Source organism: Rhipicephalus sanguineus, chromosome 3 (genome assembly GCF_013339695.2).
Source record: "Rhipicephalus sanguineus isolate Rsan-2018 chromosome 3, BIME_Rsan_1.4, whole genome shotgun sequence".
NCBI classification, from domain to species: Eukaryota; Metazoa; Arthropoda; class Arachnida; order Ixodida; family Ixodidae; genus Rhipicephalus; species Rhipicephalus sanguineus.
Genome location: NC_051178.1, coordinates 115,800,555 through 115,872,643, shown reverse-complemented (window position 1 = coordinate 115,872,643; position 72,089 = coordinate 115,800,555). Strand labels below are relative to the sequence as shown.

The 72,089-nt window shown below is 45.8% G+C and overlaps 1 pseudogene; it reads right to left on the bottom strand.

Annotated features, from left to right (window-relative positions):
* Nucleotides 1–22,652: 22,652 nt before the first annotated feature.
* Nucleotides 22,653–50,372, bottom strand: LOC119385783 (uncharacterized; annotated as a pseudogene).
* Nucleotides 50,373–72,089: the final 21,717 nt, after the last annotated feature.

The following is a 72,089-nucleotide window of genomic DNA, read 5'->3' as shown; positions in this document are numbered from 1 at the left end:
CGTTTATCTCTTTGAGCGCGAGCCCCGATTTCCTCGGTGATACTATTTGAAGCTGAGAAACAATTGTTCTAAATGACAGCAGCCGTGAAACTTTTCGTTCGGCCGCTGCGTTTCGGAATCCGGGGGTCTGTCTTGAGACGCGCAGTGGAGCTCGCCGATTTGCACCTGCACTCGCGAACAAAGGAAGCAGAAACTACACAACATTGGACAAAAAAAAAATGCCAGTTTCAAGAAACAGCTACTAAAACAAAAAAAATGGCAGCAACCGTTTTCCAAATGCACGTCAGGCCGTGAAGATTCTAGACGGGCCCAGGCAGCACGACGCCATTGGACCGATCTTGGCGCAACGCCGGCAAATGACGGCAGCAATATTGGCCCCACGTCGGCAAATCACGCTCGCGCTACTTTCACCCGCACCGGCCCGACGTTGGCTAGCCACCGTTGGGCCGATGCGGGCTTGCCGGCTTCTGGCCGACGTGGGCTAGCCGCCGTTGTGCCGATGCAGGTTTGCCGGCTTAGGGCCGACGTGGGCTAGCCAGCGTCGGTCCGAGACGGGCATGCCGTTATTCTGCCGATGATGGCAAGCCGTCATTGGGCCTATGTATGCTAGCCGATGCTGGCGTGGTGTCGGCCCCACCGACGTCGGGTAGCCGCCGGCGTGACCGTTTACACCCGTTATTATGTTTAGTAGTGGTGGCTTACCATGCGTGAAGTACGGTAGTACTGTACCGTCGAGGTCTGCACCTAGTTTATATGGGGACACCGGCGGTAGTTGCTCGATGCGTAAAGTAACTTGATCAGGCAGGCTTATACACGTCTTATAAAGTAAAATGGCTGCGTGCCGACCACGGCAGCTCGGTATTACTGTGGTTACTGTACTGTAAATCAGCACCGCTAAAATACACTATTCGCGGCCCAACGGCATTCATCGACTACCATTGCTGCCATATTCGAAAAATGCTGCCTAATTAGAACGATTGCTCCACTGATGTCTTAGTGTGCGATTAAGACCCACAATTCTGTCGAACCGTGCAAGGCCGAGGACGAAAGTCAATATTGTCTCTAACACAACTAAATTGATGAAAGGCCTGCTGCACCAACTACGCATGCGTCTGAGAAATTAGGGAGCAACACATTTGCAAGGTGATAAACACAAATTTATTCACAGGTATGAGCACACGCCAGCAGTTCCGGAATAATTATGCCATAAAGGAATATCTAAACATTTATAGATACCGTAGCCAACATCTAAAACAACCCCACAGCCACTGTATTCCTCAAAAAAAGCAGGACAATCCTAATCGAGAATGGGGTCAGGCGCAAAATCATAGGCGTGAGCAGGGTTCCACTTCAGAGGGGGGGGGGAGGTTAATCGTGGCGCCCCCCCCCCCCCCCCTCCCTATTAAGTCAATGTGTTTGGCAGACCTTGCGCCCACCTCTTCTTAGGTGACTACGGGGTCGGCCGCCCCCCTGCCCCACTGTGCGCACGCCTATGCGAAAATATACAATCTCATCAACGTTATGCGCGGTACATTCACTATAAATATTGAAAGAACTAGAACGCGCAAAAATAGGAATAAGGATTAACGAAGAATATCTTAGCTACTTGCGTTTTGCGGACGATATCGCGCTTTTCAGTAACGACGGTGCCGAATCACGAAAAAAATTCTGGAGATGTAAACAAAGGCAGCATTAAAGTAGGATTAAAGACGTACCCGAAGAAAAGAAAGATAATGTTAGGCGGCTTGCCGGAAAAGCGAGATTAAGAGTGGCAACTAGACTAGAAGATTGTGCAACGCGTGAGCTAATTACGAGCAGAGGAGCACCCCCCCCCGACCTTTGTTAAATTCACCAAGGAACGGTAGGCATTCGCAACACATGACTGGCAATTAAATTAGCGTTATCCTATAAGCGGAAATTGCAATTTTTCAGTGATAACTTCAGGGCCAAAAAGGTGGATAAACTGCAGCACGCGACGCCAAAAACATTGCGAGCGGTACCACAAGATCCCATGAACTCTACGTCTAAACAAGATAGACACGCACACATTCCTAATCTAAAGGTAAGATTGTAACAGAAAGGAATCGTGCATAAAAACCACTCACGTGTGCCCGTTGGATCGCTAAAAACACGAGCGAATAAAAAATGCAAGCGCACCATATCAGAATACACAAAACACGATGGTCAATAGAAAATACGCGATAAGAAGAGAACAAAAATCTGATGACACGTAACAGTAGTGAACACGTGGCCTAATATGAGGTGAGCGAGTTCAACATGGTAGCAGTGGGCCCCTGGTTTCTCGCTGCGGTGATCTCTGCCGAAAAGAATGCCGGAATCCTGCCGCGTATCCGTCTCGTGCACGATTTTGACTTTCCACCACACATGTCCACACACCGCACTTCTTGAAGAATTCTGCTGGTCGGAGTGAAAAAAACTTGCTCCCGCAGTTACGATTGTCCCTCCGTCGGGACGGCCACCCTACCCTGCCTTGTCAAGCGAGTTTCGCGACAATGACGCTGAACGAGGGGAAGGGAGGGAGGGTGGGGGGGGGGGAGTAGAGGTTGAAGAAGACGAAAAAAAAGTCGAATTCTCCCTTCTTGAAAGCACGGCTCAGCCTACCACAGTGCTGTGCGATCCCCCCAGCATGTCTATGGGCATGCCTAAAGTCCCTAGATTTTTCCCTGTTAAAAATCTAGGGACTTTAGGCATGCCGTTTGAGAAAGGCGTTCGTCGAATTTTCGATGCATCACTTGTTGCCACATGTCGCTACATGGAAACGTACACCACGTTGGAGCCGCATTTTCATCGTATTTCACGTGCCATAATAATAATTTTATGCGACTGTTTCTGAAAGCACGTGGGAAGCCATCGTTGAGCGAGATTTTTACTTGAAAAAGATATGTATGTCATAAAATGGACGGCAACGAAGTGCAAATACGAACTGACCGACGCGTGGCAAACACGTGTTTGTCAGTTCGTTAAAGTTGGTCAGCGGGCTAGTTGATTTGGAAATATTCAAACGACAAAACGTGTCTTCACTTCGTCCGGTCTTTTTTGCACCGTACCTATTTTTCTCGAGCAATGAACCAACTTGCTCAGCAACACGCCTTGCTGAGCTTTTTACTATTTTCATAAAGTAAAATTGTGACATCACTGAAGCAAATGCGCTTGTTACGCTTGACCCAAACACGCGCGTGAGTAAATATGTGTAAACACAGAGATCGGAAACTCGCCACACATTCAGCGGCTGAAAGGATATAGCGCTATAAATATGATGACAGGCTCGAGTTATGCAGAGAATTAGTATTCACATAAAACTTCTTCCGCTAAAAGCATTCGTGCGGTAATGTTTGGGTGAATTTTGATGCTGGATACATTAGTCAAGTCGGCCGACCAGTCGCAAACACATTTACAAAACAAAAGTACTTCGAATTTGGCCCATGAAGTTAATGGTATGTGTTATAACGTTTCAACATTTTTTGATAGCGTTGAACAGCTGGTCAACGAAGTGGCCATCTAATTTGAGTCAGTTATTCTTCTAAAGACCACCTTCTTTGGTAGAAAAGTGACTGTGCTAGTGATAGTTGTCAGTCATTGTCATAGCAGAAACTAATAAGAGAATGCAAGCTATTCAGTCGGCGATACTTCGCGCCCCGAGTCGTACGTGCGGCATTAGCACGGTACAATATTTGAACTTTGTTATTTATGCTAGTACAGCAATTCATGTAGCGGCATTCTGCAGCTTAAGCTACAAATATTCAAGCGCCTAATGCTCTATTGCATTACGAGTGTATCCTAGGCGGGTGAGGTGCCGGGCTTCTTCAGCGGGCTGAAGGTAGAGCGCAACGTCGAGGTTATTCTCGTCACTGACGGCCGGCAACACGGCGTCCAGCGTCGTTGAGGGGCCTCCGTGAACTACTTTGAACGGCGTGATATGTGCGCCGTTTCTTACACTGCCTTGTTAACTTCAGGTTAGGTGCGGAAGATATTATTGCGTCCGATGTCATGTGTTCGACGTACAGTACATTGCCAGCATGTCGGCGAGGGTTTCATTTAGCCGCTCGGTGAGGCCATTCGCCTACGGGTGATGTCCGTCGGTGACTTGTGTGGCTCTATTTCAACATGGTTTGCGTTAGCTCTGCCGTAAAAGCCGTACCTCTGTCGGTGACGAGGACTTTTGGAGCACCGCGACGCAGGAGGACGTTCTCAACAGGGCATGTATAACTGTCTGAAGGGAGACAAGAAAGTTCCAACATCGTCGATAAGCCATCGGCTCCGCCGATGTCAGCTGAAGCACGGCAGAATGACGGCATGCTCGGCCTGCTGTTGCCGGTGAAAACCATCGGCTCGGCCGATGTCGGCGAAAGTACGGCAAAACGGCGGCTAACTCGGCCCAATATTGCCGATGAAAGCCATCGGCTGAGCCGATATCGGCGGAAAACAGCAAAACGCCGGCAAACACGGCCCAATGTTGCCGGTGAAAGAAATCGGCTATGCCGATATCGGCGGAAAGACGGCAGTACGCCGGGAAGCCTGGCCCGATGTTGCCGGTGAAAGCCCCACATCGGCCGAAAGGCGGCAAAATCGGCCCAATTTTGCCGGCGAGAGTCAGCGGCTCCGCCGATATCGGCGCCAGGCTGGCAACGCTGGCCCGAGGTGGGGCCGCGCACAGCCGCCGTAAAACCAATATCGGCCCGACGTTGTGTGCTGCCTGGGGGTCTACACTAACCAGAACCTTTTCGGACCCGTAAAACCGCCTGGAAAAGGCACTGAATTTTTCCGTACGCAGCACTTCCCGAATGTCCCTCATTTCTTGCTGCTTTATCATTCGATCGACTGCGACAGCCACGGCGCACAAAGGCGTAGTTTCGCGTTTTGTCAAACGGTCTCTTGTGGTGCGTCAAAGAAGAGCTATGGAGGCATCTATTGGAATGCTTGGAATTTACAGCTGGGTTCCACAACGACTATCATCTATATCTAGGTGTCAGCACCCGTGCACCTGGTGATGATGATGATACCCTTTCCGAGTTCTCAAGCAAGTGTTTTATGAAGCTTGAAAGAAATGACGTGTTGCATACCAAGCAGGAATTGAAGCGCAAAACGCATACGCTGAGCGTTCGCTCCGATGCGGCGTGGCCTATTGCGGAGTACTAATAAGCAGTGCATTACGAAAGAAAACCTGGCCGGATACTACACACCTAAAAAAACAAAAGGCAACAACTTCCACGCAAGCTGGTCTGGCTAGAGTTAGACATGTGAAAGCGTACAGATTGAGGAATTGACGATGTCGGCGATCTTCGCAGGACGCAGAAATGCATACCGTTGCTCGCAGTGGTCGCGGGAAGGAGTCATGCAGAATTATTATGGGAACGCATTGGGTGTTTCGTTGAGTGGCGTCAGTGTGATTATACAAACGTGTGGTTAAATTGTCCGGACAACAAATGCGTGAATTTAAGTGCTTAAATAATACAGTAGTTTATGCGTTTATCTGGTGCTCATGAAGAGGCTGATCGCCTCGCTTCATCTTGCAATCATGATGACTGTGACTGCCGGGAAATTTCGTCTATGATGGACAACGCTCGTCTGCTTATACGCCGCCACCTCCTAAAGCAGCACCCAGACCAGCGTGTCGCGAACGGATCGTTTCCTCCCCGTGTTCGTGGTCGTGGCTTGCCTCGTCGTTCCAGAGCACTGTTATATAAACTAAGAGTCGGTTCAGTATTGGTGCGCGAACGCTTATTCCGTCAAGGACGTGTGAACAGTCCGTTGTGTGCAGCTTGTGGCTCATGTGAAACACTTGAGCATCTTATAATACACTGTCCCGCGTTTGCTACGCAGCGGGCTTTGCTGATTAAGGAATATAAATTCCTCGGACTTAAATGCGCGACCATCGACGATTACCTCTTTCCGAGAGGTTGTGTATCTCGACGCGACCAGGCCCATCGAGCTCTGCTGACCTTTATGGACCAAACAGATCTGGCCACCCGTCTATAAGCGTTCCTTTTTTTTTGTGTGTGTGTTTACCTATTTTTGTCCAAGTCTTCGTCAATTTTTTTCTTCACTTTCCTATCTCCTTTCCTCTTTTTCTCCTCCTAACTTCCTTTCCTCTGTCTCTTCCCTCCTCCCGAAAGAGCAGGCAGGCGTTGTGCCCCTCTTGGTGGCAGTTGCCAGCTTGCTCTCTCCCTCTTTTCTGTGTGTCCTTGTGCTTGTATGTATACAAATCAAATAAATAAATAAATCGTTCTTCTTAAGTGCGTGCGCTTCGCGACGAATCTTACGAATGAATAATAGAATATGTTCCTGCATGTACATATTCCGTTAGATGATATTTTGTTTTTTATTCGCATGACGTAAGGAGATGTTGGCGCACGAATAAGGCGCCGGCTACTCCTTAGCTCTTTTAGTACATAGGGTCCATAAACATAAAGTACATAGGGCCCAAATTTCTAATCATAATTAACCCGCAGCACATACAATAGTATTATTATCAGATCATAAATAATTCGGTTTTATTTTACCCGCCGCGGAAGTTTAGCGGCTACGGTCGCCCGCTACTAAGCTCGAGGGCGTGGGCTCGATTACAGGTCATGACGGCCGCATTTTAACGGGGGCGAAACGCAGAAAGACCCATGTCCTTTGATTATGAGACCATTAAAGGACACCGTGTGGGCAAAATAATCCGGAGTCGCCCAACTAAGGCGTGTCTGATATTCATATCGCGGTTTTAGAAACGTGAACCTCTTGTAATTGATTTTGCTCGCTCCCAAAGGTTGCGCACATTGCCTAAATTTTTTTAAAACATGGAAGCGTTTTATTCCGGGGTCCACCGAGACTTCAATGACGTATTTCTGTCACGGATATGATGTTGACAAAATGGACTAACGGATGAGAAAGAAAAAACTATAAGAAAAAGTTCCGTCGCCGGGAATCGAACCTAGGACCGCCCAGGCCGCGACGATAAGCGCCCGGCGCTCTACCAACTAAGCTACTGAGACACCGAGACACAATTTCCAGTTGTACGTCGCACAAACGGGGACAACATAATTATGTTACGTGACACAACAAACATGTAAGCACACATCTGCCGCCAACCACTGCATGAACAACATTGCGATTTAAAATTCCTTCATAGTAAGCAAGGGTTCTGCCCTAGCCAACCATGAAGGAACACATCCTTTGTTTTTTCTACCTCGATAAACCTGGCCGTACTTTCTTGACTTGCTTGTCTTCTATTCGGGTCATAGTAAAATCCAGCCTTTCGTGAACGCCATATACTGTGCAAGCCAATCATCATGGTTAGATCAAATGGTAATCCGTCCTCATTGTCTATTCCTAAGTACCTAATTCCATGAGGGTCTAACGGAAATTGTTTTTTTATTGTCCTCTGCAAGACGTCCCAAAAGTATACCCCCTCCAAACAGTGCAGAAAGACGTGGTCAATAGTTTCAGGTTGGTTATAGATTAAGCAGTCGGAGCCCCATGGCACATACAAACCTCGCTCCTCTAAAAGAGGTTCTTACTGGTAGTGTTCCTGTGTGTAAGTTCAATAAGAAAGGTTTTGCATTTGAAGCTGCTTGAATTTTTTTACCTCGCTTAAGTATGTTCTGACCCTTGCCTGCAGCTTACCGCGCTCTGTACACTGTGATGGGCAACACAATGTCACGTACGTATATGTCACATATACGTACGTACGCATATGTCACGTAGCTTTATATGTAGTACCTCTTATGAAGGCATTGAAGTATCACTAAGAGTTTCTCAATGTTTCTCTTAAATTACAGGCAGCCACATAGAGTGGGGAAAGTGCCCGGGGTTTTGGCATGTAGCGTGGTCTTCAACCCCTGATTGTTTTGCTTGCATTAAGTGGACCGAAACGCCAGTAAAGTATCTTGGAGTTCCGCTGGAGTTATACAAAAGTACTGATGACTCTTGGAAGCAGCAACGAAAAGAAACAAGCTTGAAAGAGAGTAGGTGCAGGGCAAATTATCTAATATATATCTAATCATTATCTTATATATAAGCGAGTAGGGGGAGAGCTGCCGTATGCAACTGGTTTTTTTTTTGTTTCTAAGCTATAGTACGTGATGCAAGTGATGTACTGTTCAAGGGTCAGTGTGCAGAAATTGCACAGGGTGTTCGCGACATTTGTGTATAGGTCCAACTCGGAAAAGTGCAGTCGTACGAATTTGTTTAGACGGGTAAAGAGCGGAGGCCTTGGGCTGGTACATTTATTCATCAAACAGTTGGTGAATAGTCTTAGTTTTCTTCTTTTTCCGTGAGGCAAGCGACCGCTTCCTGTTAACAGTGTGCCAAACAAGGCTTGGTCCACTGTTACCCGAGTTTGTTGTCAGCACTCAAGTGATGACAGGTGCAGTACAAGGCTATATGAAGGAAGTTGGGGCATTTTTTTGAGCGTCCGCTTTTCTACCGACTATCTCTCTGTTCGAAAGAATTAGCTACAGAGACAGATGCACGACACTCTACAAACGCGCCTTGTATCTCTCACACATTCTATCCAGCACGGTGCTCTCTGTTGACGGGGCTAGGCGAGGCGAGGCGGGGAGGGGCGGGGCGGTGCCGCCGTCTGTCAGCGGAGAAGGGAAGTAATGCGGTATGACACTAGTGCCTATCGAGAACGATTTGGTGACGACGCAGTTAAAGTATGCCATAGGCAAAACGTCTCGATACCATCGAAAAACACTGGCCGCGATGGCATCGGAGAGTCACCTTAGACGCGGCTACGTTCTTTGCCTTTCGCATCCTGTTAGCGTGTGAAGGCTCGTTGTCGCAGTTGTACAGCTTCTACATGTGTTTCTCTGTCGCCTACTGCTTCCAGTGTGATATCACCGAGTAATAAAACTGCTGCAATAAGCGGTGAAGAAAGGCAACGATGTAGAAGGGCGAATGTCGTACCTTAGTAGAACTAGAAAGAGGCCAGCTGGACGTGGAACGCCTTCACGCGTTCGCGGCTCAAGCTACGAACCTCTGCCTCCCGCGTTGCTGAAGCGCAGCGTGGTCGTGTATGCATGAGCACAGGCGTAGTTTGCTCTATCACTCGGGAGCGCACACCATGCCGTTTCTCTCCCTAATGAACGACGCTTTGAAGAAGTGCACATCGGGTACTAGTGTTTGTTATGTGCATGCTGATGCCACTGCGCGGGATTCACGATACGCTGTGTCCAGGTATACGTTAACAACTTCAGCTACAACAACGGTTAAGTCATGATCGTGGGCGTTTGTCGTCGAGATGGAGATGTGCCACTAGGCGTCAACGCGGGTGCACCCACGTCAAATGGTGCTATATCTGCCAAACACCAATATACATTGTACAAGCTCTCATATATCACACAGTAAGCACTACTACTGTGAAGACACTTTTCACTTTCGTGTTATACCAATTTCCCTGACGGAGGGATCGACCATGTTTTTTTTTGTTGTTTTTATACCGCATGAGGGTAAATCAGAATGCGTGCCACCGCTAAGTGCGCACCAACCCGGCGCTTTTTTCTTGGTTACATTTTGTTCGAAATGAACAGAATTGCGTTGCCGAAGGGCAAAGAAAAAGGCGACAGAGAAGTCAAATTCTAGCAACGTATGGTATGCGTTATTGCGGACAATAAACCGGAAGCATAAGTTCTGCTCAGAAAAAGGCTGAGACGAACCGCCATAAAGGTAAGTCATGGAGCCCTTGACTTATGTTTTAAACTCATTTGCTTTTCGTATAAGATGCTATGCTTTCGTTTGGTCTGTGAAATATTCTGGGTAGTTTGCATATGGACAATATTTTTGATCGTTCGTACGCGGATCTGTCAACCCTTCAAACGTTATACAGCTAAAACATGCCACTATACAGGTCTAAGCTCTGCAAGATGTAGACGATTAACCTCTCACAACAATTTTATTGCCGTTTTTCCTCAGTCACGTGATTACTCCCAATGAATATTGAAGCCGGAGTCTAGTGAATTGCATAATATCCGCCACGGTGGTACATTGATTAAGGTGCTCCGCTGCTGACGCGAAAGTCGCGGGTCCGATTCCAGTCGCGGCGGTAGCATTTAGATGGAGGTGAACTGACAGAAGCCCGTGTACTGTGCGATGTCAGTGCACGTTAAAGAACACCGTATGGTCGAAATTTCCGGAACCCTCCACTACGGCATGCCTTATAATCATATCGTGTTTTTTACACGTAAAAAGTAAATTGAAATTCATGCGTCATATTGGCTACATTTTCGTTGGAGCCCGCGGAAGAGAGCGAGTGGTGCACGCAGATGAGAATTACTATGTTTTATTATAAGGCTAAGTCAAATTGCACTTTTTTAGCAAAACGACATTTTAGTAATGCTTGAAAAAGGAAAATAATTAAAATTTTTTCGTAAAACTCATAAATAAAGTGAATTGACAAAATCAGTTTCAAGACAGTAGTTATGAATAGCGAGTTAATGTATGAATAGAAACGCTGATAATATGTTTTGACACCAACTGGCAACATGGTTCTTTAATGTTTTTTTTTTGACTGTGAGAAAGAGGAATATAACTAACTTCAGTATATATATGAATGTGTTGTGATAAAGCTTTGACGCTTATGATTCAAAAGGAACACAACCGTAACTATGAAGTCACCACTTATTTGAATCCTGTTTTATCTGTTGATTGCTTTATTTCACCGGCGCGCCAGACGAGGCGCCGAGTGTCCGGTAAAGATTGAACGTCGGCGAGAATCAAACAGGTGCCAGCATTGACTGCGAGTCAATATCTGGCTTTACATGAGGAACGTGACTGCCGGTGGACGAAAGAAAGCGTAAGTGTCTTGTAATATGTTGATCGGAATATAAATCGAATATTACGGAAATAGTATATTCTATGTCTTTTTTAGCATTCTCAGATATTGTATGTACGAAATAATAAGCTCGAGGTCTGCCTTGATCATGCACTTGGCGTTCACCAGTGGAGAAGAATCAAATAAGTTTTGTTTCATTTTCGATTACTTCAATTAACTTCGCGCAATCAGCTACCCCGCGCACACCCACACGGACATAACACAAGTGCGCTAACTTTTCTTTTTCTTTTTTTTTAAGACGCGAATCCTCTGATGCCGACAAACAGCAGACTGCCGAAGTATAAATTCTCACCTGTTCGGACGTCGTACGCGTCACGGACGAGGTAAAAATCAAACGCACGCTCGAGGGACTCCCACTGTCACGGCACTCACATTAACAGAAGGGCATGTAGTACAGAAAGGGTGACGAGGAAACACACGACACAATATTCCATTCGGTGACGACGCCTTCAGAATCGCGGCTTGACCGCCGACAAGCCCCGGGCGTTATCCGTCGAGCGAAGGTAAACTTGGCGCCCTGGCTCCTGCGAGGGCGCAAACAAAACAGCCCGCTCCGGTATCCAACAGAAGCATCGAATAAACGGGCCAGGAGCAGGGCGAACCGAGCGAAAGCGACGAGCAAATCACGTGGCTCCCCCGACCGTTGCCCCAGGTGTCCGCAAGATGGCGAGCTCGGCGCGAGTGACGCGGCACTTCACCGGGCGAGTTCTCCTTTTTCTTTTTTCTTGCCGCCGCTTTCACGTTCTGAGAGGGTTGCAAGCGTCGGTCCTGCAGGAGGTCGTCGATACCTGCGGCCGCCCGCTCATGCGCTGGAATCTAAGTGATGTGGGGGAACGTAGATTCGAGCCAAGGCGCGATTCGAAACCGCTCCCGTCAAGGCAACTGGCTTTCGCTTTTTTTTTTCGGGATTCGCAACGCAACTTTCACCGTAACACGCACTCCGAGTCGCTGGCAGCACTATTGTCACATGTATTCCAAGCAAGCCAGATGATGATTACTGCTGTGCGACGTAAACGCGCCCCAAATAGTCCCCCGCTGTCACCCATGTGCAGAGTTAACGCGTAATATAAAATAACAAACGGCCTGCCCCAACAACAGGTATAAGCTGTAGTGCTCGTTGAGGGTCCTGAAGGTAACACTACAGAACCGTACACACTTTTGAAGGAATCCGAAACATTACGTGTGCACTGGCGCGCCTATCCCTTACTCGCAGTTCCTTTCCGTTTTTTCTGATGTTGTTATTGTTCTTGTTGCTGCTGATGTTCCATCACTTCAGTGACGACTACAAAATGTCAAATTAGACGCGCACAAATTGGGACAGTAAGATCGCGTGGTGCCTTACTTCCTCCACGGCAGGCAACTATACTGCGTTTAACCAATAGCCTCCCTGTTTTGATCCCGGAACAGGATTGTCTGCTCATCGACGACTGTCTTGTTGGGCAAGAATGATTTAGCGTGTATAGTCTTGCGCCCAACAGACAGCATGAATTGTGAATGGTGTTCTCCATTATGGTGTTTGAAAGAAACGAGTATTCGACAGGCAATGAGTTGAAATATCTCGAATGTTAGGCCATCGCTTGATATCGTTCATGCGCCACTTTAAGGAGCTCTATAGAGGGGTATAGAGACATTGCGTGTTGCGAAGATGGTTATCGTGACAAGCAGCTGGTGTCGCCGTAATGGCATTCGGAGTAGTCATAACTACTGAAGTCCTGAAATATTTTCATATTCATGTTCTAACTCGGACATCACCGTGTTTCGGAAGTTAATAAATGTATTTACTGTAAAAATATTTTCTTGCTGTTGCTCGATACGCTAGAAAAAAAGTTACGGAAAGTGTCGTTTTAAGGAAAAGCGATGCATCCATGTTATCAACGAAGCAAATATATGTAAAATGGCTTATAAAAGCGGGTGAAGTGATAAGAGCGGGCTGGATTCTCAAAGCTTTTGTTTCGGAAGTGGCGCTCGCTATTCACCTTCCGCCTTCGCTAAGGTTATGTACTACTGCTAATAATAATATCTGGGGTTTAACGTCCCAAAACCACGATATGATTATGAGGGACGGCGTAGTGGAGGGGCTCCGGAAATTTCGACCGCCTGGGGTTCTTTACCGTGCACCTAAATCTAGGTACACGAGCGTCAAACATTTCCGCCTCCCTCGAAAATACAGCCGCCGTCGTGGCCCGGGATTCGATACCGCGACCTTCGGTTCAGCAGTCGAGCGCCGTAACCACTAGACCACCGTGGCGGGTGCGGAGCAGACCTGAGCCACGCGCTTCTATCTACGTGGCCTTTGAGATCCGCCTCAGCAGTACGACGAAACGCACTTAACCTAAGGAACACCTCAGGATACACGAGCGCCGACGTACGATCTCGCAGTTCCGAAACATCTGCCCTTGCGAACTATTTAGCTTAAAGGGGCCCTGCAACACCATTTCAGCGTGATCATAAAACGCTGCCGATCGGTAGTCGAGGCTCCTGAGAACACGCGAGCCAACCATTATAACGCAGCACGCGGCCTGGAATTTACAATTAATTCTCAAAGTCGGCTAAAAATCACCCTCTCTTCTATCTACAAATGATGCCATATACTCAAATGACCGCGCCTTATGCCAAAATTCACGGCCATTCGCTGATTTGAGCATCGTGGGCTGCATAGTTACTGCGCCTACCGCGGGAGGCCGCCATATGCCTGCGCGCGCTAGTGTGCCTCGATGTGTGCGCCCCCCCTTAGGGTGTTGCCATTCTTTGAAAGGGCTGATGCCGCCACGACGCCATTTTTTGCCCCGCGTCTCGTGCCTCTCAGCGCAGCTGCCGTAGAGGGGTGAGACGCCGGTAAGAAGCCGTGGGCTAAAATATGGCAGCCGCGCCGCAGTAGACGCCGCAGATGTCCTCACCCTGGACAAAACGCGCAACAAAACGCGCATCAAGGCACCCTAGCGCGCGCACTCGCGATCTCACTCAAAGTTAGCCGCGTGTTCAACGAAAAAAAAAAAGGAATTGCTTAACGTCATGACGCGCGCGTGACGTAACTTCCTTTCCCCGTGCTTAGCTTCCACAACGCCACCTAGAAAAAAAAAAGCATTCAGGCCTGCTCACTGCCGCCGTGACGTCACGCGTCTTGACAGAGCGAGCGAACGTGCAAGAGACTGAAGAGACTGCCACCATCATCTCCCACGAAAAGATAAAGTGTTCGCGGCGATTTTTACATGCGTAACAGCTTTATTTTGCCTTTTTGCGTCGGGATTGGCGCTGGCTTAAGGAATGTATTATGCTTTATAGTCTTTGGTGATTAATCTGCTAGCAATTTATTATTCCACTTAAAAATAAGAAAAGATTGTACGCTATCGAATGTGTGAGCGATTTATAAGAGCAAAGGTTGATGGCCCCAGAAAGTGACGAAATAAATCAGGTAAATTTTATTCATACTATATTCTTTATTTACACATACACGCACACGGCACACTGTCCAGAAGATGCGCAGAAACTGTCCCTATCCATTTGCTAAATTCGGAAAAATTTTCGTCACTGCGTCCAGAGGAAGCCGAGTAGACCCCATGGGAGCTACTACTGTCCGGCCGGTTCTTAGATCGGTGTATTTGGTAGACATCCTTAAGTATTCCGGCTTGAAATGGAGCTCACACACCTGAAAACAATTTTAGAGAGCGGTTTATCACAGGCTTTCAGCTCATGCCCCTTATTTGCTAGGTTAAAAAACAAGAAAATCTATGAGTTGTCTACAGGCATCCCAATTCGGCTGACTTGCAGGAGTACACATTTCAAGGAAACAAATTCGGCGAAGGTGCTGGTGAGACTGGGGCATGATTATAATACTGCAAAACAGTGGTTGGAGCACCGGTAAGAAATACAATGTACAGAACAGATGCACGATGTCACGCACCGGCATGGCATGACATGACAAGAACTTTATTGGAGTCCTGAAGAACTCGAATCTGGGGAGTCGGAGGCCCCCAGATCAAGTTGGCACTCCTCAACTTTTCTCAATCAAGTTATTGGAGGTGTTATGTTTACCGACCCTGAAGGAAAAACGCCTGTTCTGAGACGCGAGTTTATTGCTTCATTTTGATGTGTTCGGAGTACGAGCAGCGGAGAGTAACACGCACCTCTCGCTCCGCTTGTGAAGTCGGTTGAATGGAGCATGAAGGAGCGTCAACTTCGTTTGGCCGTCGTCGTTTTTGCAGCCAAGCTGACCGCGTCTCGGCAAGACGCGCTCGTCAGAAACGCGAAATCTGTGCAGTTCCCAGCACTGCCTCGGGACGCTACATCATATTTGCATCGCGCGCCGCGCCATCTGTCGCACACGCGACGAAACAACATGCGCGGGCTGCCACGCCAGCAGACGCTACACAGAGCAAACGTGAAACTCCCGAAACTCAGCCCGTCGGAGAGCGTGTTTCGCGTCTTTTCTAGCCTGGACATTTTCGCTGATTTTATTGGAACATCAAGAACATCTTGCTCATGCAAGTCCACAATGCATACAGTACGTGCTGAGTGGTCTGCGGAAGCAACCTCGTCAGATACGTACGCTGTTACATTTGTAAAAAACGTTCTCGCTGTAGTACGCGTGAATCGTAATTGCAGTGCAGCTCGCGAAAGAGTGAAACGATGTTTTGTTGCCCCATGTTACAAGTTGTGCACAAAGTTTTGTGAAAGCTCATTATTTCAGCATGCATCACGTAATAATTAGAGTACGCTTTACGGGTAGTTTCGCGGAACGTAATTTTTGTTTCACGAGCACTCTTACAATAATGCGTCTTGCACACAAAAGCGTGCTATCAGAGAGTATAACCTGCAGTATCGTTCAGCGATCCCTTTTGGATGCTACCTGCGCGATTTTATTCTTCTAACGATGGTGCTTTACAAGCGAAACTGTGCTGCTCTTAGTTAAGCCAGTTAGCTACGCCTGCGACGTAAAGGACACTGGCGCGAGTACTGTTTACTTACGTGCCAATATATGTATTATGTGCAGCTGGATGCCTCGTGCCCAAATAAATTTGGGGACATCAAACACTGAAATGAAAGCACGAAATTCTGGCCAGCTGTTGAGGAGCACCGTGCCATTTATTACCTTTTGAAGACGAAATCTCGAAGGCGTGGATGCCATCAAAAGCACTAAAGCTTAATACTATGTTGAGTGGCAAAGCATGCTGATTGCTTGTGCTTGAAAGCACTACCTTGCACTATATTTTCGTCAAAGGAAACGCTCAAAGGTATGAACTGCCCCCCCACACAAAGCTCGCGCCTGCCTTCAACACAGCTGCGTGTCACGCAAATTAGGTTCGCAAAATGAAATAGGTGGGCATCACACTGCAGAATACACGCAGTTAGTGTACTTACTCGCGCATTTTCACTCGGCTCCTAGTTTTTTTGCTTGAATCACAGCTGAAAACACCGCACCGGCACTTTTTCCGTGGCACGTCGTAATCGTCGCAGACAACGCTAATATCCTCTTGTTGCGCTGCTTGTTTTGCCATCCAAAGACGACGCAGTAGTGCCCAGACGAGCTCTTATATGCTGAAGCGGCGTGAACGGGTACTTTTACAGCGAAAGCTGTTATGAGATCATTTCACCGGCCGTTTTAGGGGCGAAGCTCCTTAAAGCGGCACCCGTTCGTCCCTCGTAGTGCGTAACCAGTCTTAACGCTAGTACCAGATCTTGACATCCAAGGTGGTGCCGGTGGGAGATTTCTCCTGTGCGTCGTTGAACAATAAAAAATTCGCAGCGTGGGCCTTAACTAAAAGCCGAATTCTTCTGTCTCTCATTCCCCATTAGCAGCCATTGGCATGTTCCAGTAGGAAACGTTAGTAGAAGTAGAAGTGTAAGTGTTAGCTAAAAGCCGACTTCTTCTGTCTCTCATTCCCATTAGCAGCCATTGTTTACCTCCAGGGTAGTGCCTGGTGAGATTTCTCCTGTGCGTGATTAAACAATGAAAATTTTGTTCAAAACGCCGTTGATTGATGAAATAAACCAACGAAAGACGCCAGATCTTTTCTAAAAGCAAAACGAAAAGACGCCAGCTGCTTAACGACAGACGCCAGATGTTTTCTAAAGCAATGGTTTTCTAAACAATGAAAATTCACAGCGCACATGTAAAATAAAAGTGAGCTGCAAGTCGTCATAACTCTCATCGAACTTTTAGTATAAACGCGCCAGATCCCACGTCGGTGATGATCGATGTACTGGGCAGAATTCACGCAAGATTCACGGTTTACCGATGAACCTCCGCAGCTTCGCCCACTCATCATCATTCACTCCGTGGATATGCTGTGATTTTAAATGCGAAGCATTTCTTAGCGAACTTCTGCGACTTTGAGCGTATCTATCTATCTATCTATCTATCTATCTATCTATCTATCTATCTATCTATCTATCTATCTATCTATCTATCTATCTATCTATCTATCTATCTATCTATCTATCTATCTATCTATCTATCTATCTATCTATCTAGCCGCCTACGACTTTGTGCTCTCCTGGTCGCTTGGTTAATCGAATGTACACCAAAATTGGTATGCGTAACATGACTGTATGACGAACATAAGTGACAAGTCATAACATGAAAATCATGACACGCATGTCATGTACAGCATGATTTACATGCCACGCTCATGGTGCGCTGGTGGCCGTTTCGCTAGCTTGATATACACCGAAATTGGTATCTTGCGACGTGACTGTGTGACGGACATAAATGACACGAGCTAACATGAAAATCATGACACGCATGTCATGTACAGCATGACTTACGTGCCACGCTCATGGGGCGCTGGCGGCCGTTTCGCTAGCTTTACATACACCAAGATTGGTATCTTGCGACGTGACTGTGTGGCGAACATAAATGACAAGTCATAACATGAAAATCATGACACGCATGTCATGTACAGTATGACTTACGTGCCACGCTCATGGGGCGCCGGCGGCCGTTTCGCTAGCTTTATATACACCAAAATTGGTATCTTGCGACGTGACTGTGTGGCGAACATAAATGTCAAGTCATAACATGAAAATCATGACACGCATGTCATGTACACCATGACTTACGTGCCACGCTCATGGGGCGCTGGCGGCCGTTTCGCTAGCTTTATATACACCAAAATTGGTATCTTGCGACGTGACTGTGTGGCGAACATAAATGACAAGTCATAACATGAAAATCATGACACGCATGTCATGTACAGTATGACTTACGTGCTACGCTCATGGTGCGCCGGCGGCCGTTTCGCTAGCTTTATATACATCAAAATTGGTATCTTGCGACGTGACTGTGTAACGAACATAAATGACACGAGTTAACATGAAAATCATGACACGCATGTCATGTACACCATGACTTACGTGCCACGCTCATGGGGCGCTGGCGGCCGTTTCGCTAGCTTTATATACACCAAAATTGGTATCTTGCGACGTGACTGTGTGACGAACATAACTGACAAGTCATAGCGTGAAAATCATGACACGCATGTCATGTACAGCATGACTTACGTGCCACGCTCATGGGGCGCTGGCGGCCGTTTCGCTAGCTTGATCTACCCCGAAATTGGTATTGCGTGACGTGACTGTGTGACGAACATAAAAACACGAGTTAACATGAAAATCATGACACGCATGTCATGTACAGCATGACTTACGTGCCCCGCTCATGGTGCGTTGGCGGCCGTTTCGCCAGCTTGTTTCGCTAGCTTGATCTACCCCGAAATTGGTATTGCGCGACGTGACTGTGTGACGAACATAAAAACACGAGTTAACATGAAAATCATGACACGCATGTCATGTACAGCATGACTTACGTGCCCCGCTCATGGTGCGTTGGCGGCCGTTTCGCCAGCTTGATCTATCCCGGTATTGGTATTGCGCGACGTAACTGTGTGACGAACATAAATAGTAGAAGGTAACATGAAAACCATGACACGCATTTTCCTTAGTGACATACAAGACGATGTATGCAGGTCTTTGCTGGCTGCTTTGCATTACATCGATTCCCACAATGCGTGGGATCTGCCGGCTTCTTTTTTTGGCGCCGTAGTTGTCCGCCGCCGCCGCCACCGCCGCCGGGGTCCGTAACCAGTATCGCTCGAAATAAGAAAAAAATTCCAGGATGGAACGAGGTTCGAACCTGGGCCCTCTGCGTGGGAGCCCAGTATTCAACCTCTGAGCCATGCCGGTTTTCTTTCTTTTTTTTTCTTTTTAATGCATGGTAATAATGCCATCAAATGTCGCTATCTATTACAACATAATTCATCGCTTTAGAATTACACTCACATGCACATATGCACAAAACACACATAATTTCACATAGTCCAAGGAATCTTCAAAAGTCCGGTAAACAGACACAAACGTCCAGAAGGCCAAGCCACGCCGGAACCGGGTCAAAAGTCTCAGCAACACTAGGCACGTTAGCTGCTTCTTTATTGTGAGCCATGCCGGTGCTTGAAACTGCTTTGCAAAAAGGTCCTATACAGGCTTCATGTCGGGAAGGAAACACATTAGCATATGCAATATAGCGTGGTAGAAGAGTAAAATAAGCACCAAGCGTCGCACAACGCGAATTCTGTAACCAGGTGTCACACAATGCGAAATGCGCAACGAGTAGGTTGTTGAATGCTTCCAACCCATTACAAAGGGCTCTGCCATAATTCTTCATCGTCATCAGGCACAGCATCAACAAAGTGCGCATAATGCCTTACATGCGTTTAGCAGGTACCAATGCCCTCCGTAGAATACGAAAAATGGCACAGTGCCTGCTGCCCTTCTTCTCAAAAATTACAATGATTTATAGCGTAGTGTGTTCCTCGCAAGTGCACTTGTGTTGGTTGCCAAAGAAGCCCATAAGCGCATGATCCATTTCCTCGTGGTCTCAGTAAAGTTCTCCGCCCCCCCCCCCCCCCCCGTCTCTCTCCCACGCCAAAGTATGGTATACAGCATGACGGGAGAGGGAAATAGCGACCGGGCGTCGCCCAATGCAAATTACATAACTGGTGGGCCGTTTAAAGCTTCCAACCCATTACAAAGGGCTGAGCCATAATTCTTCATCGTCATCAGTCGTCGCGTCAACAAAGTGCACATAATGCCTTACAGACGTGTAGCTGGTGCCTCGCTTCTCCGCAGAATGAAGAATAATGGCTTAGTAGGTGCTTGGGATAGTGCGGAGGGGGCGTGATGTACGGTGGATGATTCAGTGAACTGAAATAAAACATATGAAAAAGAGAGAGAGTGGCACAATGTCGGCGTGGAGCAAGGGTTTCCAGACCTGATTCCGCATTTAGAGATGAGATGCTGATATCGTACAAATATGCAGAATGAATGAACCTGGTAGCCCGATTTTGAAGTGATTTGAGTTCTCTTATGATGTATGATTGATGAGGGCTCCAGATGGAAGGTGCATACTCGAGTTTGGACCTGATAAATGATTTGTATGCAAGTGTCTTGACGTGAGGCGGAGTATGACGTAAGTGTCGTCTGAGAAACCCGAGTGATTTATTAGCAGACGAGATGATGTTAGTTGTGTGATGACGCCAAGAAAGGTCATGAGCCAAGGTGATGCCGAGGTATTTGAATATTTGATTGTATGGGAACACTAGCGATGGAATAGGTAAACTCAAAAGGGTTACAGCGGCGAGAAAAAGAAACAAGCTTACATTTATTAGGATTTAAGTTCATTAACCAACGGATGCACCATGTTTGTATGTTAAGAGCATGCTGAATTAGTGTTTGGTCATGAATGTTGGTTACTGATCGGTAGATTACGCAGTCATCGGCAAACATATGAAAGTTACATGATAGTACATGCAATGGTAGATCGTTAATGTAAATTAAGAAGAGTAGACGCCCTAAGACAGACCCTTGCGGGACACCTGAAGTTACAGGTAGTCGGTTAGAAGAGTGATTATTAAGAAACACAAATTGGGAGCGATTAGTCAGGAAAGATGTTATCCATGCGAGTACGTTAGGATGTAGATTTAACAGAGATAATTTGAGAATGAGGCGTTTGTGAGGGACAGTGTCAAATGCTTTAGCGAAATCCAGGAAAAGAGCATCAGTCTGAATGTTGCAGTCAAGGTTAGAATGTAAGTCGTGGATGAAAATGGCCAGCTGCGTTTCACAAGAATAACCTCTTCGGAACCCGTGTTGAGAAGGATGAAAAAAGTGCATTAAGTCCAAGAAGTTGATGATATGGGAGTAGATGACATGTTCCATGATTTTGCAGGGGATACTTGTTAAAGATATGGGACGGTAATTTAGTGGAGAGTCTCTGTTACCTGATTTGTAGACTGGAACGGCCTTGCCTACTTTCCAGTCTGCTGGCAGAGTGTTTGATGATAATGACTGCGAAAATAACAATGTAAGGTATGCGGCACACACATGTTTAACATTTATGAGAAGTTTTGAATTAATGTCATCCACACCTGCAGAAGAAGAAAGCTTAGTGTTTTCTATAATCGAAATGATGCCGTCCGTAGAAAATGTAATCGGGGACATAGACTCGGTGCTGCGCGCAGGTGAAGAAAAATCGGGAACTGAACTTTCATTTGTAAAAACAGAGAAAAAGCCCTCGTTAAAAACGTTCGCGCATTCATTGTTGTTGACTGTATCACCATGCGCATTTGAGAGACTAATGGTGCGCATCGCCTGAGGGTTTATCCCCTCCCAGAATTTGCGAGGGCTGGTTGCAAGCATTTTGGGCAGCTCATCATGAAAGAACACGCGCTTGGCGTTTCGAATGGTTCTTAGATAATCATCTTCCGCGGCGTAATATTTTTCCCATAAGGACGGAAGTTTAGACTGTTTGGCTGATCGGAAGAGGCGTTTTTTCTTGTTTCTTAATTTCTGAAGTGTACGTGAGAACCACGGCTTGTTTCGGTGTGCGGTGAACGTTATTTTTGGGATAAACTTCTCGACAAGAGTGGCTAACTTATTTCTAAATATAATCCAATTCTCATCCACAGAGCGTGTATGGCTTATTCTCTCGAACTCAGGAAGAAAAGATACCAATTCATTATTGATGGCACTATAATTGTCCTTGTCGTAAAGACGGATTGTTTTGGTGACAAGATCGCGTTTTACAGGTCGAAACGAAAAAGCCGCATGGATTACCTTGTGGTCACTGACGGCACGCAGATATGTAATTGATGATAAGCTCTCTTGATGACTAGTTAGTATTAGATCGAAGATGCTGGAATTGCTCTCTGTAACGCGCGTTGGTTGGGATACAAGTTGGGTGAGATTGCAATTCAGGCAGAAATCTATGAAGTCTCTTGCGGGCTCACTGCCCACAGCTGACGGAACGCTACTACTCCAATCCATTTGAGGAAAATTTAAATCGCCGAAAAGTAGTATCTCTGCTTGTGAATACTATTTGCCAAGGTCACTCAGGTTATTGTTGAGTGCGAAATCTGGGTCACTGTTCGGGGTCCTATAACAAACGCCTACAAGGACAGTATGAGGGTAAGCACGGCAAACGACCCAAAGAATTTCAAGTTCAGGAGAGTCGGTCCTGGCCACCGAGCACGATAACTGTTGGTGCACAGCGATCAGAACCCCGCCTCCACGTGCGCCTGTACGGTCCTTACGATAAACTTGAAATCCAGGTAGGTGATCTCGCACTTCTGCATCGGTTATATCATTTGTCATCCAAATCTCGGTTATCACCAATACGTTACTGCTTGATGATAAAACAAGCTCAGAAAAAGTGATGCGTTTAGGAAAAAAACTGCGCGCGTTAGCAAAGACTACCGAAAGTGACAGGCCAGATTGAGGTGTGGGGGTGCGCCGCGGCAGATTTGCGCCGAGGAAATTGCTACGATGCTTCCCTTACAGTTTGCGATTGCTTATCGTAGACGTAGCGCTTGTGACCCATTAGCAGCGTTTTGTAAGTGATGGAAAAAGGCAGCGACTTGGTTTTAGCAAAGGCAATCGATTGCCGACGGACGTTTTGCACACGACGTGAAAAATCTTCACCAACACTAAAAGTGGTTCCTTTAAATTTCCGTCCATTAGAAAGAATCTCTCCTTTTGTTTTATGGAATGCGAATTTAACTATTATGGGGCGATGGTGGTTAGTATCCTTGCGGCGACCCAGACGATGCGCGCGCTCAGTTTCTTTCGGGTCGATGGAAATACCTAGATGATCATGGCAGTGCTTGATGACAAGTCGTTCAACTTGGGCAAATGCTTCCGATCCAGTTGATTCAGGAGGGCCATAAAATATGAGGTTATTGCGCCGAGAATGATTCTCGGCGTCATCCACGCGTGCTTCAAGCTTGCGCGAAAGGTCACTCGCGCGAGCGGTGTCTCTTCTGAGCGTTTCCACGTCAGTACGCAAGGAAATAATATTTTGACAGTGCCCTTCTAGATCAGTCATGCGCCTACTGAGGTCTGCTATAGATTTATCTGTTGATAACGAATGAGACTTAAGGTCCTGTACCTGACTGATTAATTCCGTCTGACCGGCAGACAATTTCTGCAGTTCAGTTAGTACAGCATTAGAAGTAGGACCCGAATTGCTTTCAATATTGCCCGACATCATCAACAAGGCACGAATCACACGAGAGCACTCAAGTGCAACAAGAACGCAGCAGTGTGGGCTCGGTAGCTGAAACAGCAGGTAATTACTAGACTTCTTAGCGAAAAGACTGTAAGTTTTACTAACCTGCATGACAAGAGTGAAAGGATTAGCAGTCTACGTTGGTGCACAGCAACCGAGCCCACACCTTCATTCGTACTCCGTTGGCCATGACCCCTTGAATGAAGTGAACGAGTACAAATATCTTGTAGTTTCAATTACTGACAACCTTAATTGGAATACCCACATTTCTAACACCACCTCTTCAGCTTTTAGAAAATTATGTATACTTCACCACAAGCTTAAACATGCATCCCATGATGTGAAAACTTTGGCCTATACCACGTTTATTAGACCCAAATTAGAATGTGCGTGCCCTCTTTGGAACCCCTTCACCAAAACCAATATTAATGCCCTGGAAAGGATACAGAGAAGAGCTATGCGTTTCACCTTCTCTAAATACGGTCGAGATTATTCTGTAACTGAACTTTTACGTTCACAAGGCTTTCAAACACTTCAAAGAAGGCGAAAAATATCACGTCTGAAGTTCCTTCACTTCTTATCAAATAATAAATTCTATATAGATCCCAGACCTTACGTAACCGTTTCTGAAACCAGGAAAACCCGTCATTCCCACTCCCTCACACTCTCCCCTTATGTTGCCAGGACTAACCTCTTTAAAATTTCTTTTTTTTCCCCGAACTACTGAGGAATGGAACCTGATATCCTTTGATCACCTGGACTCACCTGAATCACTTCAGAATTACATGCTCACTATTTCCTAAACAACATTTTCATTTTAGATCTGTTTTTTTGTTTACCTTCCTTTATTTAAGATTTTCAAATGTGCCTTGTACGTGTATTTCTTATGTTTTACCTTGCCCCTCCTGCTTGGGCCACATGGCCTGCAGTATGATGTAAATAAAAATAAATAAAATACACACATCCTCGAATTACGGAGGGCACGCATATGTCATCCCGATGCACGGCACGCTCTCTTTACGCTTTTTGGTCGTCCTTTGGGAATGAAAACACTCGGACTTTCGGTGCATTGTCAATATCGCCGACAGTTGGGCCCGCAGCACTGCGCTATTGGGAGAGCTTTCAGGTGTACACTACGCGAACATTCAGTGAACGAAGCACATCGCATCGCCACGCAGCACTTCACAGACGCAGAAGAACACGGTCTTCGTCATTCGTCAGGAGAGGATCAGTGCAGTATTTATTTATTTATTTATTTATTTATTTATTTATTTATTTATTTATTTATTTATTTATTTATTTAATTGATTTGAATACATAGAGACACAAGGACACAGAGAAAAGAGGAAGAGATCAAGCTGCCCTCTAGAGGGGCACAATCCCTGTCTGCTCTTTCGGGAGGAGAGAAAGGAAAGGAAGCTGGAGGAGAGAAAGAGGAAAGAGGATAGGAAAGTAAAGAAAAAAGTTGAGAAGACTCGGACAAAAATAGGTAAGCACACACACACACACACACACACACACACACACACACACACACACACACACACACACACACACACACACACACACACACACACACACACACACACACACACACACACACACACACACACACACACACACACAAGAAACGCTGATAAACGGGCAGCTAGACTGAGGAAAAAACGAACAAAAAGATGGTTTTCGCCTTCGAGTCGTTTTAGGCGAATGCATTAGGCACCCCGTGAGTTTATTTACACTTAGTCTCTCTAGGCCAATGAACACTTATTTTTACGTTAGCTCTTAATTACGTTAGCTCTTAAGACGCCTGAGTTCAGTTGGGTGACATTTCTTTCAATTGAGTTCAGAAAGTACCCTGATGTCTATTATTTACTTGCTGCGGCATCAAAGATAGAAGCGGAGCAACGGAGGTGCTCTTTTCTCTGAATTGCTCCACGGGAACCCTTGCATTAGGATAAGAATCGCGGAAGCTAAAGTGGTGGCATCCTTGAAGAGCATGAATCAATTTGCTTATATTCTCTCCGTCAATTCGCTCCGTCACTACCGTTAGAATATCTGCAACCAAATATGCAGAACCGCATCGCGAAGCACATTTTTGCACGAGCACTTTTCCGACTGCGCAGCCGACGAGCAAACGCGTTCCGGAAGTCTCGGACGGTGCTTACTCCTGCGTGCCGTTCGCGTTTATTTATTGGCGGCATAAGCGCAGCGCGTCTCCCGAGCCGGTTCGGCGCTACGATTGCCCGCCCGCGTAATCCATAGCGCATCCAATATGCAACACTCGGGCGAGTCATTAACGACGCTCTCATCTCTCCAGCTTGGCTAGAACGACGCGCCGTTTGTTGTTGCGTTCTTATCATCCTACAGAGGGCACGTATGGTGCTTACCGGCGTAAGCAACTTCCGTATGTCATTTCGAGGTCATTTCGTTGCCGCTGTGCCATGCCTGGAGGTACAACGTTCGTGTTCCTTCACCTAGCGCAGAGCGAAGGGAGAACTAAGGGCTTCCTTCCCACGCCTATATACACTGCGTTCCACGAAAGCCACTTTGCTTCAGGCGCCGTCCCAGATCAAACAACGCCTACACTCTCCAGCAGGTATCACCGAGCTTGTTTCTTCAGGACGTGTAGTGCCTGTTCTGGCCATCCCTTATTGCTGCCTGTTTGGGAGCGACCTGAGCAAAGTTCTTGCACTTCACAAAGTACCTATAGCTAGAACTTAACCCTTTTTTAGCAGCTTTGATATGAATACGCAGTTCTTGGAGATATATAGTTGAGTGAGAGAGAGCGAGAGAGGAGACGAAGAGAAAAACAGGGTGGTTAACCAAGCTTAGGCTCCGTTGGCTACCCTACACGTGGTGTAGGGAAAAGGAGGAATAATTAACAAGATTAAAAAATTCGGCAGGTCCCACGCTTTGGGGGCATAGGTTTCATGCGAAGCAGGCAGCGAGTAGCTGTCCATGCTGCATTTTGTTTTTACATTTAGCCAAAAATGCGGTTTTTATAAGTGGAGTAGTTGGGTGCACATCGTGGGCTTACCAGGCACGTCGACTACACAGCCGTTCAAAGGGTAGCTTATCGTTGGCATAACGTCAGCACTCACGTTAGAACAGAGACGTCAATTTTATCGAAACGGAGTGCACGCTGCGGTGAGATGATGCGAATATCATGCGTTAGCGTATTCCTCCGGGATCGAGCAACGGTCGAATACAGCTTGCTGAATTATAGGACTACATAAGTATGTTTATTAGACTGCTCTAAAAGCGGAGCCAACAATCGAGACACAACTGACATTAACCAGACACGATGCCTGTATCATAGGAGTACAAATGTAATGTTTATAGATAGCCAGCACTGCAACCACAACTGACGCTTCACCGACATTACACCTGCATAGGATATTTTTCCAGAGCATTTTCAAGACCTGGTGTGGTTCTGTGGCAGAATACCTAACTGCCACGCAAGATTATTGGGAACGATTCCTGCTGGAACCCTAGATTTTTATGATTTGCATTCGTCAGGTCAAAGCTGCCGATGTGGGGTTTTGTTAACGTTCTCGTATTTATGTTACCAATGTCTGTTCTCGCTTTTTCTGGGTAGATATAAACTGTCAATCAGCTGTGGCGCATACCCGCATATTGCGGCCCGTGGTTATAATAATATATGGGGTTTAACATACCAAAACCACGATATGATTATGAAAGACGCCGTAGTGGAAGGTTCCGGAAATTTCGACCACCTGGGGTTCTTTAACGGGCACCTAAATCTAAGTACACGGGCCTCAAACATTTTCGCCTCCATCGAAAATGCAACAGCCGTGGCCGCGATTCGATCCCGCGACCTTCGGGTCAGCAGTCGAGCGCCATAACCACTAGACCACCGTGGCGGGGCCGCGACATATGGGTATGTGCCCCACGTGCCTGGACGATAGGGTTTGATGACGTACGCGACAGGATCTTCATGCTATTGATGCCATGACCACACAGTCATATTGGTCAGCCCCTCTTGCCATCCCATGCCAATTTTGGTCTACATCAAATCGAAAAGGCGATCACGAGGGCACCCAGACGTAGGCGGATTAGATAGATAGATAGATAGATAGATAGATAGATAGATAGATAGATAGATAGATAGATAGATAGATAGATAGATAGATAGATAGATAGATAGATAGATAGATAGATAGATAGATAGATAGATAGATAGATAGATAGATAGATAGATAGATAGATAGATAGATAGATAGATAGATAGATAGATAGATAGATAGATAGATAGATAGATAGATAGATAGATAGATAGATAGATAGATAGATACGCTCAAAGTGCCTGTGGTTCGCTAAGAAATGCTTCGCATTTAAAAGAAAGAACGAGAGTGAGGGAAAGGTTGGCAGGCCTTCCTCTATCAGAGAAACGGGAGCATGTGAAGCTTGGCGTGGGCATGCATGACCTACTGCTTCTCTTTCGTTCTCTCTCTCTCTTTCTTTCCTTCCTTCGTTCTTTCCTTCTTTCTTTCTTTTTTCATTCTTTCCTTCTTTCTTTCTTTCCTTCTTTCCTTCTGTCTGTCTGTTTTTCATTCTCATTGCGCAATGCTCCCTCCTAACTATTTCCTTTCTGCCTGACGGGAATTGAACCTTCATCCACGTGCGTAGCCGCGCAACACTTCAGCTGCTACAGGAAACGACGACATTGATGCGTTCATATGCAGGACCCAATGAAATGTGGCAACGTGAAATGTCAAGTCACCTCGATAAAAGATGAGTTTGCCCTATTAGAAACGGCTGATCGCCTACAAGCCCACGATCAAGAGAGCATCAGTTACTAGAAAACGGCGCATAGAAATACGCATGGGAACAGCACACAGTCGACGGCCGCATTTCTGTACGTTCGCCAGTGCCAGGTATATAATAGAAGGTTAACTGGTCAGTATGAAATACATCCGTGCACATGTGTGTTGAGGCATGATAGTCTTATAGAGCGCTGCTGGGAGAGGCTTTCGCGGGAACTTCCCTTTAGTACCCGCAATAGATTAGTGCCACGCTTATCCTCACTTCGACTCCTCACTCCTTCACTGACACGACCTCTAAGTTAGTCGAGGACAGAAATTATGCGCCGGAAGCACACGTCACTTTCTAGAACACCAGTCTCGTAAAAACAAAAAAAAAACACAAAGTAAGAAAAATAACGGGTACCAAAATGGGGGACAAGCAAAATAGGAAACACCGAGTTGCGACAGAGTTGCATTTCCAGAGTTAATTTCTTTTTTTTTTGTTTTCGAGGAGTCAACGCGTGCGCTTTTTCACCAGGTGAGGTTTCTGTTTGCTGACTCGCACTTTCCGTGTCGGCAAAGACTCTGTTTGTCTAAGCCTCCATCCGCGCAAAGGGGGGCTACATCAGTTCCGGGTCCTGAAAGCAGCAAGACACGTGGAGCGTAGCTAGTCGGTCGTGTTTGCTCGATGTCCCGACGCAATTAGTGAAGTGGGGCGAAAAAAAAAAAGGAAAGCTAGCTCCGCGCCCTCGACCGAAGGATATTCTGCAGCGCTTGCATTCGCACTGCCCCCTGCACGAGTCCGTCCTGAACGCTACGCCTGATTCAGGCGACGCAGCGAATGTCCTCGTGGGCGAGACATTCACTGCATTCAGCGCGCTTACTGGCCTTGCAAAATATCCGCGGAGTCTCTGATTTGTGCAAATGCAAAGCACGCTACGCGGTTTTAGGTAAATCGTAAACCAGTGCACTTTTCCGCATTCAAGACCGAGCCGTGTAGCTTAGGTAAATATGATGGTACAGAGTTCGCGAACTTTTACTAACACGCGCTCGCTAAGCAAGCAGCGCCGAATTTCGAGGTGTTTCCGAGTAAACTAATTCACGCTTGCTTACACGTTTTCTCAGTGTAACTAGGGCATGGGTAAACTACAGCGTGTGCTTTGCACATAGAGCAAATACTGCGCAGTTGTCGTTTGTTGATTTGTTAATGCTATCAGCTCGCTTATACGCGTATATGTGTTCTCCTGAAGAGAATGACAAGTCCATCAGCTTAATGCGCACTGCAAGTTCCGGATTCCTTGGTACCAGCGCTTGCAAGATTTCATTGACATCTTTGATTCCAGTATACTTTAGCACAAACGCAGAGAAACTGGATTAAAATATTTCTCGGTTGTGACTGTCTAGCTAGGGGCGGTGAACGCTGATGTGTATGTGCGCGCATCATTTCTTCTCTATTTCATTCTCTATTCCTTTTCTCCCTTTCCCCCTCCCCCACGTACGGCAGCAAAGCGGGTACAACCTGGCTGACCTCCCTGTCTTTCCTTTGCATTTCTTTCTCTCTCTCTCTCTTTCTCCAACGATCACCGACAAGTCGTTAATGTGCATTGTAAAGCACGCCTCAGAAACACGACTCGGAAGTGAGGACCGGGCTAGCTCTTTTTTGAACAACAATTCATTAGTCCAGTCATAATGTAGTTCAGCGCAAAAAACAGACAACAGACGAGCGAGAGGACAAGGACACAGCGCATTCTTCCACCTAAAGTTTATTGGATTGGGACGCATGTATATAAACACAGGGAAAGCAAGAAAGGAAAAAACCAGGAAGTAAAAACCAAAAGGTGAAATCAAGAAAAGTGCCGATAAGTCACACACGTGTGCCAACACCGCCCCCCTTCCCATGTCTCGCCAAAAACAAAAGCTCTTCGTCAGAAAGATGCAAGGAAGGCATGCTTACGCATGCGTTCCCAGACCGTTTGATTTCCTCAGCCTCGATGATTTCTCTCACCCTTTGGTCCCGACTGCGTGCAAGGACCGCAGTGTTTTCAAAGAGGGGCCTACACTCGCACTCCCGCACCAGGATGCCGAGGTGCCCCGATACTGTCGTTTGGACGCTGTAATAGTGCTCACGGAGTCTCTCATTCAGACAACGTCCCGTCTGACCCACGTACTTTTTACCACACGTCCGAGGGATTGCGTACACAACGCCTTGAACGCATTGAACGAACTTTCGCTTATGGTCTGTGGTGCAGCCTCTTTTTTCTTTCATCCGAGAGGTCGAACTGCACCAGCCCGAAAGCTTTTCAGGGGCCGAAAAAACCACGCGAACCCCCGCGCTTTCCCCGATTTTCTTAAGCCTGTGCGAGACATCATGCACATAGGGCACCACAGCTGTCTTGTTATCTTGCGCCCTCCATCTCACTCTGCGCTCCTCCTTCCTCCTGGTGTCCCTGACATCCCTAAGCAGGCCTTCAGTCACAGACGACACCACGTCCGGCGTGTAACCTGCAACCCTAAGGCGGGATACCTGCTCTAAAAAGGTGCTCTAAAAAGGTGTGCGACTTATCGGCACTTTTCTTGATTTCACCTTTTGGTTTTTTACTTCCTGGTTTTCTTTTCTTGCTTTCCCTGTGTGTATATATACATGCGTACCAATCCAATAAACTTTAGTTGGAGGAATGCGCTGTGTCCTTGTCCTCTCGCTCGTCTGTTGCCTGTTTTTTGCGCTGAACTACATTATGACTGACTCGTTCCAACTCGCCCAACAAGCAACGTTGCTTATTACTCCAATTTTCTTCTTTTTTTTTTAAGTAGAGGGAGTTTCTCGCAATGATTTCCTAGTTGGCCCGCGATATTATCTTCATTTCTTACCGCAGCGACCCGCCGCGGTGACCTAATGGCTATGGTGCTCGACAGCTGACCCGAAGTTCGCGGGATCAAATTCATGCCGCGATGGCTGCATTTTCCATGGAGGCGAAAATGTTTGAGACCCGTGTACTTGGATTTAGGTGCACGTTAAAGAACCCCAGGTGGTCGAAATTTCCGGCGCCCTCCACTACGGCGTCTCTCATAATCGTATCGCGGCTTTGGGACGTTAAACCCCAAGAATTATTATTATTATATTACCGTAGTGAATCTCAAGATAGCTACAGTCATTCTGAAAATTTTCGAAGACTGAAATTAAGTACACTGGTTGTTTCTCTTAGACTCGACATGCTTCAGCATCAGCTGCTAAATTTTCATTCCGCGCCTCGAAATTCTCGCGAAGGGATCATCAAGCCTTGCCACTATCGCCAATAAACTTCCGTTACGCACAGTACCTTACGGGGAGACTCGTATAATGTACCTGAATGGAACTTGACCAGCTTTTAGAAGCATCCGCAACAAAATAAAATAATAAAATATTGCAAAATTACAATAGCCGTCTAGTATATTAAACTCGTTAGCGGTCGCTAAAGGCGGAGAAAGTTGTCGTTGGAGCATAAAAGAATCTTCGTGGACTTGTAGGTAAATACTGCAAGATAGATAGATAGATAGATAGATAGATAGATAGATAGATAGATAGATAGATAGATAGATAGATAGATAGATAGATAGATAGATAGATAGATAGATAGATAGATAGATAGATAGATAGATAGACAGACAGACAGACAGACAGACAGACAGACAGACAGACAGACAGACAGACAGACAGACAGACAGACAGACAGACAGACAGACAGACAGACAGACAGATAGATAGATAGATAGATAGATAGATAGATAGATAGATAGATAGATAGATAGATAGATAGATAGATAGATAGATAGATAGATAGATAGATAGATAGATAGATAGATAGATAGATAGATAGATAGATAGATAGATAGATAGATAGATAGATAATGTCCCCTCTTGTCCTTTGTTGTGTTTCCGCGCTATTACGATATAGTTAAAGCTAACGTACCGGATACATGAATTATAATCAATAGATAAGTTATCGAGGGGCGTAAGTGGCACAAACATGGATTGCAATGTTTTCTATGTGCAGCTACGTGCTGTACAATCGTACACATGTGTACATACGCCATTGCGGTGTAATGATGTGTATCTGCGGAAGAAACGTCAACACTTTTTCGACCTGTGTTACGCAGCTTAGCGTTATTTGTTACCTGACAAAAAAATAATGCGAGGGACATGCATCAGGGGAGCACATGCCAAGCGTCTCAACGAGGTAGTTGACTACGTCGCCAGAGGGTGCACCTACTTAAGACGTAAAGTAAGTCATGTGCAAAAAATACCTCCTCATTGAGCTAATAATATTATCTGCTGCTTTAAGTGCCAAAACTATGATGGGATTATGATGCACTCCGTCATGGAGGGCTCCACAAATATTAACCATCTAGTGTGCTCTAACGTTCCCTTACGAGTACATGGATGGCGCCGTACACTGGCCTCTATAGCATTTCGCCTCAATGAAAATGTGACTATCGCGGTCGGGATCGAAACCGCGACTCTCATGTCAGCAGACGAGCACCGTAACCTCTTTACCAACGCGGCGGCCTTCTGTATAAAGCTATAATTTAGTACATTTACAGCACGGAGATTTTTGGTGAAAGCCATGTTTTTCGATCAGAAAGCTGCAGCCAATGAATCGTGTTTTCTTTTTCTTTCTTATCTGCCTTATTATTATCGAAGGGGTTTACAGTTCTATAGATCACTAACGCCTCGCATAGATCATCAAAGAGATAACAACCACTGAAATGACCGTCAATGAAGTTTCTAGCAGTTCAAAATGAGGGTGGGCTGACCTTCCGGCTTAATAATATTCCTCGACCTCCTATGTTAATAGCGAGCCCGAATGGCAGGATATCACATCTAACCGACAAGCGACCCGCAACCAGTTTGTCAAGAACGTCGCCCTCTAGGTGGAAGCGCACAAAACGCGACAGAGTATTACTGATTTGTCACTCGGGGTTGGCACCGCATTTTCACATACAAGAGCTTTAAAACAACAAGTTCAGCCTTCAACTATGGTTACTGCTTTACTCCACTTTAAGCATGGAATGCTTCTAAATCCCATTGCCGGCGGCCTTCAAGTGACCTTGAATAAAAAAACAAGGCCGTTATTCAGGCACTTCAAACGAGCCATCCTGGCGCTCAATCGATAACATACGAACATTTAGGCGAAAACATCGTGACATTCACACGAGAAAAAAAAAACGACACGGTATGCATCCGGGCATCTAGCCAAAAGTTCAAAACAGTGCGGTTTCTAGCACGGACCCTTAACTGCAGGACCTCATTACTTACACTAGTTAGTGCCTAAGCAAGTTTTAAAAAATATTGCTTCCGAGTTCTTCTTAATGTCTGTTCCCCATATTGGTGAAGCTGTAACGTTTCATTTCTCGTTTTGTTTCTTTCTTTTTTTTTTTGTTCTACGATAACAATCTTCACTGCATTATAGTAATCAGGCAATAAAGCGAAAAACATAAATAAAAATGACTTATTTAAGAAAGCATTGGGCTGCCTCGATGGAAGCGACATGTTCGATCTGACTGGTGGTCACGTGTTTCGTTTCATTAGAGATGTTAAAACCTAGCCTAGACGACAAGAGCATTTTTACCTGCCTACTAAGCGCCAAGTTCCATGAGCGAAGCAAAGAATACTTCGTTTTGTTTTTTTTAACTTCGGGAGAAAAATTACACAGGCAATACGAAAAAGAAAAGGAAAACTTCGCTGAAAAAGCGGCATTGAAAAACTCGAACATAACTTTCGCGAAAGAGTCCCCGACCTTTATTATGAACGAAGTAACCCTAGTAAAAAAAAAAAAAAAAAACCTCTAGAAAAAAACGAGCGGGAGCAGAACGGTAAAAGTCGCGGCACACGTGCTGACACGGAGATGAAAAGCGGAAAAAAAAAATCTCATTTCGTTTGTTTGCCTTTGCTGGTACTGGCGGGCACCTGAATTCGATTTTCCTACGGTTGCGATGAAAACGAGGCTCGGGAAACGCAATCGTCGACGTCACGGCAACCTGTTTCGCGAATATGCAATCTTAAGGCACGCCGCTATACGCTTTGCCTGCTGTACCTTATGGCAGGCATACAGTGTCTGTTGCGTAGCAATCAGTATACACATGGCTCGGTCTGACTCACGTACATTTACAAGAAGAAAAAAAAAGTAGAAGTCACTTTGCGAACGAAGAACGCGAGGCAAGCAATCAGCCTATAGACACGCTCGCGTGAGCGAGTGGAAGCGAAACAGAACGAGTGTGATACGAAAGAACGCAATGCTAGCTTTTGGTCTGTGCAGTGATTGGTAATATGCACTCTGTCTTCAAGCGTTGAAGTAGTACCGCTACTTCTACGCCGTTGCTTTACGAACTAGTACCACTTTTGCCATGGCGACCCTTAACTACATTAGCCTGCGCAGACGGTTAGCGCATCCTCGGTGAATACTTGAAGAGAGCTGAAGGCTTACTTCCGGATCCAGCTCATATTGTCGGGAATGCTTTAAAGGTGGCTCCTTCAAATCAGATGTGATGTATTGGCGTGCAAGCCTGCGTATTCACTCTCTCTTTCTCTCTATATGCCATCTTTGCAACCATTTTTTTAAATACCAGTGCAGGTTAGCAAACCGGATACTCGCGTCTGGTTAGCCTCTCTCCTTCTTTCTCTCTCTCTCCCTATTTCTCTACACATCCAAGCCTGCCGTATGCAGCACTGAACTGCTCTACAGTGGGTGCCTTCTCAATGCGGGTAGAAGGCGGCGTTCATGCAGATTGCACTGCTGGTTCAACACACAACCCCACAGAGATACCACAAATAATGTTTTCTAGCAGTGACGAATCATCTCATGCGTGGCGCGCGCAGGGGGCCGTCTGCAGTGACCCAGAACAGCAGTACGAATCTGTACGCACTTACAATCCTGTGCGGTACTCTCGAGTGTAACGTAGACACGTATACCCTAAAAGATACGCATAATCAGACACGATTACGCGTGACATAAGGCTAAATGCCACAAATACTAAAACAGTTCTTATTTTGAAGAAAACTAAGTTAGTGCGGTCCCACTGGCCCCTGCACGCAAAGGACAGCCCACCTAATCTGGTTTGAAGGCTAATTAAGTTACCAAGAAGAGCTTTAGAGTCCACACGGAACGGTCTGCGAAGGCTGTCCTCTGTTGAGATCATGCACATTCTTCGTCGATGTGCTAAAGCTCTCTGTGCGTCTCACACAGCGAAGGCACTTTAAAACTTAGTGATACATTTCAGTTTGCTGAATGTTTCGATTGAATGTTTCGATAATGTTTGGTTAAGGTTTCTAGCTTGTTAGGCGCTCTGCGTATCGCTTACTTTTCGTCCTGCTCATGCAGAGCAGCATGTTATAGGTGTGCCTACAGACGAACCACTCCGACCTCTCTCTCTCTCGCTCAGTTTCTTTTTAGGGGTCATGAAACAACCCTAGTGCTTGATGAACAAACACATCGTGCGGATAGTAGACAGTGCTATCAACATCTGAGTCAAAAGGAGAGGTTATAAGCGGAGCGTAAAGTTGCCATTTTCTCGGGCGCCCTCTTTTCATACACAGGCCAGTGCTCACTCTCTTCGGAGCTGCTGTCGGCTGCCGTTTGACGTCAAACAGCCGATAGCATACTATTGGCCAACAGCCTATATAAATCAAGAGCGGCGTTTGGATCCCATGCTCTACTTGCCGCGGAATGCTGCCAGGCATTGCCTCTCCATAGTCTGCTAACATTACACAGTACCCACACTACCGCCCACAAGAATTACAACGAGAGATAACGATTGCGTTTTATCACGCGAGCTCAAGGTCATGGCGAGCGCTGACGTAACTGCTTTCACTCGCACCATCCCTCCCTGGGTAGCTTCCAGAGCGCTCGTCAGGACGGGAGAGAGAAAGCATTTACAGCGTTCGACAAATCCTTGTAACTACGCTCGTTCTTGACGGACTCGAGAAATGTTTGCGGCAATAGATTCTTAAGGCAATAAACTCCGATACTAAGGTCATTCAACGATTGCTTGTTAAAGTGATTCAGGACCCTTTTGATAGTTTGTAGTATTGTATTCTCTGCACACAGAGCTTTCAGTAACACCGAACGGCACCGAGCGTAATTCAATTGTAATTGAAATAAAAATGTCTTCACGCGCCACGTTACTACCTCGGCGGATATAAATAATCTCGCATTTCTTTTTTATTTGAACACCTGGCACGCTCCGTCCTTCGCCTTCCCCTTCGAGAGCAATCTTAGAAAACTTGTCCCGTGAAGCTCGCTGCCGAAGGCACCTTCTTTAGCGGCCGTTGAAAACCACTGCACGTCAGCGGCTCCAATTTTCCAGCACGTTGCGCCTAATGCGGCGCCCCCCTGCGCGACCTTACTGCTCACGTCGCCGATATTGCGGTTCTGCCCGAGCAAGGCGAGAAAAGAGAAATAGCGATCGGCTTCCGGTCGGCTCTCTTCATTAGAGTTCGGTCGAGCGAAGTAAATGCAGCGCGAGAGCTTAGAGCGAGGGTTAAAACGAACACATTGAAAGAAAAAGGAAAGCGGGGGAAAGAACGAAGCGGTACGTTTTATAAGGAGGTGAGTGAGCCCGATGCGCCTCTGCGTTAAGAGAGAAGTTAAATAGCGGCGCGTGACTACTCTGGAACAACGGAAAGTATTGCGCTTCTCTGAATACAAGCAAAATAAAAAGAAACATAGAGGGCGCTTGAGCTTCGCTTTCAAGAGTAAAACGCAATAGCGTAACCGGACCATGTTCGCGTAGCCTTCCCAAATGATAGCCTAGCTTCGCTCCTCGGTCGGCACCTAAACCGAGCCGCAAGGAAAGCCGAAGTGCGGACGCCCTCCGGCTCCTATATCCATGCATGCGGCGCTATGAAACACGGCGGGAATATGCCGTTTGCAGGGCGCCCGTGGGGCCTTTGCGCCATCTCGTAGGTGATAGTCAAGCCTCTGCCACGCTGAAGAACCTCTGAGGTGTGTGTACTACCAATGGTAAATGGTGTATATAAATAGGTCGCCGTTAGTATGCTAGAGGATGTATCTGTGGTGCCCAAGCGGCTAAACGCATCGCGACACGGAGCGAGGGGTCGCATCTGCTGAAGAGGTAACTTCTCGTCGTTCTTACCTTCAATGTGCCACGAGCAATAGATGCGCACGTAGTCTACTGGACTCCATAAAAGTGGCCACTCTGCTTTGCCGTTTATGGCTAAGAGTGGCTTTCACGAAGTCATTTTCCTTTCGCATTGGAATGGCTGACAACACTTTGTGTGACAACTGTGGTAGCGAGGAGATATTACGGACGGCACATCTTATGCGACTGTCCTCGCTACAATGTGCAGAGACAATAACCTATGCGATCGCTCTAGCTCGCATAGGCCACAGACCAATGACGGCAGTAACCGTTTTGGAATGTCGTACCTGAGAGGCCATCCCTGATCAAGGCGACGAAGGCATTGCTCAAATTGTTGAAGACAACAGACTTTCACCGGCGGTTATAGAGTAATGGCAATATTGTGACTGTGTAGAATGTGACTTTGTGCGTGCGTGCTCCCTCTCTCTTTCTCGCTACCTCTCTCTCTCTCTAAGACTTTCCCATAGGTCTCCCCAGTGTAGGGTAGAATAACAGTTTTTTTAGACTTGCTAGCTTCTAGGCTTTTTTGCCTGGTCATCCTCGCAACGTTGTTGTTGTAATAAACACAATTCACTTCAATCCCTGCCCTTCCTCTCTCTCCTGTTCCTGTCCACACACACACACACACACACACACACACACACACACACACACACACACACACACACACACACACACACACACACACACACACACACACACACACACACACACACACACACACACACACACACACACACACACACACACACACACACACAGACTTTTTAAGGTTTCATAGTGAGAGCGTACCCGGAACAGGAAGAGAAAAAGAAGATATAAAATAAATGTAAAAAGCATATGATCTCCATATATCTGAAGACGTGCGATCTGTATATAGTAACTTTGAAAACTCCTTGTGTAGCTGTCCATCGCTCCTCGACGCGAGGTTATATTCTCTCCTGCAATATTTACTTCCCGCGCCACGTGCCATGTTAAACGCCATCGATATCACCGTTTACCGCAAATTCTGAGAAGGCCCGCCCTCCATTTCTTCATCGGCGCTCATCACTAAGGTCTTCCGACTTGGCTTCAATAACGTAGCAGAAAAAAATATATGTACAGAAAAAGAAAAATGTAATTGCATGCGTCGTGACGAGAGGGCAGCCATTGCGGACGCTGGTTGATTACACCATAGGAATTGATCCAGCTCTTTGCCGAGCAGCCATCTATTTTCAATACGTGTATGACGTCGAGGAGGTTGCTACAGAAGCATCAAGAAAAAGAAAATCGGAAACAAGCAGTATACTTAGAAGGGTGGCAGCTTGGGCTAGTTGGTAATTGTCAAGCAGTATACGTGCGCAGAGTGTCAACGAAACAAGGAACAAAGGTATGATAACGAAAACGAAGAAGAAAGAAGAAACAGCAGGTGTGGCGAGACGGAAAAAAAGTAAATTCGAAAGAGCGAAAAGCGATCGATGTCCTTCTGTGGCTCAAGTGGTTGGGGCGCAACTCTGCGACATCGACATGAGCTCTGCCCCTATTTGAGGCTGTTACCTGGTGGAGAGGATGAACGTTACGTTATGGTATATATAGAAGCATGTAACAAGATGCTCTTACTTGCGACATACCTTTTACGAGCCATAACTTTTACCATGGAGGTATCGCAGAACGCTGTCAACGGATTCTAGTTACTGACGTAAAGGCTCTCGAAGACGCATTTGAGGCTTCTACACCGTTACGATGAACAGAGGCTCCGGAGCACAGTGATTAAGAACATCAATACCTTGCACGCACACGTCACTCGCACAGTGCCGACAGTTATAATAGACATCAGTTGTGATTAAAGTTACATATTAAAGGTTGCTTTGAATAAACACACGAGTGAATAGGTAAGGGAGATCGCACGCAATGCGAGTATCGATGTCATACGAAATATTTTTGTGTTGGCAGTTGGCTACTTATTATAGAGGGACCAACACGCTTCTACAGCATAAGCAGCTATGTAGGTGGTGAAGATCGTGTGAGGCTGACGGCAGAATCGTGCACTAGCCGTTCGATGCGATTTTACATCAGTTGTTGAGTTCGACATACAGACTGGACGAGCGTAACCGAGGTACACACCGTTGTGACGTCACCAGCTACTACGTGTGGCGCCATCGCAGTACGTGTGGCTAGGCCATGTGGTGTGTGTGGAAGTGGCGATGATATGGAAGTGGCGATGCAACTTTGCAACATGTTGGACGTGGCCAGTTTATGAAGCGGGAATCAGCGACGCGAAGTTTCTGCGCAACAACGTTTTTAATATCCGTCGTATATGGACAAAACTGCATACAACCGATATTAAGAAAGAGAACCTCCGAACGATTGTGTTGCTCAACCCTAGGTTAGCTTCCCTGAAAAAAATTACCACCCGTTCCCATAACGGGAAAATGCTAGCAATCGAAGCTTGGCCTGTGCTTATTTGACTTTCTTTCTTTCTTTCTTTCTTTCTTTCTTTCTTTCTTTCTTTCTTTCTTTCTTTCTTTCTTTCTTTCTTTCTTTCTTTCTTTCTTTCTTTCTTTCTTTCTCCTTTCTTTCTTTCTTTCTTTCTTTCTTTCTTTCTTTCTTTCTTTCTTTTCTACGATAGCAATTATATGGACACTATCGACGGGTTTTTGCCGTCGCCGTTGCCTTCATGTTCTGCATAAAGTCCAAATCGACAACATCTTCCGCGCATCGCACGTTTTACCTGCGGATACAAGCGCGCGAGCGGGGGCTATGAACGCGGCTGAAGCAGAGATGAAAAGAGCCGACCCATCTCAGTTACATGGAGTGCGCATGCGATAACATCACCGCGCGTGCCAGGCCTGCCGTCAATTGCTACTCATGCAGAAAGAAAACGCCCCACCCGTCTTCAAGGAGCAGGAAGTAACGCGTGGGAGGGGAGTGGGGTGGACAGTGTCGTTCGAGCAGCAACTGTGCACTTTCACTTTAAGGGCGCGGTCGCGATCGCTGGCGCGCGCGCTATCTCGGCAGGCATCCCAGACGGCTCGCATGCCCTTCTACGTGCTGTGTTCTCAACGCGAAGAGACTGTGCAAAAAGTGTTTCTCATCTCGGAGCGGCTGTATCTCTTAAACTAGCGTTTTGTAAGAGTTACGTGAGATCGGATTCAAAAGAGATAGCTGTCAGCCTTATTTCGTTTAATATTACAATTTTTCGCTATCGCTTTCACTGCTTCGCCCTCGCGGTGACACTGTGATCTTTTTTTACGTCTATCGAAAAGCGCAATGCTCCTTCCCAACATCTTTCTTTATGCCGGTAATTGGACCTTCATCCACGTGCTTAGCTGCGCAACGCTTCAGCTGCTACAGACTACAAAGACGGCCATGCTTGAGACAATTAAATACAATAATTAAATACAACAATGAATTGTAGCAACGTGAAATGACAAGTGGCCCGGATAAGAGATGATATTGCCATATCAGAAACGGCTGATTACCGAAAAGCCTACGAGCGCGATATCAACATTTATTAAAAAAACGGCGCGTACAAATTAGCATGCAACTCGCGCACCTTCGAAGGGCCGCATTTCTGTACATTCGCTGGCGTCGGATTTCGCGCATACGACGCCGCCACTGCAATCTGTAAGTAATGAAAGCTTCGCTTCAAAAGCGATCGGTGCTACAGTAGAAACGCATTCGTAACTGACGTTGCTTCACGAGAAGGAAACCCTATCTCATAAAGCGCTAAACCTTACAGAAGGTTACACATAATGAGTGTCCCGCAGTCTTGTGCGCCCAGCTCTTGCTGAAGTTAGTGCCATCAAAATTTTCCCGAGCCTTTTACGGCTTTTAAAAGAATTACCGCTTTAAATGACGCTAGAAGCACCGTCAGGTTTCCACTTCATAAAGGCACCTTTCATGAGCCTCCTGCCATACAAGGCAGCCTCCCAAGCTACGCTCTGCCTCAATACTCGCTGTTAAGAGGAGCCGTTCAGCAAGTACACGCTCTGTCCCTGAAGGACAACGTTTTCTTAGAAGGCGATTTCTCAGCAGCGCATTTCGCGGTGCGAATGGAAGGCCTTTTAATGCGTCTGGGTTTTGTCCGCAATGTCCCTTAAAGAGACCCTGCAGCACGTTTTTGTCTGCATTCTGCAGCACTGGAGTGCGTGTAGTGCTGAATACTGAGATGAACGCAAAAAGAATGACCGAAATCGGTGCAAGGTAACGGAACTTATTAGCCTTAAAACATCAAAATCCCAGCAGACGACGAGAAAAAACGTGCCCTTTCGCATTTCACTCGACCACTGACGTCAAAGGCCGGTTCCGATCACCGCGCGCCTCTTACAGAGACATACCGGACGACTCGCCTCGTGGGAGCGGTTCTGCAGCTCTCCTAGCGTCGTTTTGCAATTGTTTTCAAATTTTCATATTTAAAAACAGAAATCTTTTCGTATCTGCGGAAGTATAAAGAGTGCTTTTATAAATTTTACCGCACAACAGTGTGGCCTATCTGGGACCAAACGAATATTACGTGCTACTTGCCTATCGAAAATTCTCATATGACACGCATGACACATATCCAATAATCTCGCATGATCATACGAGAACACATATGACTCGTATGCGTTCATACGTGATTATTGGATACGAGGCATATGTGTCATATGAGAATTTTCTACAGGGTTGTCGCGTCGAACCAATTAAAACGCCCGGCCAATGTCGTCACTCCCACGTGATAAAACGTCACTTCCGATCACAAAAGTAGTCGTTATGAGTCGCTCTAGTCCGGAAATAATGTGGTTTCTTCGCTGAAATAAAATGATAACAGCATTGTTTTTGCCGTTGCCACTCGCGCAATGATATCGGCGCATTCCACAGTTCGAGAAGATGCGATGAAAACTACATGCTTAATTTGTGTCGCAGGGCCCCTTTAAGCGAGAAGTGGTGGAGGAGCTGCTGCAATGAACATCAACGTAATTCACAGATTTCCAACAAGTGAAACAAAATAATAAGGAAGTGGGTGTCCATATTGCGGTGAGTCAAATTCGTCAGCATTACGTCGTGGGTTGTGACCCCGGCGGGGTTCAGCAACTGTGCGTCATATTAAAGTGATCAAACTCACTTTCGTGGCGAGAGTTGGTAGTACAGTCAAACGACCCCCTTCTTTTTAAGCTAAAATAATGTTACATCCTTGACCATGCACAAAATTTCCTACATTATTTGGATGTGACTTTCGAGTCAATAAAATGCGCTCCAGGTATGTTATCATGATATTATATTCGTTACCAAGAAGTTGAGACAATGGGCTACCATACGCATAATCTGGTTTTAATAATTGTTGGGGTTTGACGTCCCAAAACCACGATGTGATTATAAGGGACGACGTAGCACAGTGCTCCGGAAATTTCGGCCACCTGGAGTTCTTAAACGTGCACCTAAATCTAAGTGCGCGGGGCTCAAGCAATTTCGCCCCCATCGATGATGCGACCGCCGCGGCCGGAATTCGATCCCACGACCTACGCCTCAATATTCGAGCACCATAACCACTAGACCACAGGGGCGGGTCACGCATCATCTGGTTCCGTAGTAACATTACCCGTCAAGCTTGACGTCGCAGCAAAACTGTATTGCAGAACTTAGCGCTACACATAAAATAAAGCTTTTTGTAGGATTAGAACCAAATGAAACGAGTCATTATAATTCATAAATTATCACCCTCGATTTACTAACACAAGTATAGATCTCTGAAGATTTCGGCGTCCATGCTCGAGCAGGTGTTGCTTGTGTGCCCTAGCAGAAAGCAGGTATTCCTGATAACATTATTTTTGTCTCTCTAGCAAGCACAGCTCTACTCGCTATAGCGTCGGGGGAGGCCATCGCTTTCTACTGCGGCAATTTTCCGACACTCCTAACTCTTTTAACTATCTGCAGCTAACGTTGCGCAACCTACGATCGTAAAGATTAGTTAGGTACTCCTCGCCACAACACACTTCACTACCTTTTACGAGACCTGCCTAGGAACACAGTGAAGTGTTAATTAATCGCCTTTCACCCGCAGCCGCACCGGTTTGTTTCTTTTGTTTCTTTATTTCTTTTCTCTCGCAGACCAGTAACAGAAACATTGGCGCTTCTTAATGGCTTTCAATTTTTGCCGAGTTCACCGCGATTTCTTCGCTTTAAACAAATATCGCCCTGTTATTAAAGACCCACATGCCCTCTGTTTCTTCCCTGTCACTGTGGTTTCTTAAATCCACTCATATATCTTTATTTCGCGACAAAGGAACAAAAAGCAGCAATATCTGGTTTCAAATTTGGGGCTGTGCTTTCTCTCCAGACTTCCCCGGAACTTGAGTGAAAGTGGGGAGTTATTACGAATTATAGAGGGATGAAAGGAGACGTGTCCCCGCTGCGAGTGCGGTAATTAAGGATGACGATGCTTTTCGAAAACAGGAGGAATCGTCGAGCTTTAGTGTGGTTTGTTATGAAGCGCAGAGGCTGCCACGGGAGCGCTTATCCGGCGAGCACAGCCGCGTTTCGTGAAGCCTACTTAAGCGACAAAACCTGGATGCGATGAAGCAATAGAAAAAAAATAGGTTAATTGGAGTGGCAGCATAACGACGAATATTCAGAGCTGTCACATTTCGTAATTAAGAAAGACGGGTCTCTCTTCATAAGCGTGAAGCGCTTCATGAAGAGGTAAAAAAAAGTGGAAAACGTTTCAACGGCACAGGGTACCAAAGTTCAGTGGGACAGCTTACCTCGGCACGAGAGTGAGTGCGAGAATGAGAACGAAAAGAAAAAAAGAAAATAACAGCGGCACCCGGTGAGCACAATGAGGCGGAGGGAGTCGGCGTAATTGAATTGTGAGCACGCCGTTGTGCGTAGCGCCAATCCAATTACCTGTCCTATTCCGTGTCTGCTAGATGTGCTTGTGATCGCGCGGCCATGTTTGTTCGTTACGCGATTTTTTACCTCAGATAATCCACAAGAGAGCGTGCAGGAGAAAGAGGTGCCGTCCGTGTCCTAGCTCCCGTCCTGTATGATGCCGGAAGTCGGTCTGTAGTGTCGGTTCGTTAGTTGGTTGGTCGTTAGATCGATCGGTCGGTTGGTTAGCTGGTTTGTCGGTCGGTCGGTCATTTGGACGGTTTATTATGGCGAAAGCCTTAGACGCCTCATGAAATGCGAAAAGTCGGTGTCGGCGCCAAATCGAGTGAGGCAAAAAAAATTATCATGTCATGACGTCACCCTATGGTGTCATCGCAACGTGACCGGTCACCAAATTTTATGACGTAATTATGACGTCACACAATGACGTCATCGCGTGACACCGTCGCTTGGGCAAATGTGGCCCGATCCCGGAGGCACTGCAGAACGTGAGATGCAGAAAGCTTCGAGCGCCTCCGCACTTCCGGAGGCAGTGCCAAACCACGTCGCGTGAAGAAAGCTTTCGGGAGGAGGGAGGAAGGGATCAGTGCAATCGAGTGAAAAGAAAAAAAAAAGATGGCTTTCGCCTTCGAGTCGTCTTAGACAAACGCATAAGGGACCATGTAACTCTGGGTTTTGGTTTATCGGTCGCTTTATTGGTTGGTAGGTCGGTCGTCGGTCGGTCAGCCGGTCGGTCTGTCGGTCGGTTTTCGCTCGTTTGGTCAATTTGATGGTTGGTTGGGTTAGCTATCTTCTAGTGGTGCTGGTCTTGCAATATAGGCCGGCAATATATGCGTTACCTGTTAACCTCCTTCACTGTTAAATAGCCTTCTACCAAAGTCTGTCCGCCGCGGTTTTCCAATGGTTGCGGTGCTCGGCTAGTGATTCGAAAGCCGCGGGTTCGATCCCGGCTGCGGCGGTCGCATTTTTATGGAGGCGAAATGCTAGAGGCTCGTGTCCCGTGCGATGTCGGTGCCCGTTAAAGACCACCAGGTGTTCGAAATTTCCGGAGCACTCCAGTACGGCGTGCCTCATAATCATATCGTGGTTTTAGCACGTAAAACCCGGTTTACTGTTATTATGTACCAAACTCTATAAGTTAAGGGGGTTGTAAAGATTGAAGCAAAATGCGTGAAGCCCCCTTGCGCACTACTCTCGTTCATTTGTGCAACACTATATGCTTCACAGACGTGTTCAGGCATCCACCTTTCTTTTTCTTTTTTTGCTGTACTTTTAAACGAAGCTATAATTTAGGGAGACTAAGCCAAGAAAGCAGGAGGAGTCTTGATCCTGAAAGACGCAACTAGCGCGCAGTGGGTTCCCTCCACGTTGGGACGGGAAATCTAAGCCTTACCGCCGCATCATGGGCTCTCTGGACGGCCCAGAGTTGATCCCCGTCCTTGGGGCTTCTGATGGCGGAACACCACTTGACTTGGTAAGCTTGACCGGTGCCCAGTAACGAGGGCCATCGCCATACCAGGTGAGTTAAATTAGCTACCTCCCCGCAACGGGGGCATGAGGTGCTAACGTAGGTGTCCGAATAAATGTTGTGTAATAAAGCGAAATTTGGGTACGAATTCGTCTTTGTAAGAGTCTAAGTGCCATGGCCTGGGCTCTGTGTAATTTTCTGTGAGGAAGGGGTTAAACCCTGCTGCTTGGGTAGAAGTGCTGTGAAATGTCATTGCATGTGGTGGGCTGATCTTTGTTTTCTAGCCCCGCCACGGTGATCTAGTGGTTATGGCGCTCGACTGCTGAGCCGAAGGTCGCGGGATCGAATCCCGGCCGCGGCGGTTGCATTTTCGATTGAGGCGGAAATGTTTGAGGCCCGTGTACTTAGATTTAGGTGCCCGTTAAAAAACCCCAGGTGGTCGAAATTTCCGGAGCTCTCCACTACGGCGTCTCTCATAATCGTATCGTGGTTTTGGGACGTTAAACCCCAGATATTATTATGTATCTCGTGAGACATCGCGCCTTGGAGTGGGCCAGCTCGTTGAGGTTTGTGGGACGCCCCCCTCAAAGAGGCCCATGAAAGCAGGAAACCAGGTTAAGATGTGAATAGAAATGTCCTTGTCACCAGGGATACGGCGTGCTTCCTTGGTGAAATGCGGGATTTCATAGTAAACTTGCGGTCTAATTTGTACTGCATATTGGAAGCGGCTGCCCTAAACACACACGAACACTCAGGACAGGAAGACACGCGGTAAGCAGCGACTTTTCGGGGTGAATCATTTCTCGTGAACGTTCAAACGATCTAGATAGCGAAAGAGCGAGAGAAAACCAGAGACAACTGCGCCTCTAATAAATGTTCTTTTCTTTCCACAACGCAACGCACCAATCAAGTTTCTGCTGAAATATTCAACAATTTAGCAACCCTACAATGCGCTGTGTCGAGACACTGGTTGTGGATAGACGTTGCGTCAACAGCCACGTGTGTTCGCGATAAAGAAGAAAAAAATTATAACGCAACCACCAGACGATGAGGGGACCAATAGAAGAAAAGAAAAGGGATTTTGCTGCGATGTCCGAGGTTTTTTCAGCATCGATGATGGCTGCGTAAAAGCTTTTCAGACCATATAGTGTTACAATGGGGGTAGAGCGGAAATAGTATTAACAGTGACTGGGACTATAATGAAAAGTGCAGTTTTTGCCTGCATATCCCACGGTACACAACGGTCCACAAAAGGAATGGATTCTGTGAATATCCGAAACTTGTAGCAGGCTTCGCGAAAGCGGTAATTTCACACCCACGCTATATTAGTGCACAAAGCTGCAATTTTTTTCTCTTAGTCCTGCGCCTGTGAACTTTTCTGAGAAATCCGTCTGGATTTTTAAAAATATCTGCCCGCTGGTCTGCCTCGGTCATCGATTGATAATTCTCACTTCATCCAAAGAAGCAGAAGGTATTCCTGCGAAATTACAGATAAAAATAGCAAGAGAGAACTTGGGGCTATGCGGCCCAATATTGCGATGTGATTATATTACGTGCTTTCGTGCATGACCACTGATTAATTCTAACAGTCTGGTTGTTGTTTCCTTAATGTCCTCCTAACCTAACTACTCGACCAGTTTTGCAGTTGAACGCCACAGAAAAGAGACCGTCACTGCTGGAATTGAAACCGCAGTCTAAGGAGAGCAACGCCGCAGCCAACAGGCTACTGCTGAGGGCACATCTCTTTGCAGAAGTACATTTATTTGCCGCTGAAACTACACGCGTAGAAAGGTATAATGAAGCTTTAGATCTTGCGTACCCAAACAACCTTGGTTGCTCAAAGGGAAGCTTGCGTAACCGAATCCTCAAGCCCTGCTTGCGTTCTTTGATACACCCATTTGCGTTCTTTTACACGCCATGCAGTTTGTGTACCCAAACTCTGAGCGCGCAATGCCTTAAATTCTCAATAGAAACAGCGATGCCAACACCGGCATCACGTGAGCATGTCGTCGTCAGTTCTTCCACATTTCTGCGTACGGACACATTGAGTAGCCCAATACCCATTTTCGCAGACCTTTTTGTGATCTTCCTAAACTCATGTTCATGTGAACTTGCGCCTAACATTTCTGGTTTCTCAGGTGAGCTGCATGCGCTGTGATGTTTTAGATGGTGCTTTGTTCTTGAGCGTTTGTGAGGTTCTATCCATGCGTATGGCGCATCGTGTGATTTCACGTTGCCCGTTACAGCGACGCTCTCTCGGTCCTACACACGGAGCACTTCTCGATACCGCAGAAGGTGAAGTTTGTGTGGGGATTTTCACCGGGCAATGTATTCAAGGTAGAACGCTGGGGGCAACATCTATTTTGAATCCAGGCCGGGAAAAAAAAATGAAATTCTGAGGTTTGACGAGGTGAAACTACGATACAGATAAGAAGCACGCCGTATTGTGAGACTCCGGAACAATTTTGACCACCTGAGTTTCACTAACGATTCACCCTAAATCTAAGTTTGCGCAGCCATTTCCGCATTTTGCTGCAGTATAAATGCGGCCGCCGAGGCCGGAAATCAAAACCGCGCCCTCGTGCTGAGCAGGGCATGCGGGCCTCGCCGCTGCGTTACCACGTGACCAGGCGAAAGTTTAACGGCTGCTTCGCCGGAGTTTGTCGCTCAGTCTCCCCATGGATGGCACAGGCCGGGCCATCGGTGTGTCCGCTTCAGCGCAAGCGACAGGCTGAATCCAATCATCTGGTAGCTCTAGCTTGACGGCAGGCTGCGAAATCTCAAACAAAGGTGACATTGCCTGCTGAAGCACCGAAGCAAAGGAAGACCAGATTAGCACGTTATAGAGAAGCTTACCAAGAGCGGAAGTGCGTCCAGAAGCTACTGCAGCCTCGCCTGTGTGCATAGTTTCTGGCAAATCAAACCAAACATACCTTCCGTTCTTGATAACTAGGTTTACAGGAGTTAAACCACACCGAATTTTTCTTCTGAACATACCGGAGTAGTCAGTCTGCCACTGTTTCGTCAATAGTCTATATGTAAAGGACACTTTTTTGCTTGTGCAACACTTTACAGCTGCAGTGCCCTGGGATACACCCTTGATTTCGAGATTTTTTACTTTAACCTCAGACTAGAAGCATACCAAAGTGACATGCAGTGAAGGCTCCCGCAAACAGCCTTACGTGTGCATGCACTCGGGGAAGTTATAGCACACACGAAGACGCTTTCTTCTAAACGAAAGCACGAATTCGGCGACGCAAACAAAAGCATTGCGACGCGGGCTTTCCTTCTCGGAAAACGGACGGACGCACTGGTTGACGCACGAGCACTCAGTGAAGCACGCTTTTCGCATATCCGAAAGAGAGCAGCCTTTCAGAATCAACGCAATGCTCGTTTCAGAGTGAGAGTGCGCGAACAAGCTCGCAAGCATTCATGCACGCACGCACGTGCCTGAAAGAAGCACCCCTTCGATCCTCGCGCGTAGAGCAGTACGCGAGAACGGGGAAGCTTGGACTGCACCGAGAGCTTTGGTCGAGAAAACGCGATTGCCTCCGAGTCTGAGCTGAGGACATCCGAGCGAGCTCGGAGGAAAAGACGAGCGGGGGTGGAGCGGCGTGAGAAGGGCGAGGAAACGGAGGACTATCCGAGGCTGCGCGAAACGGGCGTTGACGCTGGCGCAGGTAATCCACTTACACGTAGAGCCCGGCAGCGCTTTGGCGTCCCACCGAGGAAAGGACACAGAACGAGAGGGGAGGTATAGTAGGCGTCTTTCTCTGCGAGGCCCCTTTAGAGGCCCACAGGGAGTGAGCCCGTAGCGCTCGGGCTCCCGAAGTGTCGCAGGAACCCTCCTCTGTCTGTCGAGGTTCGTATCGTATACTTCGCTTCCCTCGCTGCATCACCGGCTCTCAAATGAGGTGTTCGTCAATCCATCCCCAGTCTTTTTATCAACGCACACAAACATCGACACCCTCTACAAGACCACTTCCCCGGCCCCCGTCCCTCCATATTCTACTTCCACACTTACACGAGAAAAGCACGAAAAAAAAAACGGGACACGGACAAGCGCGTTTTAATAGTCTAAGTATGCAGTATCAGCAAGCCAAATCGGCCACCCTCATACTCCCACGTGACGCCAACTACACCCCGTCGTTTGTCGTCGTTTGCTTCGCACGCTACGCTATTTTTCACGAGCTTCCGACTGCACCGGTTTGCGTATTGTAAAGTGCGGAAGCAGAATGTACACCACGCTCAATGTAAAGCTAAGTATTAACGAGGGACTGAAACTCTCAAAGCGGCTAAGGTACGACAAACGTGATCCTGTGGTTTGCGTCGGCTGCATGTTTCCTTCAGTTTAGCTTTTTAAAAAATGCGACTTGCTGTTTAGGACAACAGCGTTCCAAAAGCTGAAGAACGTAGTGAGATCATTAAAGGCAACAAAATCCCTAGGCAGGCGGCAACCATGGAGTTTCCCGCAATAAAACAATAGGCTTGTGCTTAACAAATACAACTCCTAAGACCCCCAAGGAGATTCGCTACGCTGGGCAGAGGCGGTCACTCGCTATCGCCCTAGCTCGCCTTGACCGCAGACCTATGCCACTACCAACCACCCCGGAATGCCATCCTGATAAAGTCATCGATAACGAAGGCGGTAACGGCATTACTGAAATTTTAAGTTAGTCTACAGCCGCTTGTCCAAGTCGGTTATTAGAGTACTTACTTGGACGAGCGGCTGATAGTGATGCCGTTACCGCACATGTCACTGATGGACTGTGACGTCTTGTGTGTGTGTTCTTTCCCGTCCTCACTATCTCTGCTCTCGTAACTTTCGAACTCCCCCGTCCCTTTCCCCAGTGTAGGATAGCATACCGGTTATTCTAAACCAGTTAACATCCCTGCCTTTCCTCTCTCTCTCCTGTTTCCCTTTCTTCTTAAGATCTTGCGCGTAGTTTTATTAAAGCGAAAAACGGAGAGAAGCTTTTTGTTGGAAGGCAGACATATCGCGTGCAATTATATGTTAGACGTACGATGTGTCGCTGTAAATAGTGATAGAAAGATTGCAGAGCACAGTAGAAACAATGAGAGAAAACCTGTGAGATAATAACAGCGACTAAACTTGATAACGATAACTACTATGAGACAGTTGGCGAGTATGTGCGAAAGAAGGGGAATTTTAAGGGCTCGTTTTTTTTTTTATACAACTAACAGACAAGAAAGCCAAGGAAAGCATAGGGAACGGAAGCTCAAGTTCGGGCTCCACGCTTGCGCGGCCGATTTATGCGATACTGGGAATAGACGCTGCCGGCGAAGGCGTCGCGGCACGTGGTCCATTGTAATTAGTGTTGCCCGTTGTGCACACATTTTTTTATAACTTAACAACGCAATAAAAGTTCACAGTTAAAATGTGCCTTCTGCTCTCCATATACGCTGTCAAAGTTTCCACAGTGTAGGATCGGCGTTTCCGTCAGCACTCTTCCAATTATCTGTTTTCATAAATACTAACACGCACTATGTAGACATCAACAATTCGCGCCCTCTACTAGGCGTGACGCATCGCAGGAGCACTCTCTAAAATTGCTCGGCAAACAATTTTGGGCAGGGTAGAATAGACAAAAGAAGCTGAAAGACGATCTTCCCACGTCGCGGTGCACGTGACGTGCCTTGTCACGTAAACATTGCTATAAGCAGGCGTTCTGGCGTTAAAATATTTACCGCATAGGTGCGCAGTTCTCGAGTGCAAAGGGAAAAAACAACAACAACAACAAAAATAAAAATAATAACAAGATGTGCAACGAATGTTTTGCAACAGGCTTTTCGACTAGAAGGGTGCTTGGGCGGGGGGAGGGGGGAGGGGGGGGTCGCGATTTCTCAGCCTCTGATATGCTGAGTATAGAATGAATATTGAATAGCGAGTCTGACTCCAGGTAACGGGTCGACACATGTAAAGAAAAGTAGGACGGTGGGGCTTTCATTTTTTATTGTTTCCACAAGAATGTTCTAGTAAAGGTTCAGCGCGATAGCAAATAACCGCGACTGCGTACAGATGATTTCGATCGTAAGTCCACGGTCGTTGACATGGTGTCACATGCAGCAACGTTATGTTTGCTATTTCGATTCTATGCATTCTGCAACACTCTTTATTTACGAAGGTTGCTTCATAATGTACGCAACACAGCGCTCGGTCTCGAAGTGCAACAGATATGTTTAGTTCTCCCAATGTCTACAAAACAAAGACATATGCTTGACTCATTCGAAGGGTTGCTGCCATAATTTGACGTTGCTAAGGGCTGGACTGTTTAAAATGTTCTGGGAAGTTCTCCCGTCGGCTTAAAAGAATAATTATACAGACCAGACCGGTTTCGGCTATGTAAATCAGTATAGCGCTCAGTTATTGAGCATAAGGAGCCAAGAATCATGGCGCAGTGGCCTTGTTGAATAAAGGCCCCGCTGCTTGTATACAATCTTGCTGATTACAAGTCTGTTATTGAACTATATATATAAACATTGCTTTGAAAAAAAAGAGCACAACGCCATGTATTCGAATTATATTAGAGTCGCGCGCTTTCATACCGCGAAAAAGGAGGCTGTAGTTGTGATGAAATGTTCGGAATATTTACCGCATAGCGAAGTCAGTCAGCAATCATTAAGTGCAACTTCTTATTCTGCAAATGTGTATTCGCTTCATTTACAAATTCAGTTGCAGGGCAGGCTTAGGGAAACAACGTTAAATCATATCTTTCATTTTCTTAATTTCACCTTGAACATTTACTAGCAAAGGCGTAGGTAGCCAAGGGAGGTGGGGGGGGGGGGGGTTCAACCCCCTCCCCCCTTCGAAAATTTTCAGTTTTGCTTGCGTATCTATACACGCACAGATACAAACGCACGCACGAACATACATAAAGTATGATTGACCCCCCCCCCCCCCGGGAAAAAATTTCTGACTACGCCCCTGTTTACCCGTACGAGGAGCAATCATCTGTGCCTTTTTAGCGCGAGGTCATTATTTTTACGGGCTGGAGAACAGCACGCGGACTGACCGACACTTGAAGTGATCAGCAGTAAACGTGTCGCTGAAGCTAACGTTTCTATAACAGCGAATGTGCCCTCGTTTACTGTATTTATTGAATGACGAAGAAGACAAGTACACTTGTTGAAACGGTGGCATTTTCCGTCTCCCTCACTCTGCTGGGAGTAGGAATTGAATATTGCAAGTGAATGACAAGCCCACAATTATATTAACACTTTATTGTGCAACAGAACGTCGTTTACGCTTAGCGTCTACGTTTACGTTTAGCGTCCATATCGGAAGACACACGCTTTCATTCAACACCACTTGCTGTCACAGCAACGCCCGCCAGGTTTATGGTAAATTCTTTGGGGTGAGCAAGTGCCGCGTCATTCGTCCAATTCGAAGAAGTCTTTGCTTTGAGCAAGAACAAAACCGGTGGGGGGTGGACGTCTACCCTGACGTTCTTACCTACCGTTCGTTGATCTTACTACTCTGCAAAGGCAAAAGGAATCGCAGCGCTGCGTTTCCAGAACGGCAAGAAACCGGATGCAAGAGATGTCTGTATACGGAAGCCACGAAAACGCGAGATTGAGTTTTCCCCCCCAAAAAACAGAAAGAAAGTAGTGAGAAAGTCCAGATATAAACGCGGTATAGGCCAGACACGCCGCCAACAGCGCCACACCGTTACCCGAGGCTGGAGACCCACAAAAGTGGAAGAGTGAGAAGCCGGCCGTCGAGCACGAACGAATCGTCCACGAAGCCACGAGCGAAGCAGCGGATGACAAGCGGTTGCAGGCCCAGGGAGAGTTATGGGGCAAGGAAAAACAGAAAGAAAGTGAGGGGGTTCCATTCGGGAACCACGGTTTGTGCCTCCCTGGGGCAATCAATAACGTCTCCTCGAGATAGGTAACACTATAGCGTGAGCTATAGCGCGGACTCCCAGGGTTGGGTAGTCGTCAGGTGTGCGCAGTCGTGCGGTCCCGGCTATGGGAGGTGTGCTTTTTTATCTCTATGGGAAAAAGGGCGAGGCTTGTTTCTACGTTTTCATTCTCTCTTTGGGGCAGTGGCCTCGCGAACCTTGCAAGGAGACGGAGCAGAATAGATGTGCGTGCCAGAAGCGAATGTTGGTACAACGATGGGCCATCCGGGCTAAATGACGTTCATGAACGACTGCGGTGTTGTGACGTAATTGTGCCGGTAGTAACTTCGAATAACCGGCGGGCCTGTCGGCGGCGCGTGCCACTCGAGAAGTTCCATTAACTGTTATGCATGTTGAGGCACTTGGCACGACGTGCAGGCCAGCCAACGCCAAGTAAGCAAGCAACTGGAATATCACCTGAGGGCATTGTATAAATTGCTCTGGGAGTAAAAACTTTCACCTCTTGATAGCAGGCTAGTAGACTACTAACAACTGAAATTGTGTGGCGGACAAAAAAAGAGAGGCGAAACTGCCGCCTGCTCATTTTGTCCTTTTTTCTTACGTTGTATTACTTGAGCCTCGTAAGTGTTAATATAGTTACCTTTCGCGACTACACACAGCGTCCTTTGAATAAAACAAACGAAGTATAAATAATGTTCGGTCATCAGTTTATGCAATGATATCTCATGAACTCCTGCTGAAGAAAAGAACAAAAACAAACGCGAGAGCGAAACCTGGCAAGTGAAGAAGGCGAAGAGAACGAGGCCTTATAACGCCATCACATTGCGCTCTTAAAGCTAGGCGATGCTAAAGCGTGCTCCCATTGTTTCCTTTCTTTCTTTTGTCGTGCTATCCACTCGCAAGTTCTATTTGCAGTCACAAATTTACAGACTTTTGTATCTCACGTCGTTATTCCGCTCACTCATCTACCTGAAAATGAGACGACGCAAAAAAAAAAAAAAGCACGAACAGCTCATTTTATAAGCTGTTCCCTACATACAACAAAAAAAAAACATTCAGTTCATACTTCAGTAAATTTATTAGGAACTACCGCGGAGAATAGCTGAATTATTTAATACCTTAACACGAATAGAATGAAAACGTCATGGTGAATTAGTACTTCAAGATGCCGGTGTTTAATTGTCTCGCAATTGATAGACAACGTGCCAACTCGGCTGCATTCGGGAATATATCGCAAGTTCAGCATTTTACGCATGCGTCCTTTGGTGAGCGAATGTTCAATTATGAATATCTGAATAACGAAACGTCTTAGGACATTTAGATCTATCGAATAAAAGTGAGACAAGATGTACTTGAGTTTCATTTATAAGCTTTATTTTTTTCCTCTCTAAATACATCCTAAGCACTCAGCTCTGCGGAAGGCCAGTTCATGATATTAAGCAAAATGCGCCGATACTCCTCCTTCCAAAACCCCTATGGGATGCCAAGAACATTCGGTTGTATTACAAGCTGTCCTCTGGTCTTGCGGCGAACTAATTATCTCGTGCGGATTTAATTTGGCTGCGCCTTTGAACAGCGCTAATAGGATGTCGCGATGGTTGCGAAAGTTGCCAGACATAGCGCTACTACACACGCGCTGTCTTTTGAGCATTGTTCAGCTTGCGCGGATCGATGCGCGATAACTGAATGTGAGTGTGTGTCCCAATACGATGCCCAATAGAGCAGACGTGCTCGTCGCGGTCGCATGTAAAGACGCTCGCCCCTGCGGTCGCCTTTCATCTCGTTCCCGTGGTTTCATTTGCCTAATGGTTCTATGCCGACTGCTGAAGCCGCACTTCGTCCGGCTATTAGTTCCGTGCAGCGCGTCGAAAGAAATTTACACGGTGGTCTGTCGCAAATTAAAAAAAAATCAGCACGCATTGGCACCTCTCAACTTCGTCAATTATCAGCATTAGACGAGAACATTAGAGGAATATTGCGCCTGTGTCTGTGCAGTTCTGTCCTCGTCCTTTAAGCGGTGCGCAATAACGTAGCAATGAATAGACCACCAACTAGCCAAAACAAGTACCCTCTTAAACTAGAGGAGAGCCCCATTGTTTCGTGTCGTCAAATGACTTTGACAGCGGCTACGCAATTGCGTTCCCTGTGGGCAGACGCGCAGAACCGAGTGGTGAAACAAATTCTGCTGCCTCTAACAGTGCTTCGGCACTTGCAGAACATCACAAGGGCAGATCAGTTTCGCGCATTTTAAAAGCAGCTTTCTGTCTGCGTCCGCATAAAGTGGAAAGATCCAATACGTTTAAGCGCGTATTCTGGCTAATGCGAGTGATGAACCCTTGGTCACTTAAAAGTTTAATCCTTGCTTGAGCTGCTCTAGCAACCTACGCCGAAACCGGCGTATTTGCTTCAATAATACAACGAAGCAGATTATACACGCGTTCTTTCTGGCTGTTCGGGGCTGAAGAACGCAATGCTCCTCGTGTAGGCACTTCATCCATGCCTCTGAGCATGGGAATAAAGTGCCCATATTATGTTCAGTAGACACATTGCAAAACGTACTTTGTGTGTGTGTGTGTGAGGGGGGGGGGGGAGGGTGTCCGTACTCCGTAGTAACACTGAAACTTAGCAGTTTGACTGTTAGTGTACGGTCCGGTATGAGACTTGCTGGTGTCCGATAGATCGCATTCACATTATGTACATAAAAAAAAAAAGCGAACGGTAGACAGCGGTAGCATTGGATCAAAACAGGAGCGTCTGTGTGATGCATAACCTTTCTTGTGGATAATCTTCGTCGTGATGTCCACTCAAAAGCATGAGGCTACATTTTTCCCACAGGAAATAATGTTTTGCAGTGTCAGTTCAAAGCGAGAGCCTATGAATGACTGAGGCCGTAAGACCACGAAGTACTGTATGAAATACACTATTATAGGGCTTAACCCGGCCAGCACGCGGTGTATACGTCCCACTGTGGCAGTCAGTCGTAGCACTATGTCAGCGACACACGCGTACTTTCTGTTCCCCATTTTAGACCATCGTTCTATGCTTGGTTTTGGTATACAGGTTTTAACGTCCCAAAGCGGCTCAGTCGATATAAGATACACCGTAGTGGAATGATCCGGATTATTTAGACCACCTGGGATTTCTTTAACGTGCTATGATATCGCACAATACATGGGCCTCTAGCATTTCGCCTCCATCGAAACGACACCGCCGTGGCCGCGATCGAACCCGCGACTCGGGTCAGCAGCCGGAAACCGAAACCACTGCGCCACCGCGGGGGCTTTTCCATGTTCGGTCCAACGCGAGCGCATTGATTTGCATAAATTTAGGCGTTTTTTAGCAACGAAACATTAATTTACCGCTCTACTCGATCTCGACCCGCGCTTGCTCATTTGCCTCATTCGCCACTTATTGAATTACCAGGCGTATAAGTTCGAGTAATTGGTGGGGTATTTCCATTTGTGCCTTAGTTATTCGGAACTGCATGGTACTACGGGTGCAAGACACGTGAGAAAGAACGAGTCAATGCCGGCGCAGCCATTAGGACCGCAAATGATTCGCACCCGGCGGGGCGCAGGACGAACAAATTGGTAAAAGGGCGGTGGCGCCATCACCGAGACGGGAGATGGCACGGCCGATGAGACAAGGCTCCAGCGATCCCGCGGGGACTCGCGTGGCGTACGTGCTCGGGCGCTGTACTCGATGCTCTGAGCGCAGCCATGTGGACATTGCAGCGTGCGTGACCGAGTGCGCGATCGTATTTAATAAAGGGGACACAGATCCGCTCTCTTGTGAGGGCTGGAACTTTACCTTTATGAGTTTGCCCTTTAACAGAGTGCGCCCGTGGTCAATGACCTTTAGAGGGGAGTTACGAATCCATTGAGAAGACTCCGGACATCCTATATAGTGCTTTGTTGTTGCTAATTCATTAACGCTGCACTTAAAGACGGTCGTTTTTGATACGAAAGAAAAAAAAAGAAGACACCGTATCACCATTAGATAGCATGCGTTAGAATAACATACGGCTTCTCTTCTTAGCACGGCCTCCGAGAATATAAGCGGCACCCGCGGCGCATTGAAAAATGCCAAAGGCAATGTGCTGCGACATATAGACAGCAACGCCTAACCACCACGCGTCTTTTTATTGAGTGCTGTTTAAAGGCCGCAAACAAACAAACAAACAAACAAACAAACAAACAAACAAACAAACAAACAAACAAACAAACAAACAAACAAACAAACAAACAAACAAACAAAAAATACACAGTTACAAGCCTTGCGACGTTGTCCGTTTCAACGTTTTACATTACTTCGGGTTCATAATAAATTTACAATTTCGTTGCCGTCTTGAAACTTCCTTGCAATTGACCTTTAGAAGGAAGCATATGTGGGCGTGCTATAAAATGGCATCGCCAAATTCGACCGTGCCGCGAAATTCCGTACTGGCGGTAATATGAACCAGTTGGAGACTGCGTAGTAGCCCTCTGGGGCAATGATAGCTTGCAAGACGGCCAACTTGACAAAATGGGGAAATTCGAGAATATCCAAAATTGGGGGACGCTTAAGCTTCGCCTTTAAGAGTTGAACGCTATAGCGATATTCTGTTCCTAGTGCGCAGTTCGAACACTACGAGTGTTTAACAGAATGCGCGCACTAAGGTGTGTGCCTTATGTAATGGGTAGCATGCTTTAAACCAGGGGCAATTATGCGCGAGAAACTTTTTCGAAGTTGCGATGCACCCACTTCGTGGTCTTAAGGGAATACGCGCAGTAATGTGTGTGCCTTTTGTAATGGGTGGTTGTCTTTAAACCACCTAGTCGTTATGATATTGACGTGGTGTGACGCCCGATGGCAATGTACGCATGTACCACGCAATATTACTGCCATATTACATCTCGTACTGTGACACCTGTATACAGGACGCATATCTTCGGGAAGCATGAAAGTTACTTTCAGTATAGCTCCAAGCAGAGGCGTGGCTGTGTGGCAGAACACCTGCTTGCCACGCAGACGGCCTGGGTTCGATCCTCACTCGGGCCCAACATTTTTATTATTTATTTTATTTGCAGCTTTTTCGATTTTTTGACAAGATGATGATTTTTCGCTCACAACCAACGGCCCCGACGCCGACGGCGGAATTTCTGCGAACGAGCTCTTTAACGCTATCGCGTTAATATAGCACCCGCATATAAAACTTCAACGCATATGTATATATTTGACGATCAACTGCACGGGCATTCGCTTGAACTGCCCCCAAAAGTGGTAATCATATATAACCGCAAAAGCCGGCAAAATTCTGCAAAAGAAAAAAAAAATACACGAGGAATATTCAAGTATATTATTCCGAAAAGACCACTTGAAATGTAACATTGATGCAGTTCCTTATAATAAGGCAGTATCATTGAGTGTATCTTGTAATGAGAAATAATTATTCCTACTGGACCCCGATCTCATTTGTCTTGCGGGCCAGAGAGTGAGAAAAAAAAAACATTTTATTTTAAAGTGAGGCTCCTCAGTGAAGATTAGAGGACCTTCTGGCTGCCGATTCACTAATTTTTAGACAAGTGACCCTGCTATTTCCTTTCAAGCCTAAGATTGTTTTAAGCCGCTAGTAATATCTGAAATACGACGCACTTCTTAGCGAACCCAAGGCACTTTGAGCGTATCTATCTATCTATCTATCTATCTATCTATCTATCTATCTATCTATCTATCTATCTATCTATCTATCTATCTATCTATCTATCTATCTATCTATCTATCTATCTATCTATCTATCTATCTATCTATCTATCTATCTATCTATCTATCTATCTATCTATCTATCTATCTATCTATCTATCTATCTATCTATCTATCTATCTATCTATCTATCTATCTATCTATCTATCCGCCTACTTCTGGGTGCTCTTGTGATCGCCTCCTTAACTTTTTGTAGACTCAAATTGGTATGGGAGGATAAGAGGCATTGACAAATATGACCGTCTGGTCATGACATGAATAACGTGAAAGTCCTGTCGCGTACATCGTCAAACACTTTCCTCCAGACACGTTGGGCACATACCCGTTTACCCCGGGCCGCGGTGTACGGGTATGCGCCACAGGTTATTGACAGTTCGTATCTACCCAGGAACGGTGAGAACAGACATTGGTAATTTCAATGCGAGAGCGTTAAGAAAAAAATGGGCGAAGCTTGCACTAAGTCGCGCAAGGCTTGAAACAGCGAAACTGCACGATTCCGAAGTTTAATGTGGTTGCTTCTTGGTTGTTGCTAGGCTTCAGCTAGGTTAGTCACGGCACTGACGTCCAAGCTCGAGAACCGAGCGTTCGCACCTCTAGTAGACCTACGGGCATGTCGTCGTTGGCGCAGGGCTTCCATCGCTTCGAGCTCTTCTCGCAACCGCCGTTGCCTTTCCCGTTCCCTAGTCAGGCAGCTTCGCAATAGTCGTGCCAAGCCTGAAGGAAGGGCGCAGCATAGTGGCCTTCTTTGTTTCTCATTATTTTTTTTCTTTCTTTCTTTTCTTTTTTCTCTTTCTCTTTGCTCCTTTTATCTCGATTTTGTATCTGTTTCTTTCTATTTCTTCATTTATATTTCTTTCTCTTTATCGCTATTTTTACCTTTATCTCTGCTTTGTCTCGCCATTTCGTTCTGTTTATCTTTCTTTTTTTCTATCTCTCTCTGCGTTTCTCCTCCTTTCTCTCTCTTTCTATACGTTTCTCTGTGTTTCTATCTTTTTATGTCTATATTCACATTATTTCTCTGCATCTTTCTCTCTCTCTCTCTTGCTTTCTATAGCTTTCTCTCACTCTCTCTTAGTGAACCAGTGGTGAGTCGTGGGATTTGCCCAATTCCTGTGTCGCATACTCGTTCATGATGATGATAGTTTTCTGATAGGCCGCACAAATTACGGCTAGCTCAAACAGCTTCGCTATTGAAACCGACTCCGGCAGCGTTGACCCGACGAATGCAAAGAATAACAACCCAAGATTCCGGCAGTAATTAGACCCAAGCATTCTGCGTGGCAGTCAGGTATTCTACCCCATAGCCACGCCAGGTCTCGAAACTGCATTGGAAAAAGACACGGTGCAGGTGTAATGTCATTGCAACATCAGTTGCGGTTGTAGGGCTGGCTATCTAATTTTTTAACAAAGCAACAAACTCTACATATGTACTCATAAAATACCGGCGTCATGTCGGGGTAACGTTAATTCGGGTTCCAGTGTTGACTCCGCTTTTATAGCAGTCTAATAAACATTACATTTGTATTCCTATGATTTAGCAAGCTATATTCAAGCGCTGCTCGGCCCCGGAGGAATACACTAACGAACGTTACGTATGATATTCACATCATCGCACCGTAGAGTGCACTCCGTTTCGACAACACAGACGTCTGTGCTCTAACGTGGGCGCTGACACTACGTCAGACCATAAGTTACCCATTAAACGTTAGTGTAGTCGGCTTGCCCGGTAAGCCCACCATGTGCACACAACTCCTCCATTTACAAAAGAACACGTCGATCCACCTTGTAACGCTTGACTCAGAGCCAAAAAATTCAGCATAGAATTACTGGCTGACTGCTTCACATGAAACCGATTTCTAGAAGGCGTGGAATCTGCCGAACTTTTTTATACAATAACTGTTATTTACTTAAACGGTTTCTAGTGGAAAATTTCCATGCACGTCTGGCACATCGCCCCTCTGACCCACTACATCAGTAATCTGGTCATAGAGGTTCGCCTAGCCAGTAAAAATGTTAGTGAAAACTGGCTCGTGTCGCTGCATCCTACAATAATTTGATTACTAGAAAGAAACAAAACATTCATGTTTTTTTTTTACTTCACAGTGTTCAAGTTGAGCTCGGTGTTTCTTTTTTTTTCAATTTTTTTCTCGTTAACGCTGTCGTTTTATTTATTTTAACAAATTTTCCACTGTGAGCAGCCGGTCCTCCACCAGAGAAGGGAAAGTGCTGCATCATTACGTCGTGTTATAACTCTACCGAACAAAGGAAGTTTCAAGAAAAACACCCAAACTAAGATTACGATTGATATTAGTATGATGTACTTGCACCCACACGTCAAACGAGTTGTTTCTTACATTACGAAATCTTGCGAGGCTTCTGATGGTTGAGTGCTGCCTTATTTTCTCGTTTTGAAGAGCAACGTAAGTCGATTGGCAACCGTTCAGTCACTAGATTTCGATGTTTTACTTGCGAAAGACCTCGCTTTAGTTTTTGTATTGCACTACGCAAAGGAAAAAATTTTTAGTACCACTCACACACACTGAGTAAGAAATTGCCGCTACTAACCACCAGCTCTCGGCACGTGGCTTCGATTTCCCTTCATGATTTGAGATACACCGTTGCAGGGAGGTTTCTTTTTATTGTTCTTATTACCGAAGGTGATCTCTGCAAACCTATTTCCATACTTTAACAGCAGCGATGCAATCATGCTCCGGCAGAAGACCAACGTGCACCTGCTCCTCGTTATTACGTATTGAAATGAAACACAAGTACAGCTTCCGATGCCTTAACATCATTCTATTCTTCAAGCCAAAGCAAGCCGCCTCATTCGCTCAGCTTTTTTTTTCTTTGTTTTGCTTGCTGTGGTCTCTGGCTGCATCGCCTTATAAACTAAAATTATTCATGCTCGCTTTTATGCAACTCTTGACGTATTCACAAACTGCATGCAAGGCATTGTAACAAACTACATGCCCCGTTTTAAACACAAGTTGCCAGCTTTTGTTGAATGCAGCAAGTTGCATTAACCTGGGATATTGACACCGAATGGCTTGCGAGATGGGACACATGTTAGGCTGCTTATATTAGAGCTTACGGCTCTAAGTTACAGAGAGTGGTTAATTATTAAAGCCATACGCCAATGCTACCTCTCGTCATTTTCTTTTGCAGCATTTTTACGAAAATGTTCGCTCTGGGAGATGAAAGCCCGATGCATCGAAATGCCCAGAGATGTAACTGCTCCATGAAAGGCATTGTCCAGTATCATCACCCGTGCGCACGCTTATACCTAGTTGAGCATGGATGCCGTGGAGAAGACCCTAAGTGACTGAGGAGACAGCTGGTATGGCAAACCTAAAGAGGCTCGTATGGAGGTAGAAGGTCTAATTAGATATAATGTAAATAAATTTTGGATCGTAATGCACTCTTCATGAAAAGTTCATGTAAACATAATTTTAATGTGCAATAAACACTTATTGCGCCGCATATAATCACAGCCACATAAAACACTCGCGACAATTTTGCGATTTGCAGTCTCAAAAGCAGAAATAGAAATCAAAATAAAAGCACACGCACAGCCACCGCACGTTAGCAGTTCGCCTAAGCAGTAACCTAACCTCAAGTGGTTACTCTTTTTTTTGCAAATAAAATAAAGTAATTCAGTCAAGCGAGTGAGCACCAACTGCAGCACTGGAAGTATGCGCATGGAAGGAGTTCACAAAGGACACATATTTGCCTAGTAATCCTATCTTGACAACCATTTTTATTTAGCTTCTGTAAAATTTTTTCCTCATTACGGCAGTAGAAAGCCAAGGAACGAAAATTCGTCATGTATGTCGGGACAAAACATGGTCACTTACTGTAACTTAGAATGTATGATTTATAAGTTTTTATCTGTCTATCCGCACAAGCTACGTTATCTAATTTTCTATTGGCGAACATTGTAATCTCAAAAAGCGTTTTTGTTGTTTTATTCAATTTGCATTCCTATAAACCTGGTGCTGCCAGCTGCGGAAGCAATTATCACCCAAAAAAAAGAGCATTCGCCGAGAAAAAACGGGGTTTTTTATCTGCCGGTTGTCTTGAGCAGCCTCGTAAAAAATTGAACGTACAAGTCTTGACAGGAAAGAGAAAGGCACTTTCGCGACTTATTCAAACCTAAACTTAGCGAAGTAATTCGCTCGCCCCCAGGACCCTAGAAACATCTGGGAAGAGTACCTGGAAAGCAAAGCGAAGATGATTCTGAGAAGGCAGCTGCGGCCTTTCAACTACAATTACTGCCGACATATGTGGGCAAATTATGTTTGCAGAAGTGGCCATAAAACACAAAAATGAAGGCAGCATAATTTCTTTCCTCCAGAAAGGTGTATATTCGTTCGCCTCTGTGTATAAATTTAGGACAGTGGTAATTTTTTCAAGACATATTTCAATTTTTTCTTTAGTAATAAAACCGACTAAGGATAGAACCAGGGCTACGTAGCGACTAGAGAAGCGTGTAAAAATTGACGATAAGCTATGCCACTGGAGACTACTAAAGCATACAAGCACATGGAACGTTATTTTTCTACCCAGATCCCTTCCACCAGTAGTACTTCAAGAGTGTCTTAAGACCAGTACTCAAGCAGGGATGGGCAAATATACTTTGAAATTGTATCGCGATACGATACAAGATACTCGGGCAAGAAGTATTTGAGATACAGATACAAGATACTTCCAGAATAATTGTATCTGATACAATACTTCCCAATTGTATTTTAAAGGGGCCATGACACCCAATTTTCGATAATAATCTGTGTTATGTGGATTATTCCTTGTGCATTCACAAATAAGCTGGCGAAATTTTAGCGCATTCGATCGAGCACTTAATTTATAATCGAATATTTTTAAAAACACGCGAGTGGCCTAACGACGTAACGAGCAGCTAGCTGTGCAAGCGTCTGCATCGCGGCGAACGATATTGTTCCCTGGGCAGCTGCACGTGATATCGAGATATTTTAGCTTTCTTCAGCTTGGCACTGAAACTGAACGATTTGCAGCGGCTGAAACTTTGGTAGAAGACGACGGCTCCGTTCCGTGCTGCACATGACGTCACACACGCCATTGCAAAATGGCGGTCGCCGGCGGTGGGCGGGGTTGACAGCCGGCGACTTCTAGGGCTTGTTTTGCACTGAAATATTCTTTTACAGCCCACTTTTGAAATCTGTATAGGCATAATAGGCCCTCTACTTCTAGTTTTCGCTGAAAACCACAAATCTTTGGGCGACCGCGTCATGGCCCCTTTAAGATACTTCAATACATTTGCAAATTTGCTATTATCGATATGTATAATGAAGTAGCAAAGGCCTATGTAGAAATGTGTTTACTTGAAAATTTCTTAACTGCCGCCAACTTTGTTCAATTTTAACAAAATGCATGTTTGTATCACAAGATACAAATTTCCTTGCTCAAGGTATATTAGTTTCAATCCTAAACAACATATTGGGAGTTGTTTGGCTGCTTAACATGAGAGGTCTTTAACCGCTGCGCTGTTGGGGGTTCTTGCTTGACAGTTCTGTAATTTATAGGCGTCGGTGCTCTATTTGACGACGAGCTAGCTGATTGTCATCTACTTGCAAGAACCTTATTAAGATTCCTCCACACGATGGCGCAAATACCGCTGTGCAGTCTCACCGTGTCCGCAAGCGCATTTTTGTTTTCGTAATACCGCATTCACCGACAGGTGTAGAGCAGCAACAACGTTGGTAGCGATATTGTTTGTGACGCATCGTGTGAAGACGATGAACTACATACTCGGTGCTCACAATTAATTGAGGGCATAAAACTGCAGTGCTTTTTTCATATCTTACTTATCTGCTGGCGTAAAGTGTTCGTTAGCAACATATTCACCTACGTGCAATCTTTTACCATTTCTTCTCCGAGAGAACTTGAGCCGCCAGGAAACGTCTCAGACGTATTCTAGCGGCACAGAACGCCGCAGGTTATCACTGCTTCACACTATTGGCACTTCTAGCTCTGCTTACCTGCAGGTTTGTAACAATAAGAATACTTTAAGGTGACCTAAAAATAGGAAAACGAATGTTTATTTATTTATTTATTTACATATACAGCACAGGGCTATAGCAGGAGTGGATAAGTTATACAGAACTAACACAAGAGAGAGAAAAAAATATTTAAATCAAATAGCAAGGTGGTTCTGTATTAAACAATCGAAGTGAATAAGTATAGGGGGTGTTTCACGTAAGCAGAACCAAATATATATTAAAAAAGCAAGTGGAACCACCGCTTAATGAAACGAAAGGTATGCGGTTTACCGTCATGTGGCGCTCCTTATGGTATGTTTTGTACCAAGTTTCACAACTTGTTAATTAAGTAAGGTCAATTATGTGATATTTTTAATATTCACCTTAGGGCAAACTGCGCTTCGACACGTCGCAGAGCGCATTTAAAAACGACCGATCAATTTTTTTTTTTTTTGGTAGCGTACATTCTGCGTGGTGAATATTTTCGGGCTTTTAAAGAAAGCCCGCGAAATATGAAACAAAACCACGTTCGCAGACAGGTAAAAAATAAGAATAAAGCACAGAACGTATTTTAGCAGCTGGTTACAAAGGACATATCACAATAAACAGACGGGCGAAAAACTATGAAGATGACTTGGTAATGTATGGGATGCAAACGGAGGACAGCAAAGAAAGCACTTCAACTAACAATCAAATTAAAGAACTTCTCGAATAATTTAGCAGGAAGAACAAAGACAGAGTACGTCAAAATATTTCCTGTTACGTAAATGCTTGTTTTATTGCATCTAACGTCAGTACCGATAGTGGGACGGTTGTTAGAATCGCCTTTGCATGTAAGTCAATCTCATCGTGCTATGTAAGTCAAGTTTACATCCACAAGATCTTTCAAATCGCTGATGTGTGAAAGCCGCCAGACGCAAAGCACCACGCATGACAAACTTCGATAGCGACAGTACAGCGGCATGAGAATTTGTGCGAAAGACGCCGCACGCATTGGACTACGCAGTAGAGTGCAGTGGCTATGAACAAGTGTCACGACATCAACACAACTGAAAAGAAAGAAAACATCCAGAAAAAAAAGGTAGGTTACGCGTAGGCGTTCGCACGCTTGTTTTTGTCGAGATAGCTCGAGCGCCATCACGTGACTCTGTTCCACCAATAAAGACGCTAAACCTCGTCGCCTCTCCTCGCTGGAGCGCTCTGGCGCAAATATACACAAATGTCGCTGTCGTTAGTTTTATTCAGGTGGCTTAGTGGCAGTAATATCAGCTTGAGAACCGGAATTGCAGTCGACGTTTATTGTTTCGCACGGTGGTGTTTCTATAGCAGTATCTTGTATCTTAAGATACACGATACATTATTGAATTATCGGAAATACAGATACAGATACTCGTTTTGCGAGACGTATCGCGATACAGATACAAGATACCCAAAGAGTATCTAAGGTAATATCTAAGATACATGTATCCTCGATACAGCCCAGCACTGTACTCAAGCGTTTTAATGGAACTTTAGAGACGCTGCATATAACGGCAACAAGCGCACTGAAAAGGGTGGGTAACCGCGCCCGGCCGGTCAAAGAGCGCAGTACCTGCCGGAGTCCCGGAGCCCCCGCTCCTGTACCTTTGATCCTATTCTACTCCTTACTACGCTCACACCCCAACAACCTCTTGCGCGCTCGAGAGAATGAAGACACGTGCATCAGACCGTTATCATTTTCGGAGTGCCTTCGCTGAGTGTTCCACGAGGCCGCAGTGCACGGCTAGCGAAACATCAAAGGGTCTCATTCCAAATTTTCCTCTATCCAGAACTCCACCACGGCGCAATAACATTATTAAGGCGAAAGCCTTAGACGCCTCATCAAACGCGAAATTTGACCGTCGGCGTCAGCGTCCTGCGGCGTCGGCGACGAGTGATGCATAAAATCATCACGTTTTGACGTTACTACATGACGTCACGATGACTTCACAAGTAGGCAAAATTTGTGACGTCATTATGATTTCATCGTGACGCCATTATGGCGCCATCGTGACGTCAGATCATGACGTCATCACATGACATCGTAGCTTGGTCAAAGGTGGCCTGATCACGTAGGGGATGCAAAACCAGCTAAGGTGCCTCCGATCTTGGAGGCAGTGCAAAACTACGTTATGTTCAGAAGGGTGGCGAAGGGTGGCGGGGCAGCATCAATACATCGACTGAGAAGGAAATGATGGGTTTCGCCTTCAAGTCGTCCTAGGTGAATGCATAAGGGACCCTGGGAGTTTTGGTGCTGCTCCCGCAGCGGAGCTCGACACCACCACCGCAAATATGGCGTGTTAGCTTCGTCCTATAGCTACGCCGCTCTTCTTCCTCTCCATTTTTTCCGCGACGCTCCGAAACTTGTGCGTTTTTAGAATGTCCCTGCCAGGAAGAGTGGCTGTCTAGACTTTTATTTGAAGAAATTAATTAACGAAACTGATACCTCACGGGAGTCTCACCGACCCAAGATCCCAAATTACACGGTATTTTTATGTGTAATATGGGATCCAGGTCGACGGGTGACACCTGATAAGAGCAGGCATTTAATTACCTCGCAAACCTGTACTCAAAACTGCATTTTCTAACATTGTCTGTTGTTGTTACTGTTCTTGTTTTTTTTAAGGGGGTCACGAGAACATTGTTGGTGCTGTCATTTATTTTTCTTGACACCTTGAAGAATTACAATATGCGCGACCCGTCAAAAAGTACGATTAATCTAACCCCTTCCTTTATATGTTCAGGAACGCAGCACTTGGCGGCTTTCGTGCAATTTCGGCAAAACAAAAGTTTCCACTTATAGAAGGTAGAGCAAGATTAATGACATCTCTGTTTCGGGTGCACGTTAAGGTAAACAATGCTCTTTTGTTTCCGAAGCGCTTAAAAATAACTGATACGATTGCACATACTTTGCCTTAATTACTGAAGCGTTTCTGTTCTTCTTTTGTTTTCTTTTTTGCGCAGCGTGCTGTAATGACCTGGTGATAAGTTATTCGGTTTTTGTACGCAGTGCACAGTTAGCCTCAGTATACGTTTAAGAAGGTGTCACTTTCTCTCATTTCCGCGCAAAATTCAACGATCCTTTGGGAACTCAGAGCATTGAAGTAGGGATGAGCTCGAAAACTTTAAAAAGTTTCCACACTATAGGGATAAAAAGGCACAAATAAGTATAGCATCCAATAAGACACTGAAGCAGAATTGCTGGTCGCTACGGACGATCATTTCTTTTATTTTGTTATTCGAGTATTCAGGTAGCCCACGGCTTGTCACGTCTCAAGAAAGGTGTTCTTTTCATTTCTTCGCCTTCAACCTACGTAGTTCTAAAACTTTCTGCTGAAAGCACGTTCCGGTCTCGTTTCTTCCCTTGAGTTCAATACAAAAAAATTCCAGAATTTCACGCGCTATAACTACGACCTCATTATAAAGAAAGCCATATTGAAAGACGCCGGAAATCTTTTTTTTAATCATCTGCTATTCTTTGGCGGTCACCTATATTAAAGCACACGAGCTTTCCTGCATTTCGGTCGTCATGGGAGTGTAGCCTCCGCGGTGGGGATGACGTTCGTGGCATCACACTGAGCAGTGCAACGCCATTCTAACTGAGCTACCACGACAGCTGACATCTTAGTCATGTCTGTACATTTAACTGCCTGTCTTGTCAATTCATTACTTCCCCCTCTCCTTTTTTACTGGAATGATGAATAAGAGAGGTTGGTGCCATTATGGCGGCATCGACTATCCTTCTCGCTTAGCCAAAGCAATATGCAATACTCCAAAAATTAAAAAGGGCACGGAATGTATCATACAGTAGAACGCAAGATGTGCAGACACAGTACATTCCGACAGCGCATGAGTCACAAATACTCGAGCACAAGTTCAGGTAAGTAAAATAAGTTCACATGTACACGTACAAAGTTAGATGACCAGTACGACGTACTCAGGAAAGCACAGAAAAGACAATTACACATAGCATAAAACACACGATCACCACATTTCACACTTCTGAACACATAACCTTACGCATATTGCATTCGGTATAAAGTGTGTCTCAATGTTTCCATAAAATATTTTTCGGCCACTTTACTTTCTTCACATTTGCATCATAATTACTACAAATAAGATCCCCTATACTTTCCTTGGCTTTCTTGGCTGTTAGTTCTAATTAATGTCACGTCTAGCAAAGAAAAACGAGCTCTTAAAAATTCCCCTTCTCTCGTTTCTTTGGCACAGAAAAAATTAGTTTTGCACCGTATCTGCCGGCTACGTTTTGCATTCCGCGAGACTGTTCGTGAACATGCGGTACCAAAGCAACGTTAATGGCTTTTTTTTTTTTTCAAAAATTGCTTCTTTATTCTCTCTGCTATTGCCCTAATTTATTGCTCGAGTTACCTTTTCACGTGATTTGGCCAAAACATGATCTGGAAAAACCACGCTTTTTAATCAGCGTAGCTGTATTGACACAGTACCCTTCATTCTATGAGGGCCCGTCTTGTTGACAGACGAGCGTAAAGACGAAGCGGAGGTATCTTTTACCACTTTCGAGTCCTTCAAAAGGGGAAAAAAATTTACGCTACTCCTGAGCTCACTCGAAGGTGGTAAATCAGGTGTACCAGCAGGCATTCTACAATAGTTTGTAACGGCCAGTATTACGCGCACAGACGTTCGTTTCCTTGCGGCACGGAGGAGGTATCCATTGAGAATCGAAGCCAGGCTAGCAATCGAGAAGGCGATGCGCACGGGGCCCGACACGCTATCACGTTCTACTCTGAAGGCGAAGCTCAAGCGTCTCCCAAGTATTTTTGTATATCGCATCTTTGTCTCAAAGCGCCCTAGTCAATGAGCAACGATAGAAGAGTCTTGTATAAAAAAAAATTACAGAAATAGATATTATAAATTTAAAAAGTCACTTCTATGCCCTCGAGTTTTGGAAGCGTGAAGTGACATGAAGCGTGGCAGTTCTAGTTAGGAATCGGCGCGTGATAAGCCTGACAGTATGGTGCAAGTTGAACCGGGATCTTTGAGACCGTTCGGGACGACTCCAACTGCTTGCTTATGTTTTTTTTTTCAAAACCTTCTGGCTTTTTCTGCAGGAAGAAGTTTGGCTTTAGCTTGACAAGCCTAAAGCTGGGTATCTCTTGGGAAAGATTTAGCTGCACAGAAGAATTTTTCTTTTTACTTTGAAGAGAACGATTCCATGCAATATAATCCTGACGTGCCCTTATTTCGTATGTTTTCTTTTTCTTTCGTAAAAGACGTGACATCGATAAAAACTTCCGCGCTACACCTAACGCATAAATAACGCTTGTAAAAAAAGCATATAAACTAAATATCTGCGACTTGTGAACGCGCCCAGTGCTTCAGACATTCCTCTAGAGATTTATAATCCGCGCTGACACGCGCGAGATGCACTGTTTTCGTTTTCTTTTCTTTACGTGATTTCTAGCTTTCTGTCTCCAAAGCAAAATAATACTGCATAATAATGTCGCCATTCGCACTAGCGCTTAATTCCTTCCTTTACTATTGTGCACTCGCCATGAGATACTCGCAACGTCCTGCTCATTATAAGTGAAGGTCGTCATGACTTACAGATTTCGATGGTGGTGCAGTACGCTGAGAGACCGACGCCCGCGAGTGTTACAGGAATGCGACCTTCTAAGGTGCGCCGGCAGCGTGCGTATTTGTATGTGCCGTTTTCCAATAACTGATGATCTCTCGATCGTGGGATTGTCGGCGATCAGCCGTTTCGGATACGGCGATCTGATCTTTTATCGAGGCGACTTGTCATTCCACGCTGCCACGCTTCATTGTTGCCTGAAATTGAACGCATGGGCGTCGTTGTTGCCTGTAGCAACTGAAGTGTTGCGCTGCTAAGCTCGTGAATGAAGGTCCAATTACCGGCATGAAGGAAGGGAAATTTTACAGGTAGAATTGCGCAATGCGAAAGAAAGAAAGAAAGAAAGAAAGAAAGAAAGAAAGAAAGAAAGAAAGAAAGAAAGAAAGAAAGAAAGAAAGAAAGAAAGAAAGAAAGAAAGAAAGAAAGAAAGAAAGAAAGAAAGAAAGAAAGACGTCGTTTTGTCAAATCCTGACGTAAGGACTAGGGGAAAATGTGCACACAGTGTGATGCGCGTCGCCCTGTGCGTGTCTTTTCTTTTCATCTTTACGCGAGTGCTTCTCAGCGCGAACAGTCAAGTCGTACCACTAGCCCCCAATAGCAGCTTCATTTATACGCCACGTTCTGTTCGTTATACTGACGTTGTATTGCTTTTTTTCGGCGTAACAACCTAACTACCAATCTTCGTTGCTGACATTTTCATACAACGCATTCTCAAACCCGTTCTGTAGGATCCTCGAAGGATATAAATAAAGAATGACTAAATAGATACCCTTAGGAATGCATAGCAAATCCCCTGACAGAAACGTTTTACGAAGATATATACACATATAAAATTATAGGAGGGGTGGTCTACGTGTATGGGTTCGACTTTCAGTGATCGTAGTGACACCGCAAGGACATGTATGTATGTGCATAGCATATCTGCGTCGACAGTGTCCTTATGCACAAGCGCTGGAAGCCAAGTGCTTTGTTTTATAACCAAGCTGCCACGGCAACAGCTTCTATCAAGGGGCATTTCAAATGATGCCTTCTTAAGTGATTGCGCTTTTGTTGGTTGCCGGCACGAAGTAGCGGCATGCTAGCCACGAAAAGTCGCCTTATGACAAAAATAACGAGAGTAACTCACGCTTGGATTCAGTTCACAATTTCGCAAATGAGCACGCAATGCGGGTGTTTACACGTGAGGAGGATGGATGTG